Source organism: Rosa chinensis, chromosome 5 (genome assembly GCF_002994745.2).
Source record: "Rosa chinensis cultivar Old Blush chromosome 5, RchiOBHm-V2, whole genome shotgun sequence".
In the NCBI taxonomy this organism is placed as follows: domain Eukaryota; kingdom Viridiplantae; phylum Streptophyta; class Magnoliopsida; order Rosales; family Rosaceae; genus Rosa; species Rosa chinensis.
In genome coordinates this window covers 17,802,400-17,874,488 of record NC_037092.1, presented here as the reverse complement: position 1 = coordinate 17,874,488, position 72,089 = coordinate 17,802,400, and the positions used below count along the sequence as shown (strand labels likewise).

The window sequence follows — 72,089 nt, the reverse complement described above, 5'->3', positions numbered from 1 at the left end:
GTGCCAGTGGTCGCGGGAATCAGAGGCGGAGACAACTATGTGAAGGCAGTGGTGCTCGAATTGGAGCAGCAGAAGGGGAGCTTTCTCGTTGAAATTGGGGAGGAGCCTCGCCTACCACCTCGTCCAAACGGCGTCACCGACGTCTTCATCGCCGGAGAAGAGCAAGGAGGTCGCTACATAGAGAGAGAGAGAGAGAGAGAGAGAGAGAGAGAGAGAGAGAGAGAGAGAGAGATCTGTGATCGATGTAAGACGGTAAAACTGATGCAATTAAGTTTGTTCGGTAGAAGGGCAAAATTTTCATGGACAAAATCATTTGTGAATGCAAATGGCCTTATGTGTACAAAAAAAATTAAGTGGCCTTATGGCTAATATAAGTCTCAAAATAATACTTATATGTAATTTTCTATAAACGTTATGATATATATACTTATCCTAAACTTTATCAGAAAAATTATTTATTTGAGTTGTAGTGGTCAACTTTGACCAAACCACATAATTCCAAGCAATTGACTTGAATTTTCATGTTCTCTTGCTCAATCATGTTTTCATCTTCTATCACCTCAAATTTCTGCAGATCTCTCTCTCTTCTTCACTGTGTTCAGATTATATGACCCTTTTTCTTGCTCCTGTCTAAGCAGTCATCGAATCTCCTTTCCTCTCCCCTACAAAAATCAAAGAAAACTCTTCATCTTCGATACCAAATCATCAAGTGCACGACAAGATGAGAGAGAAATCTTGAAGCTATTGATAATCAGTGTTGGAAATGAGAGAGAGAGAGAGAGAGAGAGAGGAGAGACGCGACGAGATCCGATTGCCTAACACCCAGCTCCCAGGCCGCCTAGCCCGCCTAGCCTCGGCCAAGTCTGCCTAGGCGCCCGCCTGGAGACCTAATGCCTAATGACTTCGCCCAGGCCAAAATCGGAATGGTACACTGATGCCCAGCGCCTAGGTGGCTGCCCAGGCCATTTTTTAGAACATTGAGATTAGTAGTTACAATATAGACAACTTCATTACACCGTAAATGACTCACGCCAATTTTTTGTTTTTTTTTTTAAAAGGCCGCCAATATATATATATATATATAAGGTTTTACCAGTACAACAACACATTCGTTGTTTTATTGGCAAAGCGGTTCTAACAACTTGTAATAGTGAAGTATTAACACTTATAACATCTAAATTACCATCTTTTACAACAACTCGTTGTTTCATTGGTAAAATGGTTCTCAAACTCTTGTAATAGTGAAGTGTTAACATTAATAACAATTTGATTATCACTTTTTACCATAATTCGCGGTCTTATGGTTTAGACTTAAAATATTGAAACATTATCACAAATATAACCTTGGTTACTATTTTTTACCTCAATTATCGTAAAATAAAGATAAAATGTCGTTAAATAAGTAATTAACTCATGACCACAATAGTTACAAAAAAGAGAACATCATTACACCATTAAGGACTCACCCACAATTTTTAGTACACATTTCAATTATGCATACCATTTTGGGGTCTTGACCATTTATCCAATTTGGGCCCAACAAATGCCCACTTACTCCACTAAAAGATCCCACTTACCATTTTTAAATGTAAAAGGACAAGTATGCCATCAAAATAATTAAAAAGTCATTAAAAACTTGGCCGGAATCCGGTCACCGGCTGGAGATTCCTGAAGAGGTCGCCAGAGATTTTTACTATCCCCGAATAAAACCCAATAAATTTTTATTGGGGGTAATAAAGTTTATTGAGGGGCAATAAAAAGTTTCTTAGGGGCAGTAAAAAGTTTATTGGGTATTATTGGGTGGGGGCAATAAAATTTTTATTAGGTATTATTGTAGGGCAATAAAACCGGACGCCGGATTCCGGCGCCGGTCACCGAATTCCCGCGGCCGAAGACCAAATTCCAGCGACGGTGAAGTCTCTTTCTCTAAGTGACAAATGGAAAATTGTCCAAAAAATAAACAAAATAAAAAATAACTTAATTTGGTATTAGGCCAAAAAAATATGTAATTTGTTGGATAAGTGGGTAATCCTATAAGATTTTTGGGTAAATGAGGTTAGTATAGCTCAAATTTGGATAAATGGACATTTTCCCTACAATTTTTAAAAATCCTGGACAAAAACAGAAGAAAAAGAAGCCTTGACTAAGAAAAACAAAAATCACTTGGGTCATCCTCTGGATCGGCTCCTAGGTCATCATCTGCCTCAGCTCCGCCAACCACACCACCGGCTCTACTCTCGCTACCGACCTTGGGCTCGAGCTCGTCTATTAATCCAATAAAACTCTCGCTGTTTCTTGGGTTACTGAGGAGGAATCACCAATCGCCTCTCCAATCGTCATCTATACGTTTTGGGTAATACAACTATGTTTCTTCTTCTCCCAACTCTCTGATATCTTACTTTCTTTGTCGATTTCTATCATAGTATCAAGAGCTAGGTTTGAACGAAAATCGGTATTGGAGCCATAGCTGCTTTTGTTTCATGAAGTCTCTACATCTCCTTATTATTATTGTTAATACTCAAGTCCGGCGGTAGCCAATTCCTTGCTTAACGCGGGTCCGGTAGGCGGACCGCTACTCCTAGGATCAGGTGATTCTTGTTTACTGCAACACGATAGATAGGGCGTCAGAGGGAGACCGCGTTGGGCGGTCTTCACTTCTCCGATGCCTAAGTCAGTCACTGTATACGGGCAACATAACAATAAAGGAGTAGTAATTGCGTAATTAATGAGGAGAGAGGAGAGAACCTTTTATAGTTGAGGAAGAGGTTAATCTTCTTCTTGTTTCCGATGTGGGACTGATGTGCTTCGATTCCCAGCGTCTGGAGCTTCTGATGCTATCTTGACGCGGCGCGTCAGCGGTGATTTGGGGGCGGTCCAGGGCTTAAGCGGTAGCCTGCCTGGCCATGCCTTCGCAGGTCATCCCTTTGGTGGGAGTCGGTACCTCTGGCGGTACAATGAGCGTGGCTCATTATAGCTAATTATGCTCGTTCTGGCACATGTAGGTACAAGTCCCCCAAGTCCCCAGTCAAGGAGGGCAATCTTGGTTGGGGAGTTGATCGGCGGTGTGAAGCGTTACTTCCACTAGACTTGCAACAGCATAATTAGCGTCAGTGCGTTGCTAACCATGGATTTACTGAGCAAACGCTTTATACCCTTCCGGGTGGGCCCCTGCTAGGCCCGCCAGGGAGTCCCCCACTCCCTAGCCAAGACAGACCTCCGGATAGTCAGTAAATTGTTTGTTGAGGGGAAGCTGCGCGGAGCAGAGGGTGTTGGGTATCGAGCCCAATCTTAGTTCCCAAGTGACGGGGGTCAACGTACCTGATCAGGGTCGTCGTAGACTGTTGACAAGTCCCCGTGTCCCGTAGGGACGATCTGACAGTAACGCCCCGTGGCGGTCGTTGTTAGAGTGAGGCGTAGCCTCGGGATTCGCCGCTGGCGGATACCCCCCGCTGGATGTAGCAGGAAACATCGTCGGGTAGACGTGTTCGGCGGTGGTTACTGAGCGGAATTACGTTCAGCAACGCACGGGGTTTGCAAGATGGAGGGGGTTATGCCGGCAGTGCCACGTATAGCCGAGGCTGCCCCTTGCAAATTGTCAAGTGGAAGTCTTTCTAGCGGGGATTCGCTCAGCGGACTTCGATACTTGGAAAGTGACAAGTGAGAAGTTCCGCTAGCGGGATTTCGCTCAGCGGACTTCGGTACTTGGAAAGTGACAAGTGAGAAGTTCCGCTAGCGGGGTTCCGCTCAGCATACTTCGGTACTTGGTAGGTGACAAGTGAGAAGTTCTGCTAGCGGGGTTCCGCTCAGCGGACTTCGGTACTTGGTAGGTGACAAGTGAGAAGTTCCACTAGCGGGGTTCCACTCAGCGGACTTCGCCGACGATTGGTGCCTTCCCTCTACAAGCAGTGGCTTCTACCAGATGCTTCGTCTGATGGTGGTTGACACGTGGTGAACCCCTAAAGGGTTAGCGTGCGGAGGTGTATCTCCTCCGCCTAGCCGTCTCCTCGCCATTAATGTTAGTAATCCGGAGAGTAACTGTAGTTGCGGGACACGTGTACGGCTGACGTCTGATGTCCTTTTTCAATGGACGGCGTAGGGCCTTTTGACGTTGACATAAAAGGGGGGGAAGTGAGCACTTTTGACACTGCTCCAAACTTTGAACTGTGCTTCGTTGTCTTCAAGCTTTCTGCGTCTGAGATCAGGGAAGAAGGTTGAGGCGATACTGCGAGTTTTCGTACGTGGAAAAGACCGGCGTCCACCGGCTCCGAAGACAAGTGATCACACTGACGTCAGAGACTCCATCGTTAAGGTTGGTACTCTGACATATCCCTGTTTTATTGGAATTCTGCCATGGTGATTTTCTCGGTTTTGGGTGTTGCTGTGATGTTGTTCGTTGACGTCCAGTGAAGGTGTGAGTGGGTTTTGGGAATGGGTTGCCGTGTTTGACAGAATTGGGGTTTTAGGGATTTTCTAGATGGTCGAATCTGGGTTTTTGTGCGTTTGTTCTTGTTTTGGCATTTTCTGGGTTGAGTGTTGTTGATGTTCTTAGGCACTGACTGATATAGGGATAGGTTAGATCTTGTGTGAGCTAACTGATTTGGGTTTTAGGGTTTTGGGATGGCTGACGTCATAGAGATTTCGAGCAGTGAGGATTCCGGATCTGAAGTGTCATTCAGCGCGGCGGATAGAAATTTTATTGACTCGTTGCGTCCGTCTGCCCATGCAGGAACCTCCCTACCAGAACCGCTAGAGGTCGAGCCGCTACAGACCATTCTGTGGGACGTAGATATGGGTCGTGCATCGCGTCCGGAGAGTTCTAGGGCGGGGGAGGCTGCCGCTGCACACACTTTGCACGAAGAGCGGCTAGAAAGCAATAGTGTCGCCAACGGTTCCGCTGGAGGGGGAGGTGTAGCGGGAGAGGATACCGAGTCGGCATGGGTGTTCGAGGACAGCACCCTCGTTGACGAGGCGGGAGGTAGGATGACCGCTGCTGCAGTCAACCGGCTGAAGCGGGTGTTCCGGTTGCCCTGCGTGGTGAAGCTGCATCAGCCAACGGTAGAGGAGAAGGCTTCGATCCTGCCAGTGGGCCACGCCGCGGTGCACGAGGCTATATTCCGCGAGGGAGTGACCCTCCCGCTGGTGCCCAATCTGCAGATCCTGCTGTGCGAGTTCGGCATCGCCTTTGGGCAAGTGTGCCCCAACATGTGGCGGTTACTGCTGGCTCTGAACTCGTTGTGGCAGTTGTCTGGTTGCGAAGGACCGACCGTGGCGGAGGTATTACATTTCTACGAACTGGTGTACATCAAGCGCCAGGGTTGTAGAGGGCAAGTAAACCTCAGTCGTCGTCAAGGAGCGCCCAAGCTGATCGAGAACCTAAGGGACTCAATGTCCTACAGGCAGGGTACTTTCTGCATTGCCGCGGCGGGGTAGGAGTACCAAGCGGGGTCCAACGAGGGGGAGCTGACGTTTAGAATTATGTCGGAGTTTCAGCCCATCCGAGGTTGTTTATCGTTTCCGCTGAACACGACTGGTGGGGTTTCTGTTTTTTTTTTTTTTTTGTACTCTACTGATAATGACCTTTTTGTGTAGCGGGGTTGCGGTACAACCTGACTCGTGAGGAAGAGTGTCGGGTAGCACGCATCAGGGGTTGCTGGCGGAATCGCAACTTGCTGGATTTCCGTCTCCTTAGCGGGTGGGAGTTGCTGGTAGCTCAACAACTGACGCGTGCCGTTGGTAAGTAATCTCCACTGTATCGCACCATTTGTGAGGTTGCCTCATGCTAACTGGCCTGCCACTTTTTTTTTAGAGACTCCGCCAGGAAACAAGGCTAGCCGTGACGCTTTTGCAAAAGCCATGGACCGCGCTGAAATCGACAACTTCCTTGAAGCCATGTATGCTTCAAGGATGGCGGCGCAGAAGATGGTGGTGGACCCAGAGACGCTGGCGCTGAGCCAGTCAGAGGTTCCTGTGGTACTACCAATGCCGCACCACTCTCATCTTGGTGGTGACGGGAGGCCTGCCATTCAGGCGGGGACTGGCACGGTGAGTGAGGCGGCGCTGCGGAAAGAGAGGGCGCTGGCCCTGCGGCGCGGGCTGCCAAAGAAAGCAGTGCGCCCAACCGAGGGTGTTACCATAGCGGGGTTAGAGCCGCCGACGGGGGGTTCGAGGCCTGCCGTTGCTGCAAGCACGCAGGTGCTTCAGCGAAAACGCCGTAAGCCCTACTCGGGTGGGGAAGAGGAGGAAGTGGAGGTAACCGGGGCCCGCGAGCAGCGGAAGAAGTCAAGGCAGGCTCTGCCCGAGGCTCTCGCTGACGTGGCGAAAGCGGTGGGTACAAGCGGCTTGGACTCATTTGCCGCCTACGCCGAGTTCCTCAAAGACGGTGAGCGGGACTTCCTGTATCACCTTTGCGAGCGGCTGGGGTTCGGCAGCTTGGAGGGGATTGTTCGGTCGACCGCCGATAGCAAGTCACCCTTCAGCACAGCCTTTGGGCACGTCGCCGTTGGGCTGCATGAGATGTTCTAGGCGGCGTCAAAACAACCCCTGGTTGAGCGGGAGCTCAGGGAGGAGGTGGCGGGGCTACAGAGGGACTTGGGGAAGACCCAGGAATAGTTGGCTGAAGTCGAGCGACGGTTGACGAAGGCCGACTGCGATGCGGCAGACGCTCGTGGCAAGCTGAACGTTGCCATTGAGCGGCACTTGGAGCGGAACGAACAGTTCGCCAAGTTGGAGCAAGACATGTCCCTGTTGCGGGATCGGGTGGCCGCCAAGGATAAGAAGGTTGAGATCCTTCAGCGGGAGTCCACCGCCAAACAGGCCGAGGTTAAGCGACTGGAGGGTGAAGTCGCTCGCCTAGAGGCTGAGGGGAGAAGTGCTACAGCCGCTGCTGTTGAGTCATACAAGCAGTCAGCGGAGTACAAGAAGGCGCTGACCGAAGCAGCTAAGGCTGGTGCCCTGGCCAATGTGGAGATGTTGAAGCAGAAGAGCGCCATCGACTGGGCGAAAGCGTCGATGCCGGTCGTGCAGCCATCCAAGGAAACTCCGCCGACAACAAGCACCGCTCATACTACCGCACCTAGTCATGTTGGAGCCTGCTCGGGTAGCGGGGAGAGTGGCTGGCTTCCAGAGGGCGACTCTCAGCGGACGCCTACTCAGTCAGAGGTGTCCCGCGCTGGGTTCTTGGCGGCCCATACCCAAGCGGATGGCACAATAGAGACCCCCAGTCCCACAGCCCGAGGGTCTGACCAGACTAGCCGTTCCCATCCACCGCAGGCCGCCAGTGGAAATGCCGAAGGTAGCGGAGCTGACCTCGCCAACCCTGCCAATCCTGCCAACCCCGCCAACCCCTACTAATAGGAGTAGGAAAGTTTTTGTAGCCGCTGAGGCATAAATATTTTATGTAATTCAGTTGGGATATGAATGAAATTTTGGAACCCAAGCTTTTATACTTGTTTTTCTTTTTGTTTGTGATTATGTGTGTGCCGCTAGAGGTCTTGACACTTGCTTTTGGCCATGAATGAAACACTAAAGGAATTAAAATTGGTCCAAGTGCACAATGTAGCAGACGTAGTCCGCTGACTGGCGTTGCCAGTTGCCCTCAGTGCTAGACTTGGTAACAATGGTTTGAATAATTCCTCGTTTCATTGCTAGCTGTCTGAACAGCGTTTACAAAAGCGGGGTCGTAACCGTTGGGTAGCTTCCCTTAGCTAAATATTGAACAAAAATTTAGCTAAGTCAAGATGCTCTTGGGTAGCGGTATGACTATTTGTAGTAATACCGAAGGTGTTCGGTATTCCAAGGGTGGGTCGTTGTGACGCCATCCTTGTCCATTAAGTAGAAGGTGCCTGGGCTCACGACCTCTACAATTTTATATGGACCTTCCCAAGTTGGGCGGAGTTTTGTTGGCGGTGGTATGACTTCCTTCATTACCCAGTCCCCCAGTTGGAGGTTGCGGGCTTTGACCCTGGCGTTGTAGAAACACGATACCCGTCGCTTGTTCTGGAGATTGCGCAAATGGGCTGCGTCTCGCTTTTCCTCTAGGAGATCCCTGTCGAGGTTTACGCCGTCACAGTTGGTCTCGGGGCAGTAGCCTTTGACCCTAAAGTTGGTTGGTTTACCTCGATAGGCAGGACAGCCTCAGTTCCGAACATCATACAAAAGGGGGTTTCACCGGTGGCGGAAGTTGGGGTTGTCCTGATGGCCCATAGGACCTCCGGGAGCTTCTCCGCCCATAAACCCTTGGCCTCAGCGAGCTTCTTCTGTAACAGTTTCTTGATTATCTTGTTTGCCGCTTCGACTTGGCCGTTGGTTTGGGGATGGGCGACCAATGCAAAACGCATCTTGGTGCCCAGGTTGGCGGTGAAAGAGATGAGTTCCTTATAGTTGAACTGTGTGCCGTTGTCTGTGATGATTGCATGCAGAACACCGTAGCGGCAGTAGATGTTCTTCCAGAGGAAGTGAATTACCTTGGCAGTAGTTATTGCCGTCAAGGGCTCTGCTTCTATCCATTTGCTGCTGTAGTCGATGGCGACAATGATGTATTTGAACTGACCTTTGGCGGTTTGGAATTTTCCCATCAAGTCCAGGCCCCACGTTGAGTGAATCCAGGGGCTGACGATAACCGACAGAGGTCCCGCCGGAGCATGTGGAAGATCAGCATATTGTTGGCATTTGTGACAAGATCTTGATATCCGCCGGGCGTCATCACCAAGTGTAGGCCAAAAGTAGCCTTGTCGCATTGTGCGATTAGCCAAGGATCTGGCACCTAAATGATTTCCGCATTCCCTGCCATGTATTGTTGTCAGTACGACCTTTCCCTCCTCTGGGGTTAGACAGCGGAGGTTGGGGTGAGTGAATCCTTGGTGGTAAAGTTTGCCGCTCTGCATGTTGTAACGGGTTGCTCTCCACTAGAGCTGTCGCGCCTTGATCTTGTCCTCTGGCAATGTCCCGTTGCGCTTGTACTGGATAATCTCGTCCATCCAACTAGGATTGGCCTCAATGTTAAAGATTTCCGCCAGGGTTTTTGTGATACTTGGCCTGTCCAGAGATTCTACCCTTGTGTCCGCTGGGCTCTGGTGTGGTTGGGCGGTTGCCAGTCTTGCCAGTGAATCGGCCTTGGCGTTCTTTTCCCTGGGGATTTGTGTGATGGTGTGGAACTTGAATTTTTTTAGCAGCGTCTTGGCGTACCCTAAGTATGCCGCTAACTGCTGGTCCTTGGCCTGAAAGCTGTCGTTGACCTGGTTAACGACCAACTGAGAGTCGCTGAAGATGTTGACACTGTCGGCCCCTGAATTAATGGCGAGGAGTAGGCCGGTTATGAGTGCCTCGTATTCCGCCATGTTGTTAGAGGCTTTGAAGTTGAATTTCAACGTGTACTCGACGCTAAGCCCCCCTGGTCCTGTTAAGATGATTCCGGCGCTGCTGGCCTTGGCGGAAGCGGAACCATCCACGTGTAGGTTCCAGTCTGATTGGGGAGCCGGCTCCTCAGCCGTAACTATTTCCGTTCCGGGCGGTACATCAATCTTGGTTTCGGGCTGACTCTCGGTGAGCTCAGCAATGAAGTCTGCCACCGCTTGGCCCTTCATGGCGGTTCGTGGTTTGTAATCTATGTCAAACTCGCTGAGCTCAATGGCCCACTTGCTGAGGCGCCCCGAATGTTCAGGGTTCTGCATTACTTGTCTCAGCGGTTGATTGGTTAACACATGGATTGTATGGGCTTGGAAGTACTGGCGGAGGCGCCTGGCAGCAACGATGAGTGCGAGAGCAAGCTGCTCCAATGGAGGATACCGTGTTTCTGCTCCATTCATGCCCCTACCGGCATAGAAAACTGGGAGCTCGTCCTGGCCCTCCCGCCGGACGATGGCGCAGCTCACCGCTGATTGAGATACCGCTAGGTAAATGTACAACTTTTCTCCTTTGACAGGAATGGAGAGGAGTGGAACTGCCGCCAGGTATTCCTTCAGGCCCTGGAACGACGCCTGGCACTCTGGGTTCCAATCGATGACCTTCTTGTGGGTTGTTTTAAGGACTTTGAAAAATGGGGCACACCTGTCGGTCAGTCTGGAGATGAATCGAGACAGGGCGGTTAGCTTGCCCTGGAGGCATTGGACGTGCACCTTCCATTTCGGGTCCTTCAGGTTGAGGATGGCTTATACCTTGTCAGGGTTGGCCTCGATGCCCCGCTCACTGACAATATACCCCAAAAATTTGCTGGCGGTGACGCCGAAGAAACACTTTTCCGGGTTGAGGCGCATGCCATAGGCCAAGAGGATGGTTATTATGATTTTTAGGTTTGCCACATGTCCGCTGGCCTTTATACTCTTGACCAACATGTCATCTACGTAGACCTCGATTATCTTGCCCAGATGTTCCGCGAACATGGCGTTCATCAGCCGCTGATAAGTTGCCCCTGCGTTCTTCAAACCGAAAGGCATCACATTGTAACAATACAGGCCTTTGTCGGTGGTGAAGGTGGTGCATTCCTGGTCGTCGAGATGCATCCTGATCTGGTTTTAGCCGGAAAAAGCATCCATCATGCTGAGAAGTTCGTGTCCAGCGGTTACGTCGACCAGTTGATCGATGCGGGGTAGTGGGAAACTATCTTTTGGGCATGCCTTGTTAAGGTTTTTGAAGTTAACACACATCCTCCACTTGCCGCTAACCTTTTTGACCAAAACCAGGTTGGAAATCCATTGGGGATAGATGACCTGGAGGATGAACCCAATGCCCTGGAGCTTGTCAACCTCCTCCCTTATAGTGCGGTACTTCTCTTCGTCGAAGGCTCTACGTTTTTGTTTGATAGGGTAGAAGGATGGTTTGATGCTCAACTTGTGTGAGATGATTTCAGGGGAGATACCTGGCATGTCTGCATATGACCAGGCAAAGACTGTAGCGTTGTCACGCAGGAACTGAGTGAGTTCCACCGCCAGCTCTGGGTCTAATTGAGCGCCTATGAGGACTGTCCGCTCAGGGTGCTCGTCGGAGATGCCGACAACCCTCAGTGATGTTTCTAGGTTGACCGGCTCCTTCCTTGCGTACTTCTTTTTGTCCTCCCTGGGGTCCTCAAAAATGTTTGGTAGCGGTGCCTGACTGCCTACCGCCAGGATCTCATGGCGGCGGGTTGATTGTGTTATGGTAGTAGAATAGCACTCGCGTGCCAACTGTTGACTTCCCTTGACACATCTTGTGCCGTTGGGTGTGGGGAACTTCATGAGCAGCATGTACCCGGCGATGATGCACTTGAGTTTGTTGAGCGCTAGCCGACCAATGATGGCGTTATATGAGCTGAAACAATTGACAACTATGAACTCCGTATGTATTTCAGCCATACATGGACTAGTACCAATAACTAGCCGCATATAGTCAGAGCCCAGCGGTTGCATGACGTCACCGGAGAAGCTGAGCAGTGGTTCATGATCTTGGAGCAATTTTCTGTTCCGCTTAAGGTCGTTGTAACAACCACTGAATATAACGTTGACAGCGGACCCGCTATCAACCAGGATTCTTCCTACTGACATTTTGCCTAGAATAGCGTCGATCAAGAAGGGAGCGTCATGGGGCAGATGTACTCCACGTTCCTCCTCCTCTGAGAAGGTAATAGGTTCCCAACCAGACCTTGGGAGTTTTGCGGATCTTTCGTAGCGGATGTTGCAGATTTCCTTTGGGTGATTAGCTCGCGCATAACGCTTTCTAGCTCTGTGAGACATGTTGGTGATTGGAGCACCTCCGTCGATTGTGTTGATGCGGCCCATGGGCTCAATATCGGCGATCACAGGTGGCGGTTGGCGTACCTTGAACTGCTCAAGCTTGCCGTCACGGTACAAGGTCTCAATGGCTATTTGAGGGCGTTGCAGCTGTTGGTATTGTGACCGCTGTCCTCGTGGTATTTGCACCACCTGCCTGTGTTTCTTGGCTTTCCCGTTTTTGGGTATTTTCCCGGGGGCGGCGGTGGGATCTAATCCTTGCACTGATTGTATATTTCTTCATGCGAAGCCGTGAGGACTGTAAATACTGCATACCGCTGAGAAGACTCGGTATGTTTGTTGCGGTTGTCCCCATGAGATGGGCGGTTTGCCTTGTAGTGTTGGTCCTTTTGCCGCTTGTTTTGGTACTGACCCTGCTGCCACTCCCTCTTCTTGTCAGTTGGCGGTGTGGAGGTTTTATTAGCGGTCCCCTGCTGACTGGAGGAGGGCTGTGTCAACTTTGCTGGTGTTGCTGGTGGCGGTGGGGTCTCCCCATATGTGATGAATTCTGCTTGGGCATGAATGACCGCCTCACTCATGAGGTGGTCGTATACCGCATTTGGATGATTGTAATTGAGGTGATAGAGAAATGGCCCTTTGAGGAGTCCTTGCTTAAAAGCCGCCGAAGCCATTGTTTTATCAAGATCACGGCACTGAGATGCTGCCGCTCGCCACCTTGTAACGAATGCCTTCAGTGTCTCCTCCGTACCCTGCTTGACGTTGAACAGTTGGCTTGTGTTGTGGTGCCCGGCGGACAGTAGGATGAACCGAGAAAGGAAAGCGTGCGACAATGCCTGGAATGAGTCAATGGATCCCGACGGGCATTCGAAGAACCAATTCATTGCCTCATTGTCCAGCATTTCGCTAAACAAGTGGCACAGGGTGGCATCATCGAATCCCTTGTTGTTGGTGACTTTCTTGAAGGTGTCCATATGGACGAAGGGATCAGTCTTACCGCTGTAATGTGACATTTTTGGGGTCTTTGCATACACCGGTCTGACGGCCAGCAAAATTGCAGCGGTAAATGGTCCTGGTCTGGACGCGAAATGTGGATTTGAAGCTGGTGCTAGGGTGCCTGATTCCGCCCGGGCTAACCTTTGTTCCAACTACTGCATCCTTTCCAGTATTTGAGCGGTTGCATCGCCGGCAGGGTCTAGCCGAGTACTTCGCTGAACTGATCCTCGCCTGGGAGCGGGTGGGTTTCCTTCTGTTCTTGCCCGAGGTCTCGAGCGGTGGGTGTGCAGTGACGACTCTGCCTCCTGTTCCAACATTAGCTGGGGTACAGGGGGTGGTCCCATTCCCGCTAGCTCTGGTGGGTGCAGCGGGACCTGCAGATGCACGACCGGTGCTGGTATCAATGCTCCAGTACCAGGTCGGCTGTGCCTGGTGCTTCGTGACTGTTCGCTTCGCGCAGGATTGGCGGTTGTCTCCAGCGTTTTCTTTAGCTCCTTAAAGCGGGACACAAGCGTGGCCACCTGCCTTTGGGCCTCGGCCTTTTCCTTGCGTTCATGTTCACGCTCTCTGTTCGCTTTGTGAAGATCCGCCAGTGCCAGCTCATATAGAGAGGCGAGATCTTGGCCTGGCGGGCGGCTGCTACTTGGGTTTGTCTCACCACCGGGGTTGACCGGGGTGGTGAATAACGCGCGGTTGATGCCTACCGCTAGGTTGGTGGGTTGGGGAATGGCGGATTGATCTGCCTGCTCCCCAGCGTTCCCCCCGCTATCGTTAGTCATGGTGATTGTGGCGGGATGACCTTTTGTTCAAGGATTCCCACAGACGGCGCCAATGTTAATACTCAAGTCCGGCGGTAGCCGATTCCTTGCTTAACGCAGGTCCTGTGGGCGGACCGCTACTCCTAGGATCAGGTGATTCCTGTTTACTGCAACACGATAGACAGGGCGTCAGAGAGAGACCGCGTTGGGCTGTCTTCACTTCTCCGATGCCTAAGTCAGTCACTGTATACGGGCAGCATAACAATAAATGAGTAGTAATTGCGTAATTAATGAGGAGAGAGGAGAGAACCTTTTATAGTTGAGGAAGAGGTTGATCTTCTTCTTGTTTCCGATGTGGGACTGATGTGCTTCGATTCCCAGCGTCTGGAGCTTCTGATGCTATCTTGACGCGGCTCGTGGCGGCGCGTCAGCAGTGATCTGGGGGCGGTCCAGGGCTTAGCGGTAGCCTACCTGGACGTGCCTTCGCAGGTCATCCCTTTGGTGGGAGTCGGTACCTCTGGCGGTACAATGAGCATGGCTCATTATAGCTAATTATGCTCGTTCTGGCACATGTAGGTACAATTATTTTTTTTCATATCAGAGTTTGAACAATCCCAATTACCATCTCCACTCACTCTTTGAACAATTCTTCTTTTATCCCTCTAACAAGACCTCTGAGTTCATCAATCTTTTTCTTCACACATGTAATGGCACTCTTCATAAATTCAACATCAGTTCGGAGACAAATAACATCTTCTGTTCATATTCCTATCCACTTAAAATTAATTTTGGAAACCAAAATGTTTCGACTTTCACAACCCCCTTTCCACAAAATCCATTTAATTAATTTTGTCGACTGTTCCTCCTCCTAAGCAACTGCAATTGTTTGAACAATCAACTAGTGACCTTCTATAGCCAAAAATTTCCTCAAACCCAAAATTTTCCAGTTAATTGTATTGAACAAACTTATTACGAATCCACATTAAATTTTCCTAAACCATAAACCCTAACCCCTAAAATTTTATATAATTTTTACCAAGATTCTCCTCGACGAGATAATCCCACCTATACAAGATATATGCTTCTCGACAAGATATCTCCTCCCTGATGATATATCTCCTCCTCAATAAGATATCTGCTAGCTTCTCGACAAGATATTTCTTCCTCGACAAGATATTTCTTTCTTGACAAAAAAAAAAAGGGTCATTCACCAGAATGGCCTTTTTTTTTTTTTTTTTTTTTTTGCCATTTTAAGGGATAGCTTATTGGACCACACTTTTCGATCACATATTTATATCTCAACCGTTCAATTTATAGGTATATATGAGTAGATCCATGTCATCTACAAAAAAATTTAGCCAAATTGATAATCATTAAAGCATATTAGGTTCGTCCATTGATTTAATCTATTTTGATACCTTAACAATCATCAATTTAGTTGAAAATTTGCAGAAATGATTTACTCATATATACCTAAAAACTGAATAGTCAAGATGCCTAAATGTGATCGAAAAGTTGGTCCCATAATGGATCCCTTAAAATGACAATATATATATATATATATATATATATATATATAATGATCCCTTAGTGGGACAACCCTACACACACACACACACACAAACACATATAAGTATATCAATTTTGTAAATTTTCAGCCAAATTGATGATCGTTAAGACATTCATAACTGTGATTTGCAATTATAAGCATGAAAGGTTCAGGTTGGTCATATTTGATTCGTTCATTGATTTAATTTAGTTCGATACCTTAACGGTTATCAATTTGACTGAAAATTTGCAAAAGTGATATACTCATATAGACCTAAGAACTGGACAGTCGATATCCCAATATGTGATCAAAATTTGGCCTAATAAGAGATCCCTTAAAATGGCAAAAAAAAAATATATCTCTCACTAAAAGTGACCATTTATGGGATCAACTTTTAGGTCACATATCGTCATCTCGACTGTTCACTTCTTAGAACTCCATAAATAAATCACTTTTGCAAATTTTCAGCCAAATGGTGACTTTTAAGATATCGAAGTAGAATAAATCAATTGACGAACCAAATCTGTCAAACATGAACTGTTCATGTTTATAATTGTAAATCACAGTTTTGTATGCCTTAACGATTATCAATTTGGCTGAAAATTTTCAGAATTGATTTATTCATATAGACCTAACAACTTAACGGTGGAGATGTTGATAAGTGATCGAAAAGTTGGTCAAAAATCAATCCCTTAAAATGACAAAAAAAAAATAGATCTCTCACTAGAAATACCCTATATATGTATATATTTGTTCGGTGCTGTTTTTTAGGTGTTAGTTAGCTGGGATATGGGCACATACATGGTTGTATTTGGTTGATGACTTTATGTGTCTACAGTTGATAGTTAATCTAAGTTGTGCTTGTCATTAATTGCAGAAGGAAAAATGAGTACGCTGCATCTGCAAATGAAAGTGGCCGCATCAAGTAGTGTTCCTAATCGTTCGGCCCATTTTGTGGACGATACATATGACCTTTGACGATACATGCCTGAATGATCCTAATTGTTTTGAATTTTAAATGAGGGTTGCCATTGTTACACATGTGAAAACTGGTAACTTGTCTCAATAAATTATATTACAAGAGATTTACAACCAAGCTAGCTCATATTGATTTACGGTGAGCTGGAAGAAACTCATGACTGATGTTTCCTTTTCGTTGAATGGGGGATAAATATGCCCAGTAAATCTTATTTATGACATAGGCCACACAATTTAGATAATTAACTAATGAGTTGCGCAAGTGTAATCTCTGGTTGTCCTGAGGAACTTGCAGGCTGGGATGATAAGACCTGAGAAACCTTGTGCATTGTTGGCCTGGATTGTGGGTGGGGATGTTTGCATGCAATTGCTAGGCTTGCAATGGTTACCAATTCATCATGAACATGAGGTGTGGGAGCGGGGAGGCGTTGGTCCAATACATCCTTCAGCAATTTGCCTCCATTGGAGGATGAAGACGAGAAAGAGGAAATGACTTCACCCAGCTTCCCCATTATCACTTCCAGTGCCAGCACTCCAAAGCCATAAACATCGCATTTCTCAGTTACCTTCATTGTGTATGCCAGCTCTGCCAAATACATAATGTACGTCCATATATAAAAATGTATATATAGGCTAAAGTATAAAATTTAGGAAACATGTTTTAACTAATTTACCTGGTGCTATATATCCATATGTGCCTGCACGGGCAGTCCAATTTGATGAGTCTGCATTTAGAAGCTTAGCAGTGCCAAAGTCTGAAACACAAGGCTCATATTCGTAATTAAGCAAAATGTTGTTGCTTGATATGTCTCGATGCACTATAGGTGGTGAGCAATCATGATGCATATAAGACAAGGCATGAGCTACACCTTTCACAATCCTCACCCTTGTGCTCCAGTCCAACTTTTGAGCTTCATATTCTTTGCTCAAGATTGAAGCCAAGCTACCTTTTTCTAGGTAGTCATAGACCAAAAACGAGTGGTGAGCGTGTGAACAGAAACCACGAAGTTTCACAATGTTCCGGTGTCGTATTTCTATTAGCGCCTTTATTTCGTTAAGGAATTCCTTCTGAGACGACTCCTCACCATCAAGTATTGAGTGGAGTTTCTTCACTGCAACTATGCTACCTGATAGCAGCTTTGCCTTGTAGACACTTCCGGATCCTCCCTTTCCGATGCAATATAGGACATCAAAATCATTGGTTGCCTTGATGATTTCGTCATACATTCTTCTTCCATCAAATTCAGATATGGAAAAAACTTCTCTGAGCTCCACATTGCTCTGCTTTGTATCCTGCTCTTTGTTTCTTCTTTTTCTAACCAAGGAAATTGCTAGGAAGGCAAGTAAAAGTGTCCCCAAAACAGGGAAAACAATTATAAGCACCAGTCTTCGATCTTTTTTTGAGGCATGCTTATTCTCCGTGAAGGGAATAGTGCAGGGTTGAAGTCCTGCAATATTGCCACACAATCCTTCATTGCCTTCCAAAGGAGCATCTTGAAATGCTTTGTTGTTGGGGACGGGACCCTGCAACTGGTTGTAGGATATGTCGATTTGAACCCAGCTATGCATTTGTTCAAATTTTTTGGGTATGGAACCAGAAAGATTATTGTGGGAAAGATTCAGAATCTCTAAGCTTTGCATTTGGCTCATTTCTGATGGTATCTGATGCTCCAATGAATTATGACTTAAGTCTAGCTGAGACAGGTGGACTAAATTCCCCAATTGAAATGGAATTTTTTTGCTGAACTGGTTGTTGCTCAAGTTCAAGTAGTGTAAACTGGACAAGTCACCTAAAGTGCTTGGAATTGACTCATTGAATTTGTTCGTTGACAGGTCAAGATATTCAAGATCCTTCAATGATCTAAATTCTGAGGGTATCCGACCCCAAAGTTGATTACCATTCAAAATCAGATTCACCAAAGAAGTTAATCTCCCAATCTCATTTGGAACCACACCAACTAAACAATTTGAAGAAAGATCGAGTACATGAATTTGGGTTGCATTTCCAATCTCAGGTGGAATGCTACCACTCAGGTTGTTGCCCGCAACTCGGAGAGTTCCTAATCGCGAACATTCCCCCCAGACAGGTGAGATATCACCGTAGAAATTGTTGTGGCTTAGGTCTATATATTGAAGATTTGGATAGGCACCAAATTCTTCAGATATATTGCCAGTCAGATGGTTCCCATGAAGAAGGAATCTAACTAAGCTCTTGCAAGTTTTCAAGCTTTTGGGGAGTGGACCTGTCAAATGGTTGCTGTATGCTGTAAAGTTTTCTAGTAATCCGCCGCGGCAAATATTTTGGGGCAAATAACCAGAGAGTTGGTTAGTATCCAATTCCAATGTACTCAACTTCATGAGATTCCCTATTTCTTTGGGGATGGATCCAGAAAGTTGGTTTTCACGAAGGAATAAGGTTTCCAAGTTTCTCAACTCACCGAATGATATAGGAATGGAGCCATTGAGGTGATTTGTGCTCAACTCTAAATCTACCATGGCTTTCAAGTTACCTATCTCTATAGGAATGGCACCAGAAAGTTGATTTTCATAGAGAAAGAGAGACTCGAGGTTTGTCATATCACCTAAAGATGTTGGTATTGAACCAGAAAGATTATTCATGTGCAAGTGCAACACAGTTAGGCTTTTTAAGCTTCCAAAATTTGGAGGGATTGGACCTGCTAAGTGGTTGTAACCCATTCCTATTTCAATCGAATTTGAAAGGTTTCCTATCTCTGGAGGAATGGAACCAGAAAGTTGATTGTGATAAAGATGCAAATACGCCAGGTCTTTTAGGCTTCCAAAATTTGGAGGGATTGGACCCGTTAAACGGTTGTTACCCATTTCCATATCAACCAAATTTGAAAGGTTTCCAATCTCTAGAGGAATGGAACCAGAAAGTTGATTGTCATTGAGAGCCAAAGAAGCCAGGTTCATCAAATTACCTAGAGAAGCAGGAATTGGACCATCTAGGTAATTGAGGTAAAGATAAAGCTCGTAAAGAAACTTAAGCTGACCGATCTCTTGTGGAATTGAGCCATTTAACTGGTTTTCATTTAGGTGCAAGACCTGAAGATTTGCGAGAAGACCAATTTCTAGGGGGATTTTCCCAGAAAGTTGATTGTCATTGAGAGCCAAAGAAGCCAGGTTGATCAAATTACCTAGAGAAGCAGGAATTGGACCTTCTAGGTAGTTACTGTAAAGATCAAGCTCGTAAAGAAACTTAAGCTGACCTATCTCTTGAGGAATTGAGCCATTTAACTGGTTTTCATTTAGGTGCAAGACCTGAAGATTTGAGAGAAGACAAATTTCTGGAGGGATTATCCCAGTCAACAGATTATAAGATAGATCAAAATAGATGAGTTTGGAGAGAGAACTAATCTGAGGTGGGATGGCGTCAAAGAGTTCATTCAAGCTGAGGTCAATATATTCAAGATTGGGTAAGGACAGGAATGGAAATTCATGCAGCGTACCTTGTATACCAGAATTTGTGAGGTTTATCCTGTTGACACTTCCAGCAATGTTGCATGAAATTCCAGTCCAAACATTGCATGGGCTTGCATTTGCTTTCGGACTGGTGGAATTACTAGGAAAGTAAGTCCATGAGGTCAGATTATTCTGGGTTTGGTTTTGAAAGCTGGCTTTCCATTTGAGAAGAGCCTCTGCTTCAGTTGAACTAGCAGAAGCAAAAACACTGTTTGGTGATGAAACTAGCTGAACATACAAGATGACACAAGCTAGAAAGCAAGCTTTACCATAAAAATCTGATATTGTCATGATTCTCATGGTTTTGTATGTGTTAGCTGTATAAAAAGTTTTAGTACTTCAGGATTTATTTATAAGTATTCTACATTGGTTGCATTAGCTATTGTTCTGCAATGTTACAGTTCAGAGTTGAAAATTCTGTATACATTTGCTTTCATAACTATGATGGTCTTGGTTGATTGGGGGAGACTCTGGAGTGTTTCATTTACTTGAGTCCTAGTCTTTGTGTGAGTCTTTGTATGTTATCTTTGAAGTTAAAATTGGAAAGTCTGCATCTTTTGTTTGCATATGGAATAAAAGTGATAGCAGTCGGCCTTTATTGGTGTTCAATGGGAGTTTCCTTCATATGAGAATGGCTAAGAATCTATGAATTATGGCGTACAAGTTGCACAATCAACTCTTCAATTTTTGTGGCCTTAAAATGAGCGTGTCTGTTGGGTTATATTGATTCAAAAATTGACATCAGAAACGAATCTTTCAGGGTCATGGACGTGTCTGAAAGAACCAGTCAATCCTCGCATCAAACAATTGATAATACTAATCATCGAAGACGCATGTTGATCCACAAAATCTTTGCTTGTGTGTTCATATAGTGAAAGGAAATGAAGATTTACTCGTAAGAGGACATCTAATGGATTTTATATTTGAGCTTTTAGACAAAATTTAGATAAAAGTTGAAAAAAATCTCCAACCACGCTCATCAAGTCAAACAACATCTGCAATGTGCAGCTCAAACCATAGAGAGAGACTGCGTACTGATCTCGTCTTTTTCATTTAATGACATGGAGATTTTTTTTTTTTTTTTTTGAATAGATAATGACAAGGAGAATTGATGCTTGACTAACAATTAATAACGAAATTGGTTGGGATAGGGATAAAACGGTAAAAATAAAATAAAAAATAAACAAAAAAGGGGCAACAGGGACGTGTTGCATATAGGGATGGCAAAAATCTCCAGCGGGGCGGAGCTCCATTGGATACCCGCCAATGGAGGGAGAATTCGGGGACAGATGGGGAATGGGGATGGGGATCCCCAATCCCCGCTATCTAAGAATGGGGATGGGGCGGGGATGGTATTGTGATCCCCATCCCCAAACCCGCCCCAATAATATATACATATATTTAACTTATATATATATTAATTTATTTTTTATAATATAAATCACAAATATATACATTTACTACTTTACTTTAATGGTGTTTTGACTTTTGCACTCACTGAATTATGATTTATGAATTTAATCATATTTTAAATTTATTTGTTGTAGATTTTGATTTTATAAAAGGCAATATGAGAAAAAATTATTTTATTTATTAAATTCTTATTGGGGATTTGGGGCGGGTTTGGAGGTTTAGTCCCCAATAGGGATGGGGACGGGGAATCCCCAATATATTTTTATTGGGGATTGGGGCGGGGATGGGGGTAGAAAATGACCCCGGGGATGGGGATGGTATTGTGATCCCCATCCCCAACCCGCCCCATTGCCATCCCTAGTTGCATATGCCATGCCTAAGCTATTGTCTCTCCTCGGTACACTTTTCTTGACTTCTAATCTCATCCGTTTAATAAAAATTAGATAGACATAAATTATCTATGTCGGCACTACACCTTCCTTGACTTGTAATCTCATCCGTTCATTAAAACTTGAGTTAATTCATTTCAAGTCCAAAATTGATGTCTTATATTAGATGTAATCCACACGTATTTTTTTTCTAATTGCGGTCCAATAATTCACCTGCCACATAGGATTATTTTTCTTTTTTTGCATATTGACTCAGCAGAGGGTATTGATGACTGCCATCCTGTTCTACCCTTAATATTAAATTCCTTGAATGATGATTTTTTTTTTATATAACAACTTATTATAAGGGAGAATTGCACAAATTGTCACTTAACTATGACTCATTCGACATATCCCTTCGGTCACTCAATTTTCAAACATATCACTTTAGTCAGACAACTATTACTTTGTCAATCACTTTAGTCACCGAATGAGCATTTTGTCTCACTTTAGTCACATCTTCCAATCATTCCAATTCAAATTTCTCAATTTTCCACAATTGGTTAGACGAAAATATCCTTTATATTGTGGCAAATAAAAAATTTTAATGAAAAAATTAACGGAGTGAGTAAAGTGAATAATAGAGTTAAAATTGAGTGACAAAAGTGACATATTTAAAAAGTAAGTAACCAAAGTGTTGAACAGATAAAAGTTAAGTGACCATTTATGATATTGTCCCTTATTATAATGGTGCATTTGAGATTTTGTGTCACGCCTCGAATTTTGAATAACAAATTCAAATCCGAAACATGAATTAAACAACTTAATCAAATAAACGTTCTGACTTTTTTTCATAAACAACCATACCACACGCCACTCAAATTCCAAATCTCAAAAACCTCGAGTTAATTATTACAACTCACTCCTACAAGGTGAAATTGTAAAGCCCTAATTGAGCATAACAAACCTCACAATAGAAATTCAGAATATCACAATGCAGCTACTCTACACAGCTCGATCTCCTTCCTGATTCTCCTGACCTGTAGGATTGCCCGCTACACCGTTTGAATAGTGTACCGGGATTGCAACAACACAAAACCCGGTAAGCTTTTTGCAAAGCTCGTATGAGTAAACAAGAATGAACGGTTGATTTATTATATCACAATTCTTTTAACTCAAGTAAACAAACAACAATCTCAACATCCACAAAGAAATCCACAATCCCAAAATCAGTCACTAAAATCATCAACTCTAAATCACCCAAAATTTATTTAGGGGCTAAGCTCACATCTTTCTTCTCAAAACCCCGAAGTCGTATTTAGAAAAAAACAGTGACTGACAGACTAGAGCTCTAACTGAATCGTAGCCCATCACCTGGCCTAGGTTATGGCATCCGACATGATTGTCAATATTGTAGTTCATCAATATAGGTTAGAACATCCGATACGCATACTCAAATAATCGTAGCCCGTCATCCACCTAAGATTAGAGCATCCGATATGCATACTCAACTTAGCCCGTCACCCGATAAGGGTCGTGGCCTCTATTATACTCAACCAATCGTAGCTCGTCATCCACCTAGGATTAGAGCATCCGATTCCCTCATACCAGTCACTCCATTGACCCTAAATCCATAATCGAGTACAACAATATTCTTTCACACAATAGGATCAATAATTCCATGATACGTACTATTATTGTGTAAATATGTACTCAAAATACAACTCCAAAAATCACCAATCCATTCTCAATCATATCACACTACAACAAATCTGGGTATTAGTGACCACTGCATTGGTCATTAAATCTATCAAATTTGGTCACTAAATATGGTTAGTGACCAAATTCGGGTGGTCACTAGGTGGTCACTATAGGTCCCTCACTGATTCTATTTAGTGACCAACAATTGTAAGTTGGTCACTAATTCGAAATGTCTTCAATGACCACAATATTTGGTCACTAATTTAAAATGTCTTTAGTGACCATGATTATATGGTCACAAATGATAATGACATTAGTGACCTACATGTTCATCACTAAATTGTAATACCAATGGTCACTAAATTGAATAATTTTAGTGACCATATTACTAGGTCACTAATAATTTGGTAACTAAATTGGCAATCATTCTAGGTTGTTAAGTTTGATGTTAATAACCAACAAACTTGACATTAAGTGTGTCACTACATTTTCAAAATGGAGACAATGTACATTTTTTCATGCAATAACCTGCTAAAAGTAGCATTCAATATATAGTCCAACACCAGAAAGTGAAATGTACTCTAAAACCAATTATCAATATCTCTATCTTGAAATACTACATTCGCAAATCCAAAATATAGAGATGTTAATATCCATCTTTGATAACAATTTCAAAATAGACAAAAATACGTTCAAGTCTTTCTAGAAGTTCAATGAGCCTTGAATGAGAGTTTGCAAGATGTACGTACTTTTTGAAGCTTAGACCAAATCTGCAATATAACAAGACATATATAACAAGTTATAACCTTCATCCTAATGTAGTAAGAGTTGCATCTAAAAAGGCCTAGTATTCACTACATACACTATATTATGTTTCCATAATATAATATAAATGCAACAGCTCAATGACTCATGTATGCATACCTCTAGTTTTGGGATAATTGTGCCATCAATTTAAGTAAAAGTGTGTCAGTCTGATTTTGTCTTGCCTTTAGTGCCTCTAACTCTTCATTTTGTTGAGTAGCTCTAGCCTTTACTGCCTTTAACTCTTCATTTTGCTGAGCTGCATCAGCTTTGACTGTCTTTAACTCCTCATTTTGCTGAGCTGCAGTAGACTTCACAGCCATCAACTCCTCTACAAGCTGCATTGCTCGTCTTTCTGCTTGATCTGCCCTTTGATTTGCCTCCCTCAGTTGAGCATCATTTGCTGCAAGTTTAGATCTTTTAGGCTTTGGCCCAGCTCCTAAGCCGCGTATATAGCCTGATCGAGGTGGACCAACAATTTTTGAAAGAACTTTATCATAGATCTCATCTTCAGTCATTATTTCACCAGTTTCTTCATTCATTTGTGGGACGTTTTGTAGATTCTTCATCTCTTCCTACAAAAGAGTGGACATGTATATATATATATATATAGACCATTTTTTAAGTACTGTTATTTTTACAATAATGCAATAATTGAAATAAAAAAATATAGCAACTCACAAAAGCATTCTTTGCAGTATCACCAACCCATGCAGATTTCTTTTCGCTATATCGTGTGAGCTTGAAAAGGTCAATACGACCAACTTCCTCTCCATTCTCAGGATTTCGCTATTTAAGTTTAATCACAACCCAAAATATTTGTCATATACACCTCTCATAGTTGAACATGCCTTAACAACAAAAAAAACTGAAATTGAAGCTTACATTTTCAGTTCTAAGGCGACTAAATGCCTTTGTCCCTGCACAATGTGTTATCTCCAACTTATCTCTGTTTTTCTTGTTTTTTTCACTTGTTTCCTGTATAAAAATCAAATCACAAACTTCACAATCTATAGCAAGTACAACTATAGATGAAAAAAAAATTACTAATTGGGGCCTTAAAAAATAAACATTATTGAAAGAATTCTAACCAGCCACTTTCCATCTTGCCACAGATTTGCAATCAAATAGTTCCAATCTTCCTCTTCCACATCTTCAGGTCGATTTTCTACAGCTTCCTCTATTGAGTCATATTTCAGAAATTTCTTACGCAAATTATAGCGCCAAGTGGTAAAATATCTCATCATATGTTTCTCAATTGCCTCATCCACATGAGACTCATTGCTCAACTTGAATTTTTCCTAATATCATATGATGATGACATATTAGCAAACAAGGCAGATTTCATGTAATAGACTATAATTTGTTGTACATAATTTAGGTCTAGTATATTTGAAGAAAATGGAATGGTGTACTTACACGGGCATGACGAATTAGCAAAGCAACATCTTCTCTTGAGAGCTCAGACCACTTCTTAATTTGCAATGGAACATTTTTTCGAACAAAGCACCCCATACCAGTAATGCAGAATTGACAATTTGTTCCTACAGCTCTCATAGTATGCTTTGGAATATCAATATCAAGTTGAACACCATCACGCTTCCTCTTGGATAGCTCAAGACATCGAGTCTCACCACGTACTTTCTTGCGAACTGCACTGCCTACATGAATTATCAAACTGATCATATAAAGCAATAATTTAAAATACATTTATACCATTAAATTATCAAAGCTCAGTTGACAAATTATTTTTGTTTTACTTACTAATCATATTATGTACAATTTGTTTCATTACTTACTATTAGTATTAGTGCCCTCTTCTACCGTGGGGGAACAAGCAACTTGAGTAGGCTGTGTGGCATTTGCAGTTGAAGTTGATTCTTGTTGAATAGAAGTTGATCCTTGGTTAATAGAAGTTGACCCTTGCTTAACAGAAGCTGATCTTAGCATTCGCATAAGTGGTGATGATTGAACTTGAGGTGGACAATGATGTTTTGGAACATGAGTAGGAATGGAAGTGATAATCTGCTCTACTGATGAGTGCAATGGGGCTGCCGGTGCTTGTGCTGGTGTTGTAGGCTTACTTAAAGACTTTGCAAGCTTTGAAATCTTTTGAGTAGATGATCGCATTTGGTGCTGTGGCAGTGCTTTTGTCCGCAATTGATGTAGAAACCTTGGACCTTGTCTACCATTAGCCATAATGATATATATATATATATATATATATATATATGCACACAACCTGTCATGAAAAAAAAGAGCTATTAGCATGACTCTAAATCTCTTGAAGTAATTGTTTTAATGCTTACCTTATACAACAAAATAAATATATTTATCCTATGCATTAAACAAACTAATGAACTAGTATCAAAATGAACTTGGAAGTTAGAATTGAAAACCCAAGCTTTGTATGACATTGACATACATATGATAAAATCATGACAATATAAAATTGTGGAATAGAATATGCATGGATTCTATCACGTAGAGTCATCCTCGATATCATCATAAGACATCAACTCATTATCTTCATCATTAAAGTCGTCATCTTCTGCATCACTATCTTTAGCATTCAAATCAACAACGATCATATCCATGTCATCTCTATGTAATGACGTCTCTCCAACATTAACTTCAACTGAATCGACATACCCATGTGACTCTTGCTGATATGGATCTTCTACCTCCTCTAATGAATCACCCACTTCAGTTTCTTTTTCTGTAAAATCATACATCCCTCTAGGCTGCGACCTTTCTACAACACGCCAATTACTACCATGCTTTGTATCTTTCAAATAGTATACCTGCTGTGTTTGACATGCTAATGCAAATGGATCATTCATATACCATTTTTTGGTAAAATTAACACTTGTAAACTGGTTCTCATCAACTTGAATTCCCCTTCTTGCATTGAGATCCAGCCAATCACATTTGAAAACGACCACCTGATTATTTCCAAGGTATGATAACACAATTATATCTTTCAAAACACCATAAAAGTCGATACTTTTACCACGATGCTCTCCTTTGACTACCACTCCATAGTTTTGAGTTTTTTTATTTGCATCGCGTTTCTGAGTATGAAACCTTATGCCATTGACGATACACCCACTATATCGTGCCACTTCACGTTGAGGTCCACTGGCCAAGTATAGTAAGGATTCAACATCTTCTGTTGAACCCTCAACTTGCATCTGTTGAACCTATATACACAACTTACCAAAATTAGAGTGAGCAATGAAAAATACACAAGTATAGTTTGGAATTATATATGCTAAAATATTCATCACTCACACGTCGCAAAAACCATTTATGAAACTTCTGTTGTTGTTCTTTTTCTATGTTTGGAATATTTTGCCTCTCAAGTTCTGCTTTATGTTCCCTGCATGCATAACAAAATATTCAGAACTTGGTCAAATTATTGCCTATTAAGAATACACAGATACATTACAGCAGCTCATGTACCTTATATATGGCAGTACTTCATCACAATTATTCAGCACATACCATCGAATCCTTGCAAAGTCAGTTAGGCTAAGAACATCATCAACTGCTCCCTTTAACAACTTAACATTCTGTGTGAAAATAGATAAATCCATCCTTCTCTCACTTACATCATGGTTCCTGTCTACTTGGTTAAACTTTGTCTCAACATCACGAAAGTACATGGAGCAAAATGTCAGGCATTCACAATCACAATAACCTTCCGCAATTGATCCTTCAGGGTGGGCTTTGTTTCTGCAATAATCCTTTAAGTTATGCATTTTTCTGCAAAGAAATATAAATATACAGTTAATACCAAACTATGTATACATAAAGTAATCCAATTATGTTACAAATAGAGATTAATGAGGTAAAATAAGACAAATTTTCTTATCCAAAACAAATTGAAAATGATGCAGATCTAGTGAAGCAATGAACCAACATTCTCAATAAATTGATAGTTTTTTTAGCACCAGTACAACAAAAGAAACAAGTGCATCAGCACAATAAAGAAAAATATATGCATCAGCACAACCACATCAGCACAACCTCAAATATAGAAGCATCAGTACATACCAAAGAAAAAAAAAAATTAAATGCACCACCACAACCACAAATATATGCATAAGCACAAACCACAAATATAGAAGCATCAGCACATGCCAAAAAGAAATAAATGCATCCACACAACCACATAAGAAATTAATAGTTTTAAATATTACCTCTCAAATGGAAACATCCATCGATATTGTACTGGTCCAGCAAGTATGGCCTCATAAGCCAAGTGAATTGGCAAATGAGTCATAATGTTGAAAAATGAGGGTGGGAAGTTCAACTCTAACTTGCATAGGAGTACGACAATATCCTTATCCAGCCTTTCCAAAACATCCAATCTCAAAGTCTTGGAAGTCAACTCCTTAAAGAATAAACATAATTTAATAATGACCTCACGAACATCTTTAGACAAGTACCCACGCAAGGCTACAGGAAGAAGTCGCTGCAATATAATGTGGCAATCGTGACTTTTCAAACCATAAATCTTAGAATCAGCAATGTTCACACAATTAGAGATATTTGAAGCCATGCCATCTGGAAGTTTTGTACAACTACAGAACTCACAAAAACCTTTCCTCTCATCTATATTAAAAGTGTAATATGCTGGTCTAAACTTAATCACACCATCAATATATTTGGGGTGTAAATCAGACTTGATGCCCATCTCTTCCATATCAAGACGAGTCTTATATGAGTCCTTCGTCTTACCTTCAGTGTCCATCAATGTACCCAAAATATTATCACAAATATTTTTTTCTATGTGCATTACATCAAGGTTGTGGCGTAGCTTGAGTGTGTGCCAATAGGGTAAGTCAAAGAAAATGCTTCGTTTTGTCCAATTCAAATGATCAGCACAACGCTTTCTCTTCTTCCCCTTTCCAAAACACGGTTGTGAAACATGAGTCAATTGGCAAACCACATCATCCCCTGATAATAAAGCAGGTTTTAATCTCTTCTCAACTTTACCATTAAACTCCAAATTTTTTCTGAATCTGTGATTTTGTGGCAGAAAACGACGGTGATCATAATATATAGTTTTTTGCCAATTGTTCAACCATTGATGAGGTGTCTGGTCATTGCAAGTAGGACATGCCATTTTTCCTTTGGTACTCCATCCAGACAAATTTGCATATGCAGGAAAGTCGTTTATTGTCCACAATAGTGCAGCTCTTAAATGGAAATTGTGTCCAGAACCAGCATCATATGTATCAACCCCAACCTCCCATAATTGCTTCAATTCTTTAACGGTTGTAGAAACACGTCAATGTCATTTCCAGGAGCTCTTGGTCCAGGAATAAGTAATGACATCATGAAGTATGGATCTTTCATGCATTTCCACGGCGGAAGATTGTATGGAACAAGAAAAACAGGCCACATGCTATAAGAGGTACTTAAATTACCAAATGGATTAAAACCATCAGTTGATAATCCAAGCCTAACATTGCGAGAATCCATGGCAAATGACTCATGCTTTAGATCAAAGTCCTTCCACACTTGAGAATCAGCAGGATGCCTCATATACTCATCATCTGGTCGTTTATCCTTGTGCCATTTCATATCTACAGCTGTTTTCTTTAATATAAACAATCTTTGCAGCCTTGGAGTTAAGGGAAAGTATCTCAAGATTTTCTGGGGAATCTTCTTCTTGCCATTGTCAAAAGAGTACCTAGGTTCCTGACATATTGGACACTCCAATTTATCTTCATACTCCTCCCAAAAGAGTACACAATCATTTTTACATGCATGGATCTTGTCATAACTAAGACCCAAGTCTCGTATAATCTTCTTTGATTCATAATGAGATCTAGGACATGTATTTCCATCAGGTAATGCCTCTTTCACTAACTCAAGCAATGCTGAAAAGAACTTGTTGCTACCACGAAACATTATCTTTAAATGAAGCAGCTTTACAGTGAAGGATAATTTAGAGAATTTTCGACAACCAGGGTATAATTCTTGCTCTGCATCCCTCATCAATCGTCTAAACTTATTTTCTTCCATAATAGGGACATGTTCTTGAGATTCCCTATCATCATGAGCTTGGAAATCATTTAACATTTCAACTACATCATCAACATCCTCTTCATTTTCAGATTCCAAAATATCATCTTCTAGTTCAAAATCATCATCATTTTCTCCATGATCTGTCCACTTAGTGTAATCCTTAGCCATTCCATTTGCATATAAATGATCCTCAACTTGGTCTGGGCTATATTTACGAAAATTATTGCAATCCATGCACGGACAAGGTATCAAATCAGACCCTGGCTTCATGTGGGCAATTGCGAAATTCATGAATTGTTTCACCCCATTGATATATTCTCTCCTTCCCCTAGTGGGTAACTGAATCCAACTTCTATCAATCAACGATACAGACTAACTCTAGCAAATATTAGAAAAGAGACAGTAAACTAAGTTATAACAACTAAATTTCAACAGAAAGCTATTCAATAAAGGACCATCTTGCTTTGATTATACTAGCCAAGAAGTACTATATATCTATGTTTAAGTATATTTTAATATAAGATAGAGCATATCTATGTTTGATAACCATAAAAAAAGTTTGTAATAAGAAATAACAAAAGAAGTCTTACCTTCTTAAGACTTCTTTTGTAAATTGGATATTGAGACTTGTTCGCTCCTATTCAGTAGTTGAAAGCTGCACAAATTGGACAAGTTAATGATATTACAGTAATATCTTTTTGTTTTAATGCACTTGATCATACTTCTTATAGAGTAGGGAATAGGAATAGAAAGATATGTTCTAGTCTAGTAAACATAGTTCAACATTCAATCATTGTTAAGCGATGTCTATTGCTATAATAGTTGCACATATATGGATTATTGTTTTCCAAGGTACATTATGATAAAGATTTACTGATTTAGTCTTCATTACGAAAGGTGTTTAGTCCTTGACTGCCCATAAATATATACCCTGAGGTCCCTGCTATACCAATCACTGAATCGAGCTATTCAATTAGCTCCATAAGAATCAAAGTCACAACAAGACCCTATATATTGACAGTTCTAGATGTGCTAACAGACAAAAAGAAAGAAGATAATAAGGAAACAAAAAGAGTTCATATCAAAAATACAAAAGAGATGGCAAAGAGAATTATTTTTACTAAAACAACTTATCGAGCTTTTTTGTTCTCGCAATGCATATCCGAAGCAAAGCACTAGAAGTGGAATTATCTATATCTCACATCCAAGGAAAAATGGTGAACATAGCTTATTTGATCAACATGCCATCAGAGATAGTTTATTGGTTCCTAAGGAGCAGATTTTATGAGTCAATTTGACTCAAAACAAATATTAAAAAAACAAAACTAGAGGTAATTTGAAGTTCAAAACACAATAATGCAAATTGGTGAAAACTTGGAAAAAAAAAATACTGTACATGCATCCCACAAAGGACATATTGCATGCAAATATACAAACCTATACAGCTACAAATTTGTACAAATGGGTCTGAGGAATACCTTTGGTTTTGAACAAATTTCATAAATGACAAGTCAAGACTCTTCTTTTTCTTTTTATTATTTTGATTCTCTTAGTGACCTTTGAAAAGGTTTGCCTTTATCTTTTTCCAGTTTTTTAAATTTATTTCTTGGGCGTCTTTCATACGTCAATTCATTCATTCTACTTATACTAGTGTTGCTTGTGTTTATCTCTTGCAGAGAAGTTGGGACTATTCATCGGATTACTAGTTTACCTTTGAGGAAGAGGTAAAACTTCAATCTAAAAGTAAATCATAAACCAAAGAACCAGTTGGTCACATAACTTTAATTCTGATCAGTCAGTTAAAGGAAGATAAATATCTTCACTATTTCCTTTTATTACTTGATCAAACATGGTTATAAAGAAATACATGATGCATTATGCTTGTTACTGTTCTGCATACACTTACTTGATGACAACACATTTCACCCATAAATAGTTGTTCCTAACAGAGAGATCTCTCCACAAGTTATATATGGATTTGCTGAATCAATAGACGATTTATACCCATAAATTATTATGTTATCTGTAATTTGTATAAGTTTTAAACACTTGCTTCTTAATCATTTTTAATTTAACTAACTTCTTTCTGTGGGTTTAACTAAATAAGGCGATAAGAATTATGCTATGGAGTGAAATTGAGCTTCCTCTAACATACTGAGTTTGAGAACTTTAACAAAAGCATTTTTTTTTGTTTTGTTTCTTGAATTGCTAAGAATGTCCTTGGCAAGGTAGCCTTGATGGTACTTTTGGTCATTAAATATTAAATGTTTGTTTTCCAGCATCTATTCCTAAGCTTATGTGTTTAGACATTATTTTACTTGTTGCATTGGTTTCACGGGATAATGCAAGGAGGGGTTGCTGTTCTGTTGGATTTGCAAGAGGATTTTCTGCTCTGTTTTGTGCAAGGAAGAGCTGTTCTTCTCTCATTCCAAGGGTGCTTATATATTCATGTAACATTTTAATTATATTAATTCTTGGGTACCAACTTGATTTCGATAGCCAAGATATTTAATTTTGATCAATTGAACTTTTATTGCTTCCCATTATGCAAGTTGTTTTTGTTTTTTGTACTAAGAGGTAAGGCCTTATGTCCCCCTCTTTATTGTATTTGTTTTTTTATGCTAATAAATCATATTTCTTATTAATCTCAATTTACTGTTAGTCTCTTTTTAATCTGAGCAATAAGAAGTGCTCTCTTAGTATGTAAATGGTTGTATTAATCTCATCTTGAAGTACAAAAGTTATATTATTTCTACAGTAAAAATTTAAGTTACAAAGGGATGCCAAAAGACTAGATAACAATAGATTTAATTGCAGTTATTGATGTAAAGATGCATATGTAAACAGAAACTAGTAAATAACTGATGTCAAATTCTTCTTAGACATCAAATATAAGCAAAACACTGATTTGGTTTCAGGATTACACATTAGGTGAAAAACTCGCTGATGTTAAAGTAATGTCAGACATCAGAAGTTGGTGCTTAGACATCGATAATTCTAGGTAGTGATGGGTTTGTAGTATATACAGGACATCATTTTCTTGTAAATCTGTGTTGTCTAAATATGATATAGACATGGGGCAAAAATCGATGTCTAAATGCATGACATTAGACATCACTTAACGAGACATCGGTTGCTTACTGAAATAGACATCAATGTTTAGCTGATGTGTATCAACATTCTTATAATCTGCATGCACTCTAAAGTGTGTCTTGTTACTCAAATGTAGTTTACAACTCTTGAACCTCAAATAATAAAAAGCTGTTGAGCACTTTACATTCACTTGTCTTATAGCTTCAAGGGTCAAAATCTTATTAGTTCCTTCAACATATATTAATTCCATTATTTATTTCAATTATATAACCAGCCATTCCTTTCATTCATTTCAATTAGAATAAGAGTACGTTACTACTGGCATGGCAAGTAACATATATATTCAAGTCAAAAGTAAGTAACTTCTAAGTCATCAGTTCATGACAACAATCATAGAAATAAATGATTTATAGATTATTGATGGTAGAAACCTATGTAACTACGTAAAACATGAATCCATTAAATTAAACTACATGTGTTAAGGATTACGTACATGTTTAATTAGAACTTCCAGTTACTTATACAGCTAAACTAAAGTTGAAAAAGCAATAAGATTATAAGTTTACCAAATTTAACAGCAAAAGGAATGATGCCAAACAAGTCCAATGTGTCTAAAGTTTGAACCGAGGGGGAAAGGGACCGATTAAAGGTAACAACATACCATCTCCACGGTTGTTAGTTCGGGCAAGCTTGAAGGTACTATAGCCAGCATCACCAAGCCTCTTCAGGTACATATTCACAAATTCTTAATTTCCAACCCAGAACTCCTAATTTTACAAAAAAATGGTCTATTAAGCACATATAGTTGGACAGAAACTGAAAAGTTTACTTTTTTCAGTTTAGACAGAAATTCAGCACAAAAGACAAAAGGGTACACAAAGATTACCTGGAGACATATAATAGCAGACGATTCATACAATAGCCAATCCAAAATCTTCTGATTCCTACTCACCCAAAATGAGCTGAATTGACTCTCACGAAGCCCTTGATTCTGTTCCACACCACAAGAACAATGAAAAACTTCATAACACAATCAAAAACAATAAGCAACCTTATTTTTGACTTGAATATATATGTTACTTGCCAGAAATAAAAAAGCCAATCCTTCTTATCGTCTCCAGCTGAACCTTGAACCAGAAATATGAAAAGCCCAACAACCTAATCATTACAAATAAGGAAAATCAAATCAAAACTCAAACAACCATAACCCTAAATTTAAATTGAGTACCGAATTACTTCACGAAACCTCTCTATTCAAACCCCCAAAGTCAATTTGATTGCCAAAAAAAAAAAACCGAATCGAAAGTCAAATAGCTCAACCCAAAATCACAAACGAAGCCATTTCACACAATTCAAACCAAGGAAGGAGGAGGAGTACCTCGTCTTTAAGCAGGGAGCGGATCGATATGAGTGGAGGAGAAGATGGAAGGTGAAGAACGCAATAGGAGTGGACGAGGAGAAGATGAATCTGAGTTAGGTGAAGAACACGAAATAGGGTGCTTATAACTTTGGGAGACCGCTTTGTGAAAATTTGGGAGTAGCGCGCTTATAATTTTGGGAGACCGCCAAGCACCGATTGAAATACATTAAAGATCTAGTTGGTCACTAAGTGCAAGTGTTATTAAAACTTATAGTGGCCAAACCTAAGCTGGTCAATATTAATTAAACATTTGGTCACTGCAAAATAATAATTAGGCGGCAGTTCTGAAAAATCTGGCGCCAACTATTTTAATGACCAATGAATAATGTTGGTCACTAGTTCTATTCTATTAATGACCAACTATAAGTTGGTCACTATGATTTGGTCATTAATTCCCAGATTTGTTGTAGTGTCATCACACCAATCACACGTCAACCAATATATATATTCCACGTAAATATATATATACGTAATCATTCACTCAGGAATGATCGCTAATACCAACTATAATTCACACAAGAAAATTGTGAAATTCACTTTTATAATTTAAATACATTTTACTTACCTATGGACCGTAGAAGATCAAGCCCATGTATTTTAAAACAAATATTCATTTCCGTGAAACATTTTCAATCCAGTACGATATAAGTAAAGTAATTTTGGTTCGTAATATGAACCATGTGAAGTTTACTCATCTCTAATCCAGCTGCGTCTTCTTAATATCCCAAAAACAACAATCTGAAATCGTCCACCAATCAATCCATCAATCACCTAGTCAAACATGATCTTAACTTAGCAAGGGATTCATAAAACACACTAAAACGACAATCCAACGGTCGGATCGAAATTAAACGATGATCCAACGGTCGGATCCTCACAGATCATCCTTAAGATCATCCTTCCAAATTATCATGATGATCCAACGGTCAGATCTTCCTGAATCACCCTTACTAACATCTCCATAATTTTATATGAAAATCTGACGGTAGGATTCTCACGAATCGCCTTCGGAATCACTATTTCACAATTATACGAAGATCCAATAGTCGAATCTTACCCATGACCACACAAAGTCATCGGGACAGTCATACAATCAACATATCAAAATTTGAATTAAATCTGACGGTCGGATCTTCACGGATCGTAAACCGAAGATAAAACGTAAAAACCTTAAATAGTAACTTCAAAACGTAAATCCACTATTTATCAACTTTTTCTAAAATGACCATGTATATATCAAAACGCTCGTAAGGATGCATAGATCATCGTCCAGATAATATAAACTCAAAATATGGTCCGACGCGTCGCCACACGCGGCGGTCAGACCATGGTGAACGCGGCGGTCCACACCGGTCAACCACCTCCGATGCAAAAGTTGTCAACTAAAAACTTCTTCAAAAAAAAAGGGTGATCAACTTTCATATCTGGAGCTAAGCGATATTTGGTCTAGATCGTCCTAGATCAAGCTTTGAAGTTGGATTAATCTCAGCCCTCTGATCACGTTTCCAGATCCAACCAAAGCCGTCAATCTTCAATCCTTGATCTTTCGCTCCACACTCAAAATCGTGACGCAAGGCTTATATGGGGATGATCAGGAGGAAGAGGTGATCACGAAAATGCCAACAATCGATCGACGGAACGCAGGAAAAATTGGATTTCCATCTCGGCTTGGAGGCAGCAGCGGGGCAGGGCAGGGCCACAGGGCGGCTGGGCTCGGCGAGGCGCGCCGGCCTGGAGCGGGTCCGGTGGCGGTGGCGGTCGAGATGGCTGCATTCAGGCCGTGCGGGTCGGAACCGGGTCGGACCCCACCGGGGGGGGGGGCTGCACACGGGAGAGAGAGAGAGAGAGAGAGAGAGAGAGAGAGAGAGAGAGAGAGAGAATTCCTGGGGAAGAAAATGAAAATTTGGGAATTTTTTTGGGTTTTTTTGAAAAAAATTCCAGAAATTTCTATATTTATAGGAAAAATCACCATTTTCAAATATTCGTAATAAATTCATAAGAACTCCAAATATTGCGCTCCACATATCGACGAGCTCTACGACTTTCATGAAAGAAGTTTTCTTAAATTTTGTACATATAAAAAGTCAATTTTTCACGAACCCCTAAATAACGTTCGTTTTCGAAAATAAAAATCGTTCGAACTAATTCCACAACTTCTCCAAGCTTTGTGTTCATGCCTATGACCACGAAATCATTTCCTAAAGGTCATCGAAAATTAATTTGAATTTTCGGGGTATTACATTTTGCCAACTCATTATTATTGAAAGTTTTGTGAACAACTTCTTATACATAATATATAATTACTTTGAGTATTCTTCTCCTATTCATTTTGTATTTTCTCCTCTCATATTATTCCTCTCATCTTCTTGATCCACTTCCTTTTTTTACCCTCTTAGGGTCAAAAAAATTGTTCTTATATGGTAGATGTATGTTGTGGAATATACGTGGGAGAAAAAAAAAAGTACTAATGATCTCTTATCTTTTGTATTACTCAGGTATTGGTTTGATTGCAGTTGCTTCATGTTAGATTGAATGGTACTAATTTTATCTTTAGTTTAGATTCAATACCCACATGTTTGGTTTCAGCGATGGCCACACGTGCTCACCGTCACCCAATATAACTTGTCCACGTGTATGGCTTGAGAAATCGCCACACGTGTGGGGGCGTGTTGAGAATGTGTATAAATATAACTCCTACATTGGAAAAATATAACTTTGTTTTTGGGTTTAGAAGGATTTGGGCCACTCCATCCATTGCCAATTGGTGGTTTGGATGTGAACCCCAGATTACTTTATCAGGGGGGAAGTAATACCAAAACCCCGTGAATAAAAATGAACAAGTACAACAAAAGCAATATAAAGTATTAAGAATAAGTGTTATTACGATGTAGTTCGATCCATATGGTTGAACTGCTTCCATTTAGTATCATACAATACTAATCCCAAGTACATGAATTTTGGAAATGATTTTGGTAGCAGATAAAAGCAAAAAGGTTTTTTTTGTTGTATTCAACTTGATTGGCAAAAAATCAAAATTTCATATTTTCTCTATGAAAATATGAGTAAAAAACTTCGTTGTCGGTGGCATACAAATTTTGGAGAAATTTCGGACAAAATTTCGGTGTGAATTTTTAAATATATTTTAGGGAAAATGATCATTTACCCAATTTTAGCTTAAAAATTGCCCACTTGCTCCACCAACTGTTTTTTAAACCCATTTACCCAAAACACTCTAAGGGATTATTTCCCTAATACCCAATTAATTCTTTTTTATTTTTTTTTGAGACTTTTTTGCCCTCTCCTTCATTTTCACTTAAGAGGGAGAAGTCATCCTCCACCTTGCCGGCCTCCGATGACTAGTGGCAGGGCGCCGACTCCAGTAACCGGAATCCGACGACCGGTCACCGGAATCAGGAATCCGGCTACCGGACTGGTGTCCGGATTCCGGCATCTGAATTTATTGCCCCCTAATAATACCTAGTAACCATATTATTGCCCCCCAGTAATCATATTACTGTCCCCCAGTAATCATATTATTGTCTCCCAATAATCATGTTATTGCTTCCCAAATTCATATTATTTCCGTCCAGTGAATTGTATAAACTCCTCAAACCAAAATCAATACACTATAGGTTACAATTGATCATATTATTGCCCCCAGTAATCATATTATTGCCCCCCAACACTCATATTATTGCCTCAATAATTATATTATTACCCTCCAATCATCATATTATTGCTCTTAAGTGAACCAAAATGAATACATTATAGATACAAAAAAAAAAAAAAATCAGGCTACCAAAAAAAAAGTGATATGGACACCCAGAAATTGCTCTGGGCACCCACCGGAGTGTGAGGCCGGTGCAAGATTGGTTGGGGAGCGGAGTTGGATCGTCATCGTCTTCGTCGAGATAGGAAGAGTTGGCGAAATAAGGTTGATGGGACCGGACCACCGACCTCAACCTCAACCACCTTACGTCTTCGTCGTCCTGGGTTACCCAATTAAGACCTGGCCAAGATCCGGATCGAGAAACAGAGATGAGATGGCCCAGAATCCGCCAGATCGATTAAGTTGTTGGCCCGAATCCGAAGGTGGAGCGCCGGAGCAGCCATGGCAGAGAGAGAGAGAGAGAGAGAGAGAGAGAGAGAGTCTGGGGGAGAGAGAGTATGGTTCGGGTGACGGCGGCGCTCGGAGGTTGAGGTCGAATCCGGATGCAGTGCTCCTATCTTCTCTGATGGCGGTGGAGACTTGATGAGGTGGTGGCCAGAAGCTGCCGGAGCAACCATGGCACAGAGAGATATAGAGAGAGAGAGAGAGAGAGAGAGAGAGAGAGAGAGAGAGAGAGAGAGAGAGAGAGAGTGAGAGAGAGAGTCTGAGAGGATAGAGTTTAATAGGGGCAAAACTGTCACTATAGGTTAGATTGGGTAAATGAGGTTAAAAAACTCTTGGTGGAGTAAGTGGGCAATTTTTGGGCTAAAATTGGGTAAGTGGTCACGGCCCCCTATATTTTATACCCAATTTACCATGAACAATAACTTCTGTATTTCTCTTATAACTTTCGTATACGAACTCCAATTTTTACGTACCACATATGCAAGCGCTCAGTTTAACGTCCTCTACAATTTTCATGAAGAATACTTTCTCCAATTTTGACCCGAAAAAAAAAAGTCAACTTTAGGGCCACTAAAAGTATCGAAACAAAGTAAAAAGTGAAAGTAATTGCCGTTTACCGTCCAAATGACTAGTAAACCGGTAAATTGAAATACGGGACATAACAAAAAGACACCATGGAGTAAAAGAAAGCGTACAGTTCGGAAACAAAGTTGCCTAAACTTGAATACATTTCGTAGTTGCAATTTACATCTCGCAGTAAAGCGCGAGCACTGTTGCTAATAAGATCGAAATAAGATTCTTTCCTCTGGTATTGGTTGCATGTGCCCCACATGGGCAAGGTTTCAAATTTTGGTTTTTGTTTCGATTTCGGTACTTCAAATTTAAGGAAATTTCGGAGAAAGATTCGATTTCGGTGGAAATTTCGGTTAAAAATAAAGAAATCATATTAATTGCTTTTATAAAATGATATTTTTGAATGAAACTTTTACATAGACAAAACTAACCTATAATAAACCTATTTACAATGTAGCCTCTCTAAAATTATATATTTATAATATAATTGTGATATTTAATATGTACGAGTAATTAACTAGTACTGTAGTAGGTTGTTAAACTAGTGTTTTTATCTATATGTAATTATAATTGTGTTGTATATTGATAATGTGAATGTGACTTACTTTTTTTTTTTTTTTTTTTTATCGCTAGAACCCAGTTGAATTGTTATTGTTCCACAATATATAGATCACTCAACCTTGACTGACTCAAACCTGACTAATGGCGTACAAGTTGAATTGTCATTGTTGCACAATATATAGATCACTCAACCTTGACTAACTTAACCTTGACTAAATGTTGTACAAGTTGAATTGTCAATGATGTACAAGTTGAATTGTCATTGTTCCACAATATATAGATCACTCAACCTTGACTAAATGGCGTACAAGTTGAATTGTCAATGGCGTACCAGTTGAATTGTCATTGTTCCACAATATATAGATCACTCAACCTTGACTAAATGGCATACAAGTTGAATTATCATTGTTCCACACTAAATGACGTACAAGTTGAATTCGGACAATGCATATAAAAGCACCATTTGAGTAATACTAGTCTTACCCAAGGTTTCAAATTTTGGTTTCAGTTTCGATTTCAGTACTTCAAATTTAAGGAAATTTCGGAGAAAGTTTGAATTTGGTTAAAAATAAAGAAATCATATTAATTGCATTTATAAAATGATATTTTTGAATGAAACTTTTACATAGACTAAACTAACCTGTAATAGACCTATTTACAATATAGCCTCTCTAAAATTATACATTTATAATAGAATTGTGATATTTAATATGTACAAGTAATTAACTAGTACTGTTGTAGGAAGCTAAACTAGTGTTTTTATTTATTTGTAATTATAATTGTGCTGTATATTGATAATGTGAATGTGATTTACTTTTTTTTTTTTTTAATGGCTGGAACCCAGTAGGAGGTTTGGCTATCACGCCTTTTTCACTAATAATTAGAAAAACACAAGTGTGTGTGTGTGTGTGTGGGGGGGGGGGGGGGGGGGTTGAGAATGTGTATAAATATAACTCCCACATTAGAAAAATATAACTTTGCGTATAGGTTTATAAGGGTTTGAGCCACTCCATCCATTGCCAATTGGTTTTGGATGTGAACCCTAGATTACTTTATCATGGTATCAGAGTGGGTTACCCACGTGTTTGGTTTCAGCGATGGCCACACGTGCTCACCGTCACCCAATATAACTTGTCCACGTGTATGGCTTGAGAAATCGCCACACGTGTAGGGCGTGTTGAGAATGTGTATAAATATAACTCCTACATTGGAAAAATATAACTTTGCTTATGCGTTTAGAAGGGTTTGGGCCACTCCATCCATTGCCAATTAGTTTTGGATGTGAACCCCAGATTACTTTATCAGGGGGGACCTAATACCAAAACCCCGTGAATAAAAATGAACAAGTACAACAAAAGCAATATAAAGTATTAAGAATAAGTGTTATTATGATGTGGTTCGATCCATATGGTTGAACTGCTTCCATTTAGTATCATACAATACTGCTCCCAAGTACATGAATTTTGGAAATGATTTTGGTAGCAGATAAAAGCAAAAAAGTTTTTTGTTGTATTCAACTTGATTGGAAAAAATATCAAAATTTCATATTTTCTCTATAAAAATATGAGTAAAAAACTTCGTTGTCGGTGGCATACAAATTTCACAGAAATTTTGGAGAAATTTCTAACAAAATTTCGGTGTGAATTTTTAAATATATTTTGTGTGTGTAGATATTTTGGAAGTTAAGCATTTCACGAAAATGTATGAAAAATTTCAAAAAATTTCGTAAAAACTCCTTACAGAAATGATATAGCATATGAATTTCTTTTCGGTACTTCCAAAGTAGTTTCGGAGAAATTTAAAAGCTTATGGCGAGAAGTTAACATTAAGAAATTTTTGTGGGGATAAGATTATTCATGGGGCCATTCATTTCGCAGATTATTTATGTGGCCATCGTTTCGCAAAGACTTTGATTATTATCATCACTTGGAAGGCGGCTAAAGGACAAGTTCGCTGTACCTGCCGTGTTCTATCAAATGCGCAATTATATGATACTATAAAGGAAGGAAACGAAGAAGAATTATACCCGTCACTGATAAATGGTACATGATACAATGGGTCACAAGAAAGCCTGCAGCGCAGTCAACTTGATTCCCTTCACATTCCTATTGCTATTATCATGTTCATCACAACTAGCATTTGCCAGAGTTTCCAAGTTTTCGAAAAGCAGTTGGTTTCTTTCCCACGCATTATTTCTTAATTTGTTGTTGGATTGATATGCCCTGGTTAGTTTTACTACTAATCAACTTTCTTATTGTCAACGCAGAAGAAATGATTATCGAGGCAAAGATATCAAGCAGTTCCCATTCTATACCGATGACAACTTGCGCACTTCAACGTGGACCCGTGACAGCGTGTAGAAGATCAGAAAGAGCGCATCAGGGCGGCGGGTGTGAACCAAATTGTCCTTGAACCACGTACGGTTACTGATCAATTGTAGAAGTGATACGGAGGTTTCATATATGGGTAATATTCTCGAAGGGCCCAAGTGATGAACATCTGTTGTGGAATTTTGAATAGGTAATCCTATATGTAATCATCCTCCTGTATTAGATACGTTTTCATTATACGTTTCAATATATTTTTGTGTGGTATTTTTCGGATCCCAACCTTTTTCAGACTCTTGAGTTACATTCTAGCCTTATACAATAAAACCTCTATGTAGTCATAACGGTTGGACCTAACTAATCAGTACTAATAAAAGGGTCACTAAAATGAATGCTTTTTTTTTAACTATAGAGCCACTAACTATTTTTTTTCTCTCATAAGGCAACTAGATTAAAAATTGTGTTAAATACATATTTACGTAACTGTCACTAGAGTAAAAAATCAACAACCATTCTCTCTCTTCAGTGAGGTCTCTAGCCAACTCCGGCAGGGTCTCCGACAGCTTCCGGCGAGGTCTCTAGCAACTACAAAAAGTATTGTCACGAACACCAAAAGCTACTGTAACTAGCAACAAAATCTATTATGATGAGATTTTCGGCGATGTCACAAAAGCTATTGTCATCAACAAAAACTACGGTCCCCAATATCAAAAGCTACTATTCCTACCAACAAAATCTACTCTCACCAATAACAAAAGCTACTTTCACCATCACCGAAAGTTACTCTCATCAATATCAAAAGCAATAACCAAGCAGCAGAACAAAAATTACTACCAAGTAGAACAAAAGCTACTTCCAGAGACTAACAAAGCTATGGAAATGTAAAGGATACAACCAAAATAAAAATGCTACTGTAATTAAGAAAAGAAAACATATTCAATGATACAATAAGTATGCATAATTCAACAATGATACAACTATTTAAAAAGCTACGTTGTAAAAAGTCACTATCATAGTTGTGAAAATATATTACAATAGTTGTGTAAGCTATCGTCAATGTTGTGATGCTACTGTCATCTTTCATATGACCATCACTGATGTTTCTTGTTGTCAGGCTGTACCACACTACACTAACCATAGGCATTATTTTGCCACCTTCAGCACTAGACTTCATTTCAACAATTTTTGGTTGGCCGGATGGTCTCTTGGTTAATGAAGGCTTCACTACCCAAATTCACATGATTTTCGGAATCTACTACTGGAAATGCAAAAGGGGAAGAATTCTGCAAGAACAAAAATACAACAAAACAAGCAATCTTTATCAACTAGATAATCAGAAACAAGCAATCTAAAAGCTACTAACATAGATACAGAAGACTACTATGACATATGTAGAAAGCTACTAGACCAATAACAAAAAGCTACTGACATAAATACTAATTGCAACAAAGCTAGCTGATTATCCATGTTGATAGTGTAACACAAATCTCAATGCTAGAGACACGAAATTACAGCAAAAAGAAAACTGAATTTTGTAAAAAATCATTATTTTCCAATATGATAAGCTATTGACAAAAGACAATTTGAAGTCAATCAAAATGCAAACAGAAAAGCTACTTACATCAGCTTTTAAATTATACTAACATAGGCATAAAAAGCCACTATCACTGTGTTGCAAAGCCATTAAAATAGTTACAGAAAGCTATTGATTTGTAATCAATCAAAATGTAAACTGAAAAGCTACTGACATCAGCTTAAAAGAAATACTAACATTGTCATAGAAAGCTACTGCCACTGTGTTGAAAAGCAACTATAGCAGTTATAGAGAGAGAATTTTGTTCACGACATGAATCGTCATTGAAGGCTTTTTGCCACCCAAAATAGAGAGCGAGCAATTCTTATTACCAAGCATACTTGACTCATCTCAATCGACATCAATACTTTGACCAAAGATAGAATTGATATCTTAAAGTACTGCCAAAATACATCGGCAACTCTATCTTCCTCCTCATTTTTCTATGCTTGCATGGCATCTTTTTCATAATAAATTACCTACAGATGATCAGCTTCATAGACGAGGTGTCCCAGTGGTTTCAGTTTGTCAGCTATGCTCTTTTAGTCATGAGGAAACAGTGACCCATCTCTTTGTCACCTATGCTTTTGCTCAACACATCTGGCAATGGCTTGCTTGTTGTTTTGGTAGCTCCCTTCCATCTTCAGGTACGCCCACTGATCGTTGGGGTTCATTTACTAGTAAAATATTCTCTTCACAATTGATGAATCTTTGGGTTGCTAGCGGTCTATATGCACTTATGGCTATTTGGAAGACTCGAAACAAGCTGTGTTTTTAGAAAAAAACAGTCTTCACTAATGAAAATTTTCCACTCAACTAAAGCTTGGATTCGTTTTTTCACCCCAGACATGCCTGGACACTATACTGGGATCTTGGACAATAAATTACTTGTGGGGCTAGTTGTAACTCCAATGCCGAAAATTAGGCTGATTCCCGACTTGTTTTTTGGCATCCCCCCTTCTTCCTTGGTTGAAACTTAATACTGGCGGCCTTGTTAAAGGAAATCCAGGCCCTGCTGCATATGTTGGTGTTTTCCTTGATTGTTTTGGGAAATTCATTGGAGGTTTTTGTAAAGATCTAGATCAATATAGTGCTTTATTCTCTAAGTTAATGGTGGTCATTATTGGGGTTGAATTGGCTTACCAATTGGGATGGCATCATATTTGGCTTGAAAGTGATTCAACTAGAGTTTTGGCATGTCTTCCTTCCTCTTCTTTTATTCCACCATGGCCACTGCGAATCCTATGGTTAAATTGCCTAGAACATATTCGTGCTCTCATATTCTTCGTGAGGGCAACATGGTGGCTGATAAAATTACGAGCTTGATTTTGACATCCTTATCTCTTGTTTGGTATACTACTCCTCCATCTGAGCTTCTCCCATTGTTATATATGGATTCCATGGGTTTCCCATATCATAGGACAACTTAATTTGGCAATTTTTCTTATTGGTTTTTGTCCAGTATTATAGTTTTAACATGTCTATAGCTTATCATGATACTTGGGCATGTTTTTCTATCACGGGGTGATGCTTTTGGGAGATGGATTTGACTTTTTTCTCAGGGTACCAACATCTCTCTATCTGCTTTGCAATGGATTTCTGTTGGGAAGTGTGTAGATGCTATGGTTTTGCACCTAATTTTAATTGCATGTTGGAGTACTATGTGGATTTGAGAAGACCAAGTTGGAAGTTGGTTTTGGTTCTACTTGTTGTCCATCAAATGCTTTCACAAAGACATAGCAGCTGCTTCGTTGGTTTTCCTATTCTCTTTCTTTTTTCCTTGTATTTTACTCATCGGACTTTGTACTTTTTTTTGTCATTTACTAAAATTAAATAGCGGGACGGGCGGTGGACTCATAGAGCGTGGTGGACCATTCACTTTCGGGTTTGAGGATGAAACTTGTTTCCTACATTGTCTACCTCCGAAGAGATAATATTGCCTAATCTCTTATTTATTAAAAAAAATAAAAAATAAAAAATAAAATGAAACAAACAAACCCTAGCAGAGCTCTAGTATTTTGGAAAGAGGTGCGCGATGCGCATGTCATGGCTCTTTTTCTATTTTCTTTTTTTATCTCATTTGGAGAAATATTTTATTTCATCTTAAATTACATTATTTGTTGGTTTTATTTTATTTCATCTTAAATTACATTATTTGTTGGTTTTTCTATCCCTATGTATCACAGTAGTTTCTCCTACTACAACTTCTTGATCTATATAGTTCGAATATAGCAGAATGATATATAATGGCCACTTTGGCATGAGTATCAATGAAATCTGTAAAGGGAAGTTTCCCTTTCTTTCAAAAAAGACGTGACCTAAACAAAATATTACCTTATTATAATGTGGATTTTGTTCCTATTTACACCTAAATTGGAACCGAAATTTTTTTATGACTAAATGGAGGCTATTCCTTTATAGAGCATTACTATAGGTTTATACCAAGTTACTGATCGCATCTCTCACGTTGGCATCAACGCTAACTAAACGAAAATAGAAAATGATTATCAGGTAATCAAACTCAGCATAACGTACAAATCTGCTTTTATAGTAACAGGTTTGATAAGTCATACAATCGGATAATATGCCTGGATAGCAAGGCCACAAAGACCATCATCCATACTTGAAGTAGTACTTCTAAGAATTCTCATGTAGCCCTTTTCACCCCACGTCTCCCCCCATGAATTCTTAATTAGCCAGTAGTTGGTGCCGGTGCCGTTTTCAGTTCCGTACCCAATAATTGTTACAGCATGGTTCAGGGGGCCATCACAAGGACCTGAAAACACTCCACGTTTGTATGACTTAAATTCTGTTCCATTAGCGCTGATGGCAACCGAGACTGGTTGCATGGAAACAGCCTTGTGAAGAGCACGTTGATTGCTCTCTGGTACAAATACAAAATCACTTATATGGGTAGCATGCTTTTTTTCCTTTTGAGTGTCGCATTTTTGGCGGACAGAAGTGTTCAGGTATGGGTACTCTTCTTCAGTAGCAGTTCCTCCATTTTCTATTATGTATGTATAAGCTGCTTCCATGTCACCTTCTTGGCAGCCATTGCTCGACTTGTCACAGTCCAAAAGTTGTTGCTCGGACAACGAGACCAGTTGGCCAGTTTTGATAAATGTAATCCCTTCCACGGCTGCCATCGCCGCAAATGCCCAGCAAGCATCTACATATATCATACCAAAAATTAATGCATGGATTTCTCAATCAAGCAAGAATGAGTGGATACAGGAAATAAATAATACAAGGAACGTTTGACAGATATATGGTGCTAGCTTCTCAATAACTTACTACATGGAATTTGATTCTTAATATCGGTGACAGCTCCTTGCTCCCTCCAGTCAACGCTATCTGGATAATCAATGTGTGGGCGTGGAAAATAAAGGCCGGGCATTTGTTTGGGTGATCTTGTTAAACTGGAGCCTGTGGGCGTTTTGTATCCAGTATGATGGCTGAGGAATTCTTCATTGGTCATATCGGAGAACTCATTGACGCTTAACTTGTAGGTCTTCTCCCCGTCATTGTTGAATTTCTCCACAAACTCTAGATTCTCCTTGAATATGACAAAACGCCTTCTCTTCTCTGTGCTATCCGGATAGACACGCCCATGCTCGGCCATCCATTGCTCATGTCTCTCAGCAAGGGTTGCTTTGGACGGTGTGCGAGATGTGGCTTGGGATGCTGAGGTCTCCAAGAGGATGAATATGGCAATCACAACAAGGTTTTTTCAAAAGCCATTTTTGACAAACTAATTAGTACTGATATTTATCAGAGTGATAGCAGTGTACCAATGGGTTTGGAACTAAAATAGTGATTGCATGCCAAGTTAGCTGTGGAAACCCAAGCATGCTGTAATTATATAGAAGATGATCACACATGTAAGCCTTTGCTTGGTCATGCGCATAATTTCTTGAGAGGGACAAATTTTCTTTATTAGCCCCTTATTTCTGACTTTACAATATGGACCACATGCAAGTGTTTACAAAATTCAACATTTGTGTCATTTACATTATTTCGACCTTCAACGAATAGCCAAGTTCCACTGACTTTCATGGTCTTAGTTCCGAGATTCTGATATCTTTCACGTCTCCTAATATTCCAGGAACATCTAATATAATCCATCTTCATGTTGTGGCTGAGTGATTTAGATGATATTCATGTCTATATCCACACATTACATTCAGTTTCTCCAAGTGGATTGCATGTTCCAAGTTGCTGGCCATAGGATGTCTCAGTTTGTCTCATAAAGAACGGTCACATAACTTTTCGACCTTTAGCGAATCACAAAATAAATTTTTGTGCTTCACAGATTCAAGTTTGATTATTTTGAATCTGCATGTTAGACAGATAGTTTGAGTTGGAGAGAATAACGAAACTAACCTTGTAGATGAGAAGTATGTTCACACGTTGATGCCAATATAACAAAAATATGATGTAGACTACAAATATTGTTGATATATAAACCAGAATTACAAAATTCAAAATACATGGATCTAAATTATAATTTGATTTTGCTTTCTGAACTGTTATGGTTTTGGTTAATTTGGGGAGACTTTGGAGCTTTTGTTTAATTGAGTCTTAATCACCGTCTGTTATCCCAGAAGTTGAATTGGAAACTACGCAGCTTTTCTATGATTTCAAAATGAAAGTGATGGAAGTGAGAATAGCCCAAGAAAATTTATTCATTTTTTTAATTTTAAGCCCTGGCGTAGAAGTTTCACCAAAGTCTCGTCTGCTATCCCTCAAGTTGAAATTGGAACTTTGTATCTTGTCTTTGATTTCAAAATGAGAGTGATAGAAGTAAGTCCTGGCGTAGAATTTGCATGGTGAACGGATCAAGACGAATAGAATTTCCTACCGTTTTGCCGCCGGCAGCGTCCCGCTGCACCTACGGTGCGGTTGTTATTTCCTAAATTATGTTCATTACTTTATTTCCAATTTCAAAAGCAGTGTAATTTGGTGAGGAAACAAAATGCAAATATAGGTGAGAGGACATGACATAACGATCTTTTTTTTTTTTTTTTAGAGTAATAGTCAACCAACTTTATTAATGAAAATAATAGAAATTACAGCTTATAAATGTAGAAACTACATCAAAATGAAAAATAATCAAAACAATACTAGATGCAACAAGACATCGGAATGAAAACCTAACGAAGACACTAAGGGATGCTATAAAGCATTTTATGGAGCATCGGAAAGAACCCGAGCTATATAAAGATCAACTTATTAATGGTATGATCGACCATACTTCCACGCATTAGAATACGTCGAATAGACGGTAATCTTCCATCAAAATAACCGGTAGTATGATCGACCTTGCCTAATCTACGCAATAAAATACGTCGAATCTCTTGGATCCCAAATACGAAACCAGACATTAGCTGAAAAAGCTTCAATAAGCTGGCACAAACAAAAGCCCACCTTGAAGGGGGCCAAGCCCACTTCCTCTGGGCACCCACACAGAAACGGTGCTCAACCCCGACTCTCGCCCGCGGCAATCCACCTTAACCTCATCAGCTTCACACCAAACACCGTCACTTGTGCCGGATAGGCGCCTCACAGTCCCAAGCCAAAGACCGATCACTGCGTGGCCATGACACACAGCCGTCACTCTCCGGGGAGGTTCCGTCTGCACAAAGCCGGGTGGATCTGCACCCCACCCTTTAAGCCGCGCTCTCAGTGGCCGCTCTATGCCGCCACTGCTCGCCGCCCCTTCGATCCTCCTAGGAGTCGAATCGACAACCCACACACTTTCCAATCTGTCGCACCAAATTGCGCACCGCCGAATGCTGTACCTTTCAAATTGTGCCTCATCCGCTCAACCAAAGTTCTGATCTGGCCGGTCTCCGATGACACTGACACGCTCAAAGTAAGCGCAAAATTTAACCCTGTAAAATGTCATCGTTAGTATATGGTAAATAGGGATCGTTCTATCCGGGGATTGAGGGTACACCTGTAATTGTGTAAACAAATAAAGAATTAAAATAATAAAGTATTATTTACAAAAATAATATAAAGAATAGAAATATATACAAATAATGAAATAAAAGGGGGGTTTAAGAATTATGGTTTCGAAAATTAAACTAAACAAAATAAAGAAAATGTAAAAACACATGTATAAGAATGAAATGTAAGAAACAAAGATCAAAATCAATTCCATATGATTAAACTCAATTCAAATCCTATAATTGATCATCTAAGTCATGAGAAAGAAGTCGATCATGTGAAACGTTAATAAGCAAACAATTTCCCATATTTTACTTTCCTTTACTAATTAACCTAAGTGAAAGCATCTAGATCAATCCTATTAAACATGCAATCAAAGTCTAGAAAGCTAGCTAATCAAAACATGTTCAATGCAAGAAGCATAGAGAAAGGTTATAAACTTAAGTGCACAACCTAGTATGAATAAGTTCACCTATTTGCAATCCTCTTCAATTGATCGAACTCGACCTTTGTCTAAACTACTACTTGTGATTTAGGTTCACAAAACTATTAGGTGAATCGTTTACCTAAATCTAGCACCAATTACATGCAAATCCTATAAGTGTCGACCCAAATAAGATAAACATATAAAAGTTTTCTATCAAGCAAATTCAATCGAACAAACTCACATAAGCAACTTAGAATCACAATTATGGAATTCGAAAACTTTATTTAAACATAGAAGTTGGGCTTAAACTTTGCCCTAAACGTTATTGTTAACTAGAAACAAGTTCATATGAATTCAAACAAGGAAAACAAAAGATTACAAGGAAAAAGAATGAATTACACCATGAGGGGAGATGGAGATGGAGAGCTTGAACGACGGAATCTTTAATCTTGGAAGCAAGTCTTCAAGGTGGACGATGGAGGCTATGTCTTCACGACTGCTTCTTCTTCTTCCTCTCCTTGCTTGAAGATGCAAAACTAGAAGACTAGGAAATGAAACTAAGAACTAGAGAATGGAGAGGAAAATGGAGAGACAAAGAAGATGAGATGGATGAAGGAATGTAACTAAAAACTAGAGAATGGAGAGACAAAGAAGATGAGATGGATGAAGGAATGTAACTAAAAACTAGAAGATGAGATGAATGAAGGAATGTGTTGTTACTTCTTTGTAGCCTCTATTTATAGGCTATCAAGCCATAGTGTTTTGCCTTAAACAAATCATGATGGGTTAGGTTTGAGCACTTAAACACTAATGGAATTGTTAGGTTTAAGCACTTAAACACTAATGAAATTTGTTAGGTTTAAGTCACTTTCTGCTTATTTTTCCTTCAATTAATTCTCGACCAAGACTTCAGATTTTTTCCGTGACTTCTTCATAACAAATGTTCCTCTATGAGTGTAGATCATCCGGGTAGAATTTCAGAGCTTTTGGTATAATTCTTTGGGCTGAAATGCTGCTGGACTCCTTACAGGTCCAGTTTTCCAGTTTTGCTTCTGCAGAAAATTGGACCGATATTTTGAAGGCCTTCCACTTCTATCTAGATCTTGCACTCTTCATAAGAAATGTTTCTTAGGATGTCTAGAATGGATCTGGAGAGTTTAAGCTCATTTGGAGTTCATTTTTTCAGGCGACCGCTCCTTCTTCCTCGCATGGCTTGGTTTCTCCTAGCCGGAGTAGGAAAATGTGTAAAGTTGACCTTTTTAGTGCATTTCCATTTTTCTCCATCATTTCTAGGTAATTATGGACCTAACACTCATTTCTTCTTCATCTACTCCAATGTACCTAAAAATAGAAATTCAATTAAAAAAAACGATTCGATTAAGGAATTAACTAAGCAAAATATGAGGAATTAACTACTAAAATATCACATTAAAATGCTCCTATCAGACACCTTCAATCCTTGGCCCGAACCCGATCGCAATCCACAGATCCCAATCAGTTCCTCACCCAACAGCTCATGTCGAATGGAAGCACAAGACAACTAGGACATATTATCTGATCCCATTGATAGTATCAGAAAGAGCCCCATTGAGGATTGGGGGACAAATCTTGAGTAGAACCCTAGAAGAGCGGCTCTGCTAGGTTTTGCCATTGCAATTTTTACATAAAGATCATTTAATCCTTTTTGTCTCGCATACGTAGTATGAAGATATCAAATTATGAAGTTTTTATATTAATTTCCACAATTTCTACATCTCTCTTTTATTGAAAAAGTAAGTCTATGAGGTCAGATTACTTATTCTGGGTATGATTTCGAAACCTGGCTTTCTTTTTGTACAATATTGTTGGCATTCCTTCATTTAATAAAACATTACTCTGCAGGCACTACTAGCAAAAAATAATTACCCACAGATTTTAATTTGTGTGAAATAAGACTATCTCACACAAATTTTTATCTACGGTACACGCACAGATTGATTTACCGTGCCATTTGAAGAGGGGCTAATACTCATCTCACACGGATTTAATTGTCCGTGTGAATATTAAATGTGGGTCCCACTATCATTCCACAAATATTAATTATCCGTAATTAAATGTAATACGTGTAAACAACTTTCTGATTCACACTGGAATTTTGTGTCAAATACATAAACCCTATCTCACACTGATTTTTTTGGGTAAGAGACTAAGAGTGTTGTTATTCAAAAAAAAAAAATTAGTGCTAAATTATTATTATTTTTGATAATTTTACAATTCCATTAATCAGAATCCAGAAAGTAACATACAATGAATTCACAATCCAATCGATATTGTACCCAGAACTAACTAAATCTCCTTTCCATCAGAAATTAATACTGGAAACAAAAAATCTCAACCAAATATTGATGAATTTACTCTGCTACAATTCTCTTAAACAAGTTCCTTCTATAAATTTGTGTTTCTTGGAGAAAATAAAGAGGAACCTATGCCAAAACGATGCCGTGCCGATCTAGATCTCGACCTTGTCGTTGTCTCTCTTTTTGGGCTTCCAGTAAGTCTCTCAAGAGGCATCAGGCATGACTGGACCAAAGTTTCTAGCAACAAAGTACGCAAAAACAATAAGCAACCAAAAGCCAACAATCAACAAATTATAAAAGGGCATAGGATAGGAACAAGACAAAGATTAAAGTGCCTTGCTGGCTTGTCAAAGGACCAAGTCTGAACAATTCTATTGACCTTATGAATTCAGGTAAATTCAGATAACTTTTTAAATGCTTGTGATTTGTACTATCTACAGTGCAAGTAGTATGTCAATTGTCAAAATATCTAAATGCAGATTTAATCAAAGTCAGGTAGGATTTTGTTTTCTGAAAAGGTGTATATACCTTGATCCAAGTCAGTTGGACTTAAGCTTGGTTTTAGGTACCATGTATAACAATCTGTATATACACCTTTGTCGGATTAGATGCGCTTCGGTATTGAAGTTAATTGGTTTCCTCATATAATGGGATGGGTTAAAATTAATACTGATGGTGCTTGGAGGAATGCCTTGGCTCAAGCAGGTTATAGTGGAGTTTTTCATAATTTTCATGGTCATTTAATTGGGTTGCTTGATTTTACTTTCACTGTCATCAATATTTTTACTCAGGATTGAACATATATTTTCAATCTCTGAGGAAGTAATTTTTTGGCGAAAAATTAATTGTGAGCAGCTCTAGGCTTTTTCTAGGATCTTCACTTTCCATTTGAGAAGAGCCTCTATTTTTAAGGAGCCAGCAGAAGCAAAAGCACTGTTTGGTGATGAAAGCAGTGGTGGAGCATACAAGATAACGCGGGCCAGAAAAGAATCTTTACCATTAAAAGTTGTTGGTGTTTGCCAAGTTCGGGAAGACTTCGGAGCTTTCCTTCACTTGAGTCAAGTCTTTGTTCGTTACCTTTGAAGCTGGAATTGGAATCTTTGCATCTTTGTCTTTGAATTCAAAATGAATTAATAAAATGGCCAAGATTCTTTTCAAGTCCTAGCGTAGAAGTTGCATAATCAACTGTTGCATAAGGGAACATATGGAAGACGTACCAGTGGGGACCTGCTTTCACTTGATTTTTTGTTAATTAGGTGGTTGAGTGGCCTTAAAATGAGCGTGTCACTACTATAATAAGTTATTCAGACGACAGACATTTTGTGTTGTGTGATGACCAGCCTCACTGTGGTCTAAATGAGTGTTGTGTGATTGAAAAATCACACAACGGTGATTTCACCGTTGTGCAATATTCATTTCCTCAGCAGATAATTATTTCTGTTGTGCGAATTCTGCGCAGGCATGTGCCTGACAGAGCATGCGCAGGGATGCCGCGGCATTGACATGGCCATTCAGACAACAGAAAATGAAATTTAGCTGTTGTCTGAGATTCATAACACATAACAGATATAATTTGTTCTTTGTTGTCTGAGATAAGTAACAGACAACTACAATGAAATTATCTGTTGTCTGTTAATTGATTCAGACAACAGAGATAATTTTATTTCTGTTGTGTGTTATGAATCTCACACAACAGAATTTTGTTATTTTCTGTTGTTGGTTGTTAGTTCACACAACATCTATATTGTTTTAACTGTGGTGTGAATATTGTAATCGAATTGGCTAACATCTAGTAACTATTGTATGAGAAGCCTTAATTTTGAATCCTTTTACAGTCAGACAACATATTATTCTGCATTGTGTTTTATGACTGAAACTTGGACAACTGAGGAGAACTCAAACAACATATTCTTTTTATAAACCATTGTGTGAGCATTATAAACCAGTTGTGTGAGTGATTATTTTAGGGTCTGTTGTTTGAGATTGGTTCTCACAACTTGATTGTGAACTGTTGTTTGTTCAATCATGACCTAACTAGCTGGAATAATTTTGCATAAACATTGCTGCATGTATATTACCACAAAAACAGTACATATTACCAAATGAAATTAATACATATAAAGCCACATTGATCCATATCATTAGTGTAACTATATAAGTTGAATTTGTCAAGTACAACTAAACATCCAAAGTAGATAATTAAACTACCAAACAAACAAAGAAAGCATTCCTAGTCTAGCTAGACCAATGCATGCATGAATCAAAAGCTGATAATTGTTTCATGTGATATCTATCAGCACAAGCAAAAATTCATCATGCTTTCCAAAAACATATGCGATGGCTTCTACACGTATCTATTAACCACAAACCTATCCCACTCATTCCTCATCTCATCAATATCCTTGGGTATAAACATGGTTGCTTCTCCTCTCCCACTGAAAAAAAATTCAAGTAACCCAAGTCAAAATTACCATAAAAAGCTCGTTGGGGCACAAATAGAATAAACAAGCTTTAATTGTACGTTGGGGCAAACTTGTTTAGTGATTTGAAGAAATTCAACAATGTTTGCATTAGGCACAACATGGTTTAATGGTTGCTGAAGAAAGATATACAAAGATGCATGGACTGATATTACCTTCTTTTTAAGAGAAAGCACTTTGCATTATCAAAATGCTGTATCGAAGAACAAGAACATGTAACCCAAGTTCAAGTGCCTTCTCCCCACTCACTATCACTAATGCAGCTGCACCGTCACTGTCCAAGAGAAAAGCAGAACCCACTATGCACTGTTAAAAATAAGAGACCAATATGTGGAAGAAAATCTTTGGAAAGAAGAATATACAATCTGGCCTTTCATGAATGTTATATATGGTGATGCATATATATATCATTGATGCAGCATTTGAGAGAAATGATCCCATAATTGACCCTCTCATAATTAAGAATCTATGTAGATGATATATCTTGACAGCTTGACTCATGCAATTTACATTAAGAATCATTAGCTAGTGATAAGGCGAAATGACATACTTGTATAGTCTTCCTAAAATCCTTTGGTTCATTTGGATCCTCAAAAGGATATGATCCCATCAACATCACATATAAAGTTACCCTATATGACCATGCATCTGCAGTCCAACATTTTAACACAAAAACACAATAGAAACTACATTAGTTGAAACTCTTAAAAAACTTCAACTTTATACATGTGAAAATAAAATTGAACGATTTCAAGAAAGATGATATGCAAGATAAAGAGTTTTATTAAGTGTAATCAAGGTACTTGCTTTTTCTTTAATAGTCGAACACCTTTTTAGTTGCAGTTTAAACTTGTACTAGCCATCAAAAGTGACCACTCACATATTCACAGTCTTTATGATCAGATTCAACAATTTTGAAAAATTTACTTATATATGCATTCAAATCCCCCGGAATCATAAGCATGACACACTTTTTGGTTTCAAGCAGCACAAATAAATGAATTATGGGACAAAAAAAGTGGAAAAATCAAACGTAATCCAAAACAAATTCTAGAGTAAACTAACACTCTGAACTTTCTGAACATCAAATGATCTAATGATTACTATGGTGACAAATTAAACTTTTAGAAGAACCAACTCTATGCAACTGAAATTCTGAAAGGGATGCACAACCTGATCTCTCTTTTAACACTATTTAAGGTGTCTTAAACTATACCAATAACAGCCATTGAGTGCTCTGATCCCAAAGCTTCCATCCTAATGGTGATTCCAGCCAAGCATTCAGCTTTTGTTGGTACATGAACTGCTTTTGCTCCTCCTGCGTATGAGGAGAATATAAAAGAAAATAATAAGTAACAATGTGCACATAGTTATAAAAGAAATGATTTGCTCCTCCTGCTATAGCAGATCCGATCCGTATGTCTCATGGAAAGAAAAACGATTAGCTTAACAGGATAGATCCCATCAAAGTGCACAGAGTTATAAAAGAAATGATGAGACATGTATCAGGTAGGCCTTAAGTTTCTAACAGGAAAGACATTGGTCCAGGGGATTGGCTTAGCTACGGTAATCCATTAAGGTCTGAGCTCCTTTTCTTTCTATTAAAAGTGTGGACACAAGGTAATAGTAACAAAGACATTATCCAAAAGAAAAGGATAAGTAACAAATAAAAAACAAAGAATAATACCTTTGAGTACCCAAAATCACATATTTTTAAGCGAGGAGCTGGAAAAGAAGCAAGCCTAAACAAAAAGAAACCACACATATCAACAAAGCAAAATAGCAAGGAAAACAAGAAAGAAAGCAATTTGGAATAGTCAATTTGGACCTAAGAAGATACAAAAAGGTCATGTGAAATTGGGATTATGCTGGAGATAGCCAGATGCCTTTCTTGTCCAATCAAATAAACAAAGTTGAGGAAGGTGGGATCAAATGGACACAAATTGACAATGACTGTGTCAAAAGTATTGACAGAAAACTGGAACTTTCAGCAATAGAAAATAGAACCAAACCTTTTGACAAAATAACTAAATAAGAAGAGAGTATATATAAACAATTTATGTATAAATAACCCGGAAACCCACATTACCAGACAAAAGTTGTGAATTTAATCATCAAATTACAGATGGCAGAAACATATAAACAATTTACTTGGTTTCATATCACAAACAAAAGGGATTATCCAATGCCACTAGTCAAGACTAAGAAGTAAATGGCAGGATAAAATATAGGATGAGCATTAGACCTGTGAGTATACATAAACTATTGGAAATTGATGATAGTTGGAAATTTTGCGACTATGGATTGACTAACACTCCAAAATGGTTTCGAGTTTCCCCTTGATAAAGTAGGCAAAAAAAAAAAAAAAGACACTAAAAGTAAATAATACAATATCAAACAAGTAAATACATACCCAAACATTCCCCGAAAGACAATAGGGGTGAATCTGATAGCTCTAGCAAACTTCAGGAATAACTCCCCCCACTGCAGCATAGATCATATGATTAAAAAGAGAACATCATCTCATTGAGAGTTGAAATGCTAGATAGACAAGGAAAGTATAACTCAACCACTAAAGAACTAAAAAACATTATGCCACCCCTTTAATGAACACAAGTTGCTCTTAGTAGTTATGTAACTATTGACATCCATACACGTTAGACCAGTAAAGCAAAAGGCATAAATGCAAAACAACTATAATACAATTGCAGCAAGAATTGAAACCAATAACTCTCTAGGTATACCATGAAAAACTAGATAATAAGAAGGTGATACCTGACCAAAGCAGAAAACTGAAACCAGGGGATAGCCATTCTCCATGGCTATGCGAACAAATCTTCTCCTCGTCTTAAGGAATACTTTCTACAAAGTATGCAAAAGATGAGCATTAGACCTGTGGGCATTACTGAATGAGAAAAGTAAATAAAAATAGAGCTCAAAGCAAGAGAGAAACAGAGAGTGACCTTCTAGGGCGTAACAGCAAAAAACACATAAACCTCACCTTCAAAATAGAGAGTGAGCTCACTAGTCCTCGACAACAAGAAGAAGAACTAGTGCACCAGACTTCTGCCTTATTACCAGCAATGATGTTGTCCCCATATATTCACAGCAAGTCTCCAATATCTGACCAAGCTTGTAGCAGATGATCAAATCCAACAAATATATACTAATCAAAAGTAAGTGCAATTTTGACTATATAGAAACCCCCAGCAAGATTGAACGATGCTTCTAGCTCTTTAAGCACTTGTTGTCACTGCAATTTGTTTGCAATGGATATTGCAGCTCAAAAATCTGCAAACCTCGAAAATTCAAAGTCATCTATATGCCAAACAAATTGGAAAAAGAAACATATATAAGAAAGCTAAGTAGCACAATATTCAATTATATATGGTTGCTGGTTAGAACTGGAGAGATATAGAAGCAAAACAAAAGCACAATTAATGAAAACCAATACCTCCAAATCCAAACTTACAGTTCTAACAAAAAGCACAATTAATGAAAGCCCATAAAACCTTAAGCTAGAAAGAGACCCGGAGCATGAAATTACCTTAGAATTGCAGTCATTCCTTTCGGTCATCCAAACCCAAAGCCTCCACCTCTATGCTAGATAGCAGATCCTAAATCTCTTCACTTCAAGATGTTTAGCATAAACCCAGGCAGATGTAAAGATTAGAATTGAGCATCAATTTCATTTCAAGTGATGAATTGGATAGATAAAAAGACTTTAGACCAACTATAGGGTTTGGGAGAGAAACCTTTGGTCGATCAACTCAGCCCCTTCGGTGTAGCGACCTTTAGCCCAGTTGTGCTCGACGCGTATAAGTCGAAGACGAAGTTTTCCAGCTTGAAGATCCGGCTGTACGATCTAGATCTGACGCTATCACTAGGCCAATAACCTCAACATACAACACTTTTTGCACAACGAAAAAAAAAATTTGTTGTGTGATGAGGGAAAGTGAATCATACAACACGTTTAAAAAACTTGCGTTGTATAACATTGTTAAAATTCTGAAGTTTTTAACTAGAAGGTCTTTATACAACACTTACAAGAATAATTTGTTGTGTGAATGAAAAAACAAATAGCATCAGATTTGCCTCCCAACTTGACTCAAATTTAGCTCAAAATTGGTACCACATAGTACAACAGAATAGTTATATCTGTTGTATGAGAGTTGTATGCAAAATATTATATAACAGTTTTTTACTCTGTGTTGTATGATCAAGAGGGAAAGGTTTGGATGTGGGCGCTTATATTCCCAAAATAGCACTCATTCCCCCCAAAACCTACAAATTTTGATTGAAATATCAAATATATCTGGTGGTGATTGATGATCCCACAACTAAATGACTTATTTGTGTTGTATGAATGAGTAATGCCTAACCTAGCGCCAAAACTGAAACTTTGATTTCACATAAGAGGGAACATTTAGAAGGCTGTGTCTTCATTCCATCACTTGTAAAAAAAACAGAAAAGAAAAGAAAGCAGGGGTCATTGAACTCTCACGTTCTACCCTCTCTCTCTCTCTCTCCCGATCGCTCCTCTCCCTGTCTCACTCTGAGTCTTCTCTCACTCTTTTCTTCATCCAAATCTCTTCTTTACCCAGAAATCATAATCTTCCTCTCTCTTTCATTCTGAAATCCCAAATAGGGAAACCCCCAATCTCAGATTCCCCAAAATAAACCAAATCTCTATTGGTCGAACCCTCAATCTGAAATCCAAATTTCATTGACCTAACTCTTGTCTCCACAATTAGAGGATATACACTGACAAATAAGGCGAAGTTCATGGAAATCCTACTCCGGCTGCTCTAGCTCCTTCCTAGGTTCACGCACATCAATTTCAATTCCTTATGGTAAGCCTACTTCGAATTGCCGATAATCTTTGGCAAACCTTCTTCTTTTAGGTTTTTTTTGTTTAATTCAGATTCTTTACCTCTGGTTAAAACAAATTCACTCACTGCAGATGGGTAATACTTTCTCATTCCTGATCTTTCCCTCACTTTTTGTTCCGGCAGATCTGTATGCTTTTGGTTCTGGGTAACAGTTGTTGGCACCGGTTCATAACGCTCCTCTGGCTTGCTTTCACTAGTATTTTTAAATTAGTGAAAGTTGGCCACTGCCTCTACATCTCTCTATTTCACCCAAACCCTCATTTTCTCCTATAACCCCTCTCTTTTTCTCTTCGATCTCGATCTCACCCACCAAACTGCGATTCGAAGAATTTGGTGGCCACTAGATTGACTTGGATCAGTGATTTTTTTTTTGGAACCCGATTCAACGACACAGTCACTGGTATTGAGCTAATTCCTCTATGCTTTGTTGCTTTGCAGGCTGACCCCGCTGACCATCTTGCTGAGTTTTATGAGTATTGCAAGGGCTTGAATCTTGCTAGAACTTTTCAGTTTCCTAGATGGTGGATCTCAGCCCCAAGTCTGAAATCTTAAGTTCGGCAAGTATGCGGAGTGTGTTGGTGTTGGAGCTCCGGTGTATCTCTCTGCCTTCCTTCAATACCTGGTTGCTGTGGTGAGTTTTGATTTTTCTTAATTTTTTTTTAAATACTTCCTCAATTGGAGTGTTGTTTGTGGATTCAGTGTGAGAAATTTGGGTTTTGGAAATTTGGGATCTAGAATCTAGGGATTTTGTCTCTGTGTTGAATTAATGGATTTTCAAATTGCGAATTTGGGTTTCAAATTGATTTGGATATTTATCACTAAGATTTGAAATTTGAGGGGGTCTCAAGGTTTTGTTTTCCATTTCAGGGGTCTTTACTGATTGAGCTTATTCAGCAGATGCACGTACAAGGTGTGCAGGTATGGTTTATTTGATGCCTCTCTTGTTGGTCCTTTTCTTGTTGCTGTTTGAGACTCATTAAAGAGATTAAAGAGAGGTAAAAAAGATGACTTTGCCCTTTGAATTATTGAGGTAGAATGATATTGTTCATGTTGCTGAGATGATCAAGTGGAATATGTGAAATCTAACTTGGTTTAGTTTACATTTGAATTGTTATCTGGTATGTTATTCATGATGTGATATGTTCATATGCTTGTTGAACTGTTTTGGTTACTTTTCTCCTTTAATTTCTGGGCTTTTGACCTTCATGAAGCCAAAGCAATGTTAATGTGACATTTGACCATATGTAGGCATCAATGGCATCTAGGAAGTGATCGAAAGAAGAGAGGGGCAATTGTCAATATTAGTTATAATGCAGCTCACTTTCCTTCTTTGCCTCTATACACTCTTTATTCTACAATCAAAGCGTGAGTTTTCTTAACTATCATTTAATTTGGTTCATGCATATTTTCCTTCTTGGATTAAAAATCTCTTATCAGCATGCTACTTAACTTGCTAGTGTTTGGCTATGAGAGATCTGGTTTGGCATTGGTTAATGAGAAATGTGAGGAAGTGTATGAGTTACTGTAAAGTTAGTGGGTTTTAGGTAGTGTTAGTGTTTGGCTTAGTTAATTGAATTGTGTGATAGTTGCTTTGAGCCAGATTATTGGCTTAGTTTTTTGATAATTGCTTTGAGTTGTGTGATGCTTAGTTGGTTTTGTGAGGGGTGAACAATGGTGATTATGGTGTCATTGGTTGCTGAGAAATGTGAGGAAGTGGACAGATAACTATTAAGTTTCTGGGTTTAGATACTGCTAATATTTGGTTGAGTTGATTGAGTTTTGGAACATGTGCTTTGTGCCAAATTATTGGCTAAAGATTTCTGAAGTATCTATTCTACCTGCTCCCTGTTTTTAGTTTTTTTTTTTTCAAAGTGTAATTCTGTTAGAGAAGTGGATTCCTGCTCCTTATTTTTAGTTTTTTCAAAGTGTAATTCTATAACTCTGCAAACTGAATTAAAAGTGGGTTCCTATAATTGTGATTTAATTGTTTAATTTTTTTAAGAATCATTTAGTGTTTAATTTAATTGTGATTCATGATTATAGGTTAGGTTTCCTATAATTTCCTTATGGGGGCTAGATGCCCATAATTGGGGAGCTGTCACCGTTAAACATCAAATATCGGTGAGTTGGGTATGGTCAATGCTTCATACCTTTTTGTTTTCAACATTATAAGAAATCATGAGTGTGTGTTTGTGTATTTTATGGTTATATTTAGTAGCTTTACTGACTGCTTTTGGCTACTCAAAACTTGTGAATGTGTTTGTTGATGATCTTTGTTTCTTACGTTTAAAACAGAGATAGAATTGAGTTGGGTGCTGCTCTTAGTTTGTTTACTACTTAGTGGAGTTGCATATATGGATTTGGAATAGTCAATTGTTCTTGATTTGCATAGTTTGTGAATTTGGTTTCCCACTATATATATATAGTTGGCAATTGCATAACTCTCAGTATGTGAGTGAGATTCGCTATAAACAAAAATAAATTAAAACTTGTTTATGGTCATGAAAGTTGAAAACTTTGGTACTAAACTATGTGAACTCTTGTTTATGTTACTTTCCCATTTCATTGAGAGCTTAGCCTAGGATTGTGGGTAAAGTCCCTAATACGATCTGGGTTGTATAGAAAGATTTTTTTTTTTCCTTAATCAGTATAGCACTATAGCGTAAGGTTCTGGGTAGGGAAAAGAAAGCTAAACCTCTATGAGGTTGATTGTAACTCGCTGTTGGTGGTGGGGTTATTTGGTTAGAATAAAATAGCAGGACTCTTGAAGATTACAAATGAGCAGTAGTGGAGGTGCTTTGAGAAAGAATCAGATTTTGCTTCACTCTTTGGACTTGATATATAATTAGTGAAAGTCTTTATTCAAATGATGTGGAACTTGATATGTGGAACTTAGGCACACCCTTACTGATGTTTTTTAAAAGGACCATCCTTGGCTAACTAAAATGTTTGTAGTAGTATGGCAAAAACTCGGTTTATGAACTATGTGAACTCTTGTTTATGTTACTTCCCCATTTCATTGAGAGCTTAGCCTAGATTTATGTGGAACTTGGTTTTTGGGTTCATTAGTTCCATGAATTATTGCCTAACTAGCTTTTTGTAATAGAATTTGGGTAGAGACATTTTGTGTGTGTGCATAATTGTCAAAGGTGTGTGTAGCTGTTTTCCCTTTGTTACTTGTTCCAGATTACTCCAAGGGATCATTGTGGTCTTTGATTGTAATACTTGGGCTAGTAAAATCCGTGGTTTGCATGTTGTCAGGTTCGAATATGATGACATCTTCAGATATCTTTCAGTTGGTCAATTGTTCAATTGATTCTATAAAAACTCTTAATTGATTGTCATATTCCACTTTCATGTTTGTTGCTGTGAAAATTTCTTCTAATTGTTAGGATTTAAATAACGAAGTTACTTGAATTTTTCATATATTTTATTCTAATGCATGTGTGTGATTGATAACAGTAGCAAAAGCAATAAAGAGAATGGTTAAACTTGAGTTTTAAGCCACCAAGATGGTGAGTTATGCTAGGAGCTTGCGTTGTGAGGATGTTGAGTTAAGCCACTGTCATGTTCTCACTTTACTGTCTCCCAGCAATAAAGAAAATATAATGGTTGATGGCTTACTTTCTTACTTGTGTGCAAGCTAATAAATCACTTATTCAGTTACTTAATGTCTCAATTTTATTATTTGATTGTGGTTTATTATTCATATTGTACCTGCCATTGGAAGACATAGTTTATTATTTAGTTATGGGCCAGAAACTAGATAATGTATATGAGCAGCAAGGTGAGACTTGTTTCTGAACATTGATACTGTTTTGTAAAAGCTGAGGCATAATTACTAATTTCTTGTCAATTTGAAAGCACATTCAGACTTAATTACAGATTTTATCTTTATAAGTGCAGGTTTGGTGGCAGATTAAATATAGCATTGAAGAAAATTACAAGATTTACTTTTCTTAGTTACTGTTTGATACCATAAACGATGAGGTAAGTAAACTGTAAATAGTTTTGGATATTAGTTTATGCCTTCTTTCATTGCTTGGATTATATGTAATTGAAATGGTGAATAACTGAATCAATGTACTGTGTAGGTTGAATTACATATTTGGAGCTCCGGTCATGTTTGTTGGGTGTGGGTAGTGCTACACACACCTCAAAAAGTTGAATGTAAAATCAATTGTGAAGACTCCTTTGGTTAGAATGCTTTTGTTCTTTTAATGTTGATTTGGATGATTGGGAAATGCTCCCTTTTTACATTTGAAGTTTATAGTATGAGTTCGATTAATCATTTGATGTTTGCAATCAGTTTTGTTTCCAATTGATCAATGTTCATTAGGTAAAACTGAGCATTAATAATGCACAAAATTCAGGAAATGAAAATGATCATACAACTGATTTTAATAAATGGCACACTACACCAATAACTTAAACACACAACACTTTTTGCACAACGAAAAAAAAAAGTGTTGTGTGATGAAGAAAAGTGAATCACACAACACGTTTACAAAACTTGCGTTGTATAAGGTGGTTAAAATTCTAAACTTTTTAGCTAGTAGATCATTGCACAACAGTTATAAGAATAGTTCGTTGTGTGAATGAAAAAAAAATTAGCGGCAGATTTCCCTCCTAGATAGACCCCAAATTTGGCTCCAAATTGGTACTTCATTGTACAACAGAATAGTTATATCTGTTGTATGAGTGAAGTTTGCAAATTGTCACACAATAGTTTTTGTTTTTGTGTTGTATGATCAAGGAAAATATATTAGAGGTTTCGATGCGTCTCCATATGCCACTCATTCCTTCACTCCCAAACTGAACTTTACTTACAAGTAGCGGGAACTTTCCCTCCTTGCTGCCACAACTCAAATTTAATGTGTGCAAAATCAGACAACATGTATATGGAAAACGTGGTCTGATGCCTTATACATGCATATATGCATCAACTAATGGCTTGTCTAGCCTGACTCTCTCTTTTCACAACTCCACAGCTATCTGACCCCCGACTCACTCCACAGCTACACCCACTTTGAAGCCCTAAACTCTAAATCCACCACCTCCGAAGTCCTGGCTTTCTGGTACCAATCCCTGACTCCGAAGCCCTAAATCTGAGATATGTATGCAAGACAGAAACAAGTCCTTCCAGCCATTTCCCCCCAACCAATTTAAGAGGGGAGGCAAACTCAAAATTTAAAATTTGGCATTCAGACAACAAAAATTATAAAACCATTGTGTGAGGGCTTCTCTAAAGACTTAATATTGTCCAAGTGAGAGCCCAATAGCTTTAAACCACCGAAAAAAAAAATACACTTTGACAATTTCAGAGGCTGAAGAGCCTGCAGCCTGCCCCTTTCTTCCCACGGTTCTCTTCAACAAACCCGACCCCGACAAACCAAAACAAAAACCAACTCTACCTCAGATCCCTTCCCATCCTCTCTCTCTCAATCGCATTCACTTTCCTTCAACAACAACGAGACTAGGGTTTCATTGTTAGGCCTCTGATGTCCCTTCCAGATCCCCATTCACTCTGCTGAATTTGAAATCCCCAATTTTTTAGGGTTTAAATTTTCAATCTCCAGTACCATTCACTCTCGAGCATGGCTTCCACGATTGGCTCTCCAAGCAGTTCGTCCTCGTCGAGGCCGCCATCGTCATCGTCACCAATGGATGCTGCTATTAGCGGCATCATGGGTACTTTCATACTTAATCCCAATTTACCCAAATCGAAGATAGGGTTCAGTCCTGGGCGGGTAGGCGACTAGGCGTTTCAATCCCTTTTTTTTTTTTTTAACTCTTCATACTTAATCCCAATTTACCCAAATCGAAGATAGGGATGAAGGCCATTTCTCCTCTCTCTCTCTATGCGACATGGCCGCACGGGCCATCTATTATCAGCCTTTCTCCGACTCCGAGTCGCCGGTGACGCCGTGACAACGGTGAGATTGCTGATTTGCTGCCTTGATGGTAAGTCGAACTTCTGGGTTTATCGAATTTATGGCATTCATGAATCATGATTCTCACAATCTCACAAACTCTTTCTGGGTTTTCACTTTCCAGTCAAAGGCGCCGGCTCTTCACTCTTGGTTTGCTCACTTTGACTCCTCTTCAAGCTGTCAAGCAACAAAGCAGAAGACTTTGGTTCAATTTCTGGGTTCTTCCTTCAAGCTCAGTGAGTCTCTGAATCACTTGTGAAGTTGCTGGGCTTTGGTGTTTCTGATTCTTGGAGCTATTTGGCTGTTTTGACTAGTATATAGAACCGTTGATTCTTCCACCATCTTATTTACATGCTTCGTTCATTACCATATTTCAGGTATTCAGTTCTCAAAGTAATTGTTGGCAAATAGCTTTTCTTCTATAACTTAAATTGACTTTGTTTAGTTAATTCTGTAGCTTTTCTTCTGTTTTTGGAATTATGTTAAGTTGCTTATAAACATTTAGTGCATGCCTTTGTTTAAAAGCTACTTCATTCGTAATTTTTCTCTCTATCGGTGGCTCTTGCACGAAAAGATAGTTTCTATTTTTTGTTGTTGTTTGCACTCTCCCCTCTTAACTTGATTTCTTTATGTTAATACCCATATCAATTATTCTTCATTGTGATTTTGATTTGGTTTTGATTTGTGTTTGGTGGCGCAGAGAGTTGGATTTGTTTTGGACCGGGAAGGAAGTTTGCATTGTGTGAGCTTGCACTGTAGCATTTGTGCCTTTTTGAGTAGTGGTGGCGTGCTTGTTTGTGTGTAGTCTGGAGTGGAAGTTGGGATGCTACTGAGGAAGAGAAGCTGGATTTCGAAGTAGTCCGGAAGAGGGGAGGTCTTAGGCATTTGCATTATCAGTGAGGTGAGTTTCGTTGATCTCCATGAGATGTGTTTGTTTCCAGATTTATTATAGTTGAGTTTCGAAGTGATCATTCTCGCAAGGATTATTTAGTGTAGCAGTTGAAGACAAAAGTTGAAAGTTGGTGTAGTAGTGGTCATGTTTGGAAGCATGATACTGAGTTTAGAGGAACTGAAAATGCAAAATATCAGTTTGGAAGAATATTAAAATATCAGTTTGGAAGCATGTTGTGAATATGCGCATTATTTGTCTAAGATGCTTATATGGGGTTTAATATCAGTGTACTGATGATTATGTGTATACGTTTAGTTTAGGTTTGTGGATAGTATCATAGTAGTTTGATTATGGTTCATGACCAAACCTAGGCTCCACTATGAAAACCAAAAATTGGAATTTCTAGAATAAGAAATGATTAGAAGATTCCATCCCTCTCTATTTCATACCATGCATCTGAATGGTTGCTCCAAGAGGCATATAGGGATTCATTGAACATATTGTTTATAATTTATATGTATGGGAAGAGAGTATGGTGCCTATTTTTCTGCAGTAATTTTTCTATATTTCCTCTGCTAGTTAATAACCTCTGTATGTTTCTTCTTTTTTGTAGATGAGTATAAATGATGAGTCCCAATTTATATCTACGGAGGAAAGAGAAGATGCAACAGGAAATGTACAAAGAGATGATTTGGCTTCTAGAAGAAATTGGACGAAAGAAAAGAAATTATATACATAGGTCTAAACTGGTTCCAGTTGCTTTCAAAAAAGTTATAAAAAAAAAAATGCTTATGAGCTTACGGGTCTGCGGGTTTCAATGGGTTTGAAAGGGGGAAAAAAATTATATTCATGGGTCTTAATGGGTTTCAATGGGTATGTGGATGCAGCTCAGCAACTATAGCACGAAATTCAAAGAGAACTTGTCTTTGCATCATTCCTTAAAGCTTTGTGCAGAATTCCTTAAAGCTTTTCTATAACCAGTTACAAGCATGAAGCATGTAAGTATTACCAGTTCATTTTACTTGAGTGTTAAGTATTATCGTCACCTTAAGCTATTTCTGCTAGCTTTTTAGGCCTTTGCTTGTTAGTTAATTTCATCTGTTCTGTTAACAGATGTCTTTGGACTGGGCAATATATGTTTGTCTTTGGACTGGACAATATAAGGATTAATCTGCTGTCACTTTTGTACAATGAAAATTAGAATTTCATTGCAGTTCTTAATTCTTTTCAGATAATTCAAGTAATTCATTCCGTGAGATGTTTACTTGCTGGAACTTAAAATGGGAAAGTCTACATATTCAAGTAAGTTGCATCTTGTTCTTTATTAGAATAGTGAGGGTCTTGGACTTCAGAGTAGTTAAAAGTGTACATGGGTCACAATAATGGCTCAAGTTTAGTTCAATACAAAGAAAAAAGAAAAAAAAAAGTACCTTCTGATTTTTGTCAAGTATTTGGTGAATACAACGAATTATTGCTTGATGCTTGCAACTATTACAAGTTACTGATGCCATTAGCACCTAGGATCTTAGGTATAATTCATCATACAAAACAACCTTTGATGCTTGCAACTACTGCAAATTACATATTGATGCCATTAATACCTATCAAGCATGTACACTGAGATGTTGTTTTGTATCAATAAGTTTGAACCTTATAAGCCGTCTAACTTGTTTTCTGATGCTCTTCTATTTTTTGGCATATCATCTTTGATACCATTAACCCATGTTTGGAGATGAGTTTTTGTAGTTTCACTTTTAAGAAACTTTTAGTTGTGCCTTTTGGGAAAAAAATTGAAATCGGCAGACTTCTATTATCTCTCTGTCACTTTTTTTGGCCTGATATCACCTGGCCATTATGAGAATGTATTTATGGTAGGAATTGTCTGTTTGAATTTAACTAATTACCCAGCTTTCTCGCTGCTGCTTATATGACTAGTGCTTCTGTTAGAGGTAGAAAGCATGACATAGAGACTATGATGTTTTACAATTTGTTTTTGCTTTTCTGTTACATTGGAGACTATGATGCTTTACAATTTTTATCTTTTCTATCTACATAATTTTTTTGTTTTTCTTTTTTTCATATGTGGTGGCAAGGTATGGAACACTTACCCAGATGAGCAAAACTGCCTCAAAGCTCAAGTCTTTAACATCTCAAGTCCTCCATTTTCAAAAAGCAAGCTTCTTTACTGCAACATTTGCAGATTGTGAAGAAGAAGAACCACAATACCCAAACAGACCCAAGTAGATGGTACATTTCCATGCACCATATATGTGCCATGTTTTGGAACAATATAAATGTGTATTAGCTTTTGATGTCCCAAGCACAAGAATGCTTTTCTTGTTTAAATGTTGGCTTGGATGATTGGGAAATGCACCATTTTTGCTTTTGAAGTTTAAAGTATTGGTTAGATTACTCATTTTGATGGTTTGCAACGTTTACATTTGATGAACTACAATTAATTTGGTAGATGGACCAATTTAATGCACAATTTAATTCAAGAATGGATGTTTAAATGATCAAGAATGGATGTTTAAATGATCAGACAATATAATAGATATAATGACGACTCAATGTTGTCTAAATGGCCAAAAATGTGACAACCACACACTGCAGTCATTGACATCACACAACTGTTTATAACAAATCAATGTCTTCTAATTTATACTCACACAACAGAAGCAATTGAACTCTGTTGTCCCAAAAGTTAATCATACTAGGCCTTATCAAAAAGCCCACGGATTAAGTGGGCCGATGGAGGCCCGCAGGGCTTTTGGCCTGGCCCTGCCCGTCAAAAAACCCGCAAAAGCCCGCCTTGGTGGGCCGATGGAGGCCCACAAAAAATCCCACAAAAACCAGGCCCGGCCCGCTAAAAGCCCGCTAGGCCCGGCCCGTAAAAGCCCGTTAGGCCCGGCCCGTAAATTCCCGCAAAATATTATATATATATATATATGTGTGTGTGTGTGTGTGTGTGTGTGTGTTTATATATATATATATATATATATATATATATATATGTATGTGTGTGTGTTATATATATAGATATATCTATATGTGTGTGTGTGTGTGTTTATAAATATATATCAATATATATAAATATATATAGACACATATAGATATATATTTGTGTGTGTGTTTATATAGATATATATATATATATATATAGTCATATAGATATATATATAATTATATATATATCAATATATCATATATGTGTGTGTGTGTGTTTATATATATATATATAGAGAGATATATATGTGTGTGTGTGTGTTTATATATATATGTGTGTGTGTGTGTGTTTGTGTGTTTATATATATATATATATATAGAGATATATATATATATATATATATAGATATGTATATATATATAGAGATATATATATGTGTGTGTGTGTGTTTATATATATATATATATTAATATATATGTGTGTGTATATAGAGAGAGAGAGAGATATATATATATATATATATGTGTGTGTGTGTGTGTGTGTGTGTGTGTGTGTGTGTGTGTGTGTGGAAGTTCTTATACTATTATACTTCTATATAAAATATGTGTATATATATATTCTACATATCGGTTGACCAATCCGATCGGATTCGAAAATATGGTGAAATTGGCTAAATTTTTTACCACACTCATAATTTATTGTAATAAACTCATCCAATGGTCGGTTTTTCTATTTTCTTTGAATTGATAGGGGTTGCTCTTTGGAGTGTATGATATATAAATATAGGTTTATAAGAGTAACTACGTTTGACCTAGTTGATCGAATTCGAAACGAGAACCAAATTGGCTGGATTTTCTACAACCACCATAAAACATTACAATCTCTCCATCGAGTGGTTGGTTTCTCTGAATTCATTTTATACTTCATGGTTTCTCCGAATTCATTTTAAACAATTTAAATGCAATGTATAAGTCATACAACTATAGGAATAAAATTGGTATAGACCAATGTGTTTGTAATTAAAATTATTTTTTTTTTATCTTATGTCCACGCACATCCATTGATGGAATATATACAAACGTGATGTGAAAAAATAAGCACGTTTCGCAGTTGTCACGGCATCGGTCAACTAATAAAACATATAAGTGACTACGGTTGACCAATCCGATCGGATTCGAAAATATGGTGAAATTGGCTAAATTTTTTACCACACTCATAATTTATTGTAATAAACTCATCCAACGGTCGGTTTTTCCATTTTCTTTGAATTGATAGGGGTTGCTCTTTGGAGTGTATGGTATATAAATATAGATTTATATGAGTAACTACGTTTGATCTAGTTGATCGAATTCGAAACGATAACCAAATTGGCTGGATTTTCTACAATCACCATAAAACATTACAATCTCTCCATCGAGCGGTTGGTTTCTCCGAATTCATTTTTTACTTCATGGTTGCTTTAGAATGAACCTAAACAATTTAAATGCAATGTATAAGTCATACAACTTTAGGAATAAAATTGGTATAGACCAATGTGTTTGTAATTAAAATTGATTTTTTTTATCTTATGTCCACGCACATCCATTGATGGAATATATACAAACGTGATGTGAAAAAATAAGCACGTTTCGCGGTTGTCACGGCATCGGTCAACCAATAAAACATATAAGTGACTACAGTTTATCAATCCGATCGGATTCGAAAATATGGTGAAATTGGCTAAATTTTTTACCACACTCATAATTTATTGTAATAAACTCATCCAACGGTTGGTTTTTCCATTTTCTTTGAATTGATAGGGGTTGCTCTTTGGAGTGTATGATATATAAATATAGGTTTATAAGAGTAACTACGTTTGACCTAGTTGATCGAATTCGAAACGTGAACCAAATTGGCTGGATTTTCTACAACCACCATAAAACATTACAATCTCTCCATCAAGCGGTTGGTTTCTCCGAATTCATTTTCCACTTCATGGTTGCTTTAGAATGAACCTAAACAATTTAAATGCAATGTATAAGTCATATAACTTTAGGAATAAAATTGGTATAGTCCAATGTGTTTGTAATTAAAATTAATTTTTTTTTATCTTATGTCCACGCACATCCATCGATGGAATATATACAAACGTGATGTGAAAAAATAAGCATGTTTCGCGGTTGCCACGCCATCGGTCAACCAATAAAACATATAAGTGATTACGGTTGACCAATCCGATCGGATTAAAAAATATGGTGAAATTGGCTAAATTTTTTACCACACTCATAATTTATTGTAATAAACTCATCCAACGGTCGGTTTCTCATTTTCTTTGAATTGCTATATGTAGCTCTTTGGAGTGTATGATGTATAAATATAGATTTATAAAAAATGAGTGTGTCTTTAAAAATTTATTTATCAACAAATTAGTATCTATATATAAATATAGATTTTTTTGGGTACAATATAGTTATATAGATTGTTATATTTGGTTGTATTTGATCATTATCCATTCAATTTCCAAAGCTTGATTAAAAAAAAAAAATACTTGTGTCTTTAAATATTTATTTATAAATAAAGCCCGCAAGGCCCGGCCCGAAAAAGCCCGCAAGGCCCGCTTTATATGGACGGGCTTGGATCCTTTGATTTTTAATAAAGCCCGGCCCGCAATTATTTAAAAATATAGCAAGGCCCGGCCCGCCCTGGCCCGGCCCAAGCCCGCTATGAATGGGCCGGGCCGGGCCTTGACGACCCCTAAATCATACAACAGATATAGTCCAAGAACTAATGTTTGAAGATCAA

The 72,089-nt window shown here is 38.8% G+C and overlaps 3 protein-coding genes and 4 long non-coding RNA genes across 10 annotated transcripts; 3 read left to right on the top strand and 4 right to left on the bottom strand.

Moving 5' to 3' along the window:
* Positions 1 to 16,056: 16,056 nt before the first annotated feature.
* On the bottom strand, positions 16,057 to 19,763 carry LOC112167516 (probable leucine-rich repeat receptor-like protein kinase At1g35710). The gene is made up of 2 exons (XM_024304534.2): positions 16,652 to 19,763; positions 16,057 to 16,563 (listed from the first exon to the last, which is right to left on the bottom strand). Exons 1-2 carry the CDS (start codon positions 19,758 to 19,760, stop codon positions 16,220 to 16,222), a joined length of 3,453 nt encoding a protein of 1,150 aa, XP_024160302.1. The 5' UTR covers positions 19,761 to 19,763; the 3' UTR covers positions 16,057 to 16,219.
* A 3,809-nt stretch (positions 19,764 to 23,572) lies between these two features.
* LOC112202306 lies at positions 23,573 to 33,906 on the bottom strand. The gene is made up of 10 exons (XM_040507421.1): positions 33,768 to 33,906; positions 33,543 to 33,648; positions 30,379 to 30,443; positions 25,546 to 25,988; positions 25,166 to 25,407; positions 24,838 to 25,047; positions 24,632 to 24,724; positions 24,428 to 24,535; positions 23,867 to 24,321; positions 23,573 to 23,712 (listed from the first exon to the last, which is right to left on the bottom strand). The coding sequence occupies exons 4-9, from the start codon at positions 25,943 to 25,945 to the stop codon at positions 23,869 to 23,871; spliced, it is 1,506 nt and encodes a 501-aa protein (XP_040363355.1). The 5' UTR covers positions 25,946 to 25,988; positions 30,379 to 30,443; positions 33,543 to 33,648; positions 33,768 to 33,906; the 3' UTR covers positions 23,573 to 23,712; positions 23,867 to 23,868.
* Positions 33,907 to 41,497: 7,591 nt separating this feature from the next.
* On the top strand, positions 41,498 to 42,158 carry LOC112167470. Its single transcript, XR_002923784.2, has 2 exons — positions 41,498 to 41,718; positions 41,816 to 42,158. It is a non-coding gene; the product is annotated as an uncharacterized LOC112167470 (long non-coding RNA).
* Positions 42,159 to 45,956: 3,798 nt separating this feature from the next.
* Positions 45,957 to 47,279, bottom strand: LOC112167469 (ervatamin-B). Its single transcript, XM_024304500.2, has 2 exons — positions 46,744 to 47,279; positions 45,957 to 46,618 (listed from the first exon to the last, which is right to left on the bottom strand). The coding sequence occupies exons 1-2, from the start codon at positions 47,069 to 47,071 to the stop codon at positions 46,017 to 46,019; spliced, it is 930 nt and encodes a 309-aa protein (XP_024160268.1). The 5' UTR covers positions 47,072 to 47,279; the 3' UTR covers positions 45,957 to 46,016.
* A 7,013-nt stretch (positions 47,280 to 54,292) lies between these two features.
* LOC112168433 lies at positions 54,293 to 56,196 on the bottom strand. 2 transcript variants are annotated; one of them, XR_002924235.2, is made up of 4 exons: positions 55,861 to 56,196; positions 55,195 to 55,292; positions 54,800 to 54,918; positions 54,293 to 54,599 (listed from the first exon to the last, which is right to left on the bottom strand). It is a non-coding gene; the product is annotated as an uncharacterized LOC112168433 (long non-coding RNA). The 2 variants fall into 2 exon arrangements; XR_005800883.1 differs by having other exon boundaries at positions 54,800 to 55,292.
* Positions 56,197 to 59,830: 3,634 nt separating this feature from the next.
* LOC121049331 lies at positions 59,831 to 60,852 on the top strand. Its single transcript, XR_005799621.1, has 3 exons — positions 59,831 to 60,167; positions 60,404 to 60,454; positions 60,785 to 60,852. It is a non-coding gene; the product is annotated as an uncharacterized LOC121049331 (long non-coding RNA).
* Positions 60,853 to 65,368: 4,516 nt separating this feature from the next.
* LOC112166161 lies at positions 65,369 to 67,788 on the top strand. Of its 3 annotated transcripts, none has more exons than XR_002923144.2 (6): positions 65,369 to 65,500; positions 65,594 to 65,705; positions 66,170 to 66,370; positions 66,975 to 67,100; positions 67,249 to 67,359; positions 67,593 to 67,788. It is a non-coding gene; the product is annotated as an uncharacterized LOC112166161 (long non-coding RNA). The 3 variants fall into 3 exon arrangements; XR_005810649.1 differs by having other exon boundaries at positions 67,475 to 67,597; XR_002923145.2 differs by lacking the exons at positions 65,369 to 65,500; positions 65,594 to 65,705 and adding an exon at positions 65,728 to 65,846.
* Positions 67,789 to 72,089: the final 4,301 nt, after the last annotated feature.

Coding starts and splice junctions, on each gene's coding strand:
- LOC112167469 (XM_024304500.2), bottom strand. CDS start 47,071: ATGGCCGAGCATGGGCGTGTCTATCCGGATAGCACAGAGAAGAGAAGG. Junction 46,619..46,743: donor TAAGAATCAAATTCCATGTA/GTAAGTTATTGA, acceptor TGATATATGTAG/ATGCTTGCTGGGCATTTGCG.
- LOC112202306 (XM_040507421.1), bottom strand. CDS start 25,945: ATGGCTAATGGTAGACAAGGTCCAAGGTTTCTACATCAATTGCGGACA. Junction 25,408..25,545: donor AGAGGGCACTAATACTAATA/GTAAGTAATGAA, acceptor TAATTCATGTAG/GCAGTGCAGTTCGCAAGAAA. Junction 24,536..24,631: donor GTCGCCTTAGAACTGAAAAT/GTAAGCTTCAAT, acceptor AAACTTAAATAG/CGAAATCCTGAGAATGGAGA.
- LOC112167516 (XM_024304534.2), bottom strand. CDS start 19,760: ATGAGAATCATGACAATATCAGATTTTTATGGTAAAGCTTGCTTTCTA. Junction 16,564..16,651: donor ATATGGATATATAGCACCAG/GTAAATTAGTTA, acceptor TGTATTTGGCAG/AGCTGGCATACACAATGAAG.